We start from the raw sequence: 72,089 nt of genomic DNA on the forward strand, positions 1-72,089 counted from the left end.
TAAAGATAAAATTAATTTAAGCTACTCGGAAACTCGGTAATATTGAACGATTTTTCTAAAAACCCAAACCGATATTTTATGTTTGAAACCGTTGAGCAAAAGCGTTAACATTCTCACCGCCGAGAAACGCTGCCTTTTCTCATCTCACATTTCAGTTTTCCGTGACCACGAGCGCGAGACCGTCGTGCCGCGGCTGGTGAGAAAACCCAGCAGTGGAAAATCTTTCCCCAATTACCGAATCCGCTCCGCTTCACTGTGGTTCGCTGCTCTCGCTGCGGTCGGATCGGGTGGAAAATCGGTGTGCGTATCTGACGTAAATTGTGGCAGTGAAATTTGGGGACGATTCGAGCGGAAAAGTCAAGTGTTTCGTGCATTCCGCAGGTTCCGTTTCCAGGTTCGTTGACTAATTGGACCGATTCGCTCCCCCCGAAATGTGTGTGGTAACTTAGTCGAGCTGGCACTCGGCGGTGATTAGCAGTGGTGGAAAATAGCAGAGCAATAGCTGCAGTGTCCTTTCCCTGGTGACACACGCACAGGTCGTTTTTTTTTTCTTTTGGAGATAGTTTTTCTTCGCAATCGAAAAGTTTCGTAAGGAAGTTCTTCCTATTGTGCGATTCAGGAGAAAATGGTTCAGTGGAAAAACTATTTATCGCTTCCGGTGTAGAGGAAAAAGTTCCAACGAAAAACGGGTGCATCGCTTTTCTGGATAGTATCTGCGAAGCGAAAAAAAAGTTGTGACCCCTTTTTCCAGCAAACCGCGCAGTTACAGCAGCAGCATCAGTGGTATTAGTCAACGACTGAGTGTATGTGTGAAGGAAAACGCTAGTGGAGAAGAAAATCTCAACCCACCGCACTCAGCGAACGTGAGAAGTGAGAAGGAGTACATCTGTGTAGTGAGAAAGAGAGGTAAGAAGGAAAACGAATTTGCTCTCCCCCTAGAATGTCTGTGTTTGTTGAAAATTCATTAACAGAAACAAGATTAACTGTCACATGTTTTGCTTTTTACACTGTGTCTGCGTGTGTGTTTGTTCTCGAACAGGATTACTCTCTGTAAATACACATTACCAAGAAGAGTTGTCATTAGCGTGATGGTATGTGGATTGAATGGCGGAACATGGTGGAAATGTGGGGAGTGTTTACTCTCTGTGGAGCTGTAGAATCTTGTTTATCAATAAATGATATTTATGGGCGGAAGGAATTGGCCGCTTACATATGTGCGCTCTCCACAGGATAGTTCATTATAGTGTTTCCAGTGTACACTGCGAAAAATGGTACTCTTCCTCCACTTCACGATCGCATCTATGAGGTCAAGTTATTTAGAAATCAATACTAACCGTAATGATGTGTGTATAACGAACCAGTGGAATGTGACGGATTCAAATGCAGGAAAGACAGTTCAGTGCTAATCTCATTATGTTTATACTCATTAATTTGTTTCAATTATAACTGTAAACTGACTAGATTGGGTTATTCAACGAAATCTGTCATTGTTATTTGACCAACAGGGACTTATTTAAGACTTTTCACTGAATGTTTCGTATACTGATAAGAAACAGAACGAAACGAATACTTTGCATGAAATTAAAAATGTGCAGAGATCGGAACGAAAAACCATCCACGATTTTAAATATATGCTGAACTCTTACAAATGTATACAGTGGTGATGAAAATAATAAATACACATTGCTTTAGTTAACGACTTACTATCTTAACTTCTTAAGGGGGTATTCTAGTGTAGAGACACGAATTTCGGATGTTTTTTCGAGCTCCGTAAAAAAACGAAGAATATTTTCACCATCCATTATATTAGGCTGTCTAAAAAGGCCTGCGGTATTTCCGCGAGGTGTCGTTGTAAGCGCGCAGTTCTAGTTGTATTCATTGTATCGAGTCATACTATAGCTTGTTGGAAAGGTATTTTTGCGCGCTATAATATAGTCCTTGACAGTGTTTTGTTTGGTTAAGTCGTTCGTGAGTTATAGTGTCGCAAATATGGAGCAAAATAAAGAGAAAATCCGACATATTTTACAGTACTACTATGACAAAGGCAAAAATGCATCTCAAGCTGCCAATAAAATTTGTGCAGTTTATGGACCCGATACAGTTTCCATTTCCACCGCACAACGATGGTTTCAACGTTTTCGTTCTGGTGTAGAGGTCGTCGAAGATGCGCCACGCTCCGGAAGGCCTGTCGTCGAAAATTGCGACAAAATCGCTGAATTAGCCGAGAAAGACCGGCATAGTAGCAGCCGTAGCATCGGCCAAGAGCTGGGGATAAGTCATCAAACCGTTATTAACCATTTGAAGAAGCTTGGATTCACAAAGAAGCTCGATGTATGGGTGCCACACACGTTGACGCAAAAAAAAAACATCTTTGACCGTATCGACGCATGTGAATCGCTGCAGAATCGCAACAAAATCGACCCGTTTCTGAAGCGGATGGTGACTGGTGATGAAAAGTGGGTCACTTACGACAACGTGAAGCGCAAACGGTCGTGGTCGAAGCCCGCTGAAGCGGCTCAGACGGTGGCCAAGCCCTCATTAACGGCCAGGAAGGTTCTGCTGTGTGTTTGGTGGGATTGTCAAGGAACAATCTATTATGAGCTGCTTCCCTATAGCCAAACGCTCAATTCGGACCTGTACTGCCAACAACTGGACCACTTGAAGGTAGCACTCATGAAGAAGAGGCCATCTTTGATAAACAGAGGCCGCATTGTCTTCCATCAGGACAACGCCAGGCCACACACTTCTTTGGTGACGCGCCAGAAGCTCCGGGAGCTCGGATGGGAGGTTCTTTTGCATCCGCCGTATAGTCCGGACCTTGCACCAAGTGACTACCACCTGTTTTTGTCCATGGCGAACGAGCTAGGTAGTCAGAAGTTAGCCACAAAACAGGCCTGTGAAAATTGGCTATCCGAGTTTTTTGCCAATAAGAAAGCAAGCTTCTATAACAGGGGTATTATGAAGTTGGCATCTCGTTGGGAACAAGTCATCGAACAAAACGGCGCATATTTGACTTAAAACAGATGATTGTAACTAATTTTATGAACAAATGAAAATTCAAAAAAAAAATACTGCAGGACTTTTTTGACAGCCTAATATCATTATTTGTTCATCTATCTTTCAACAATAAAACAAAAATTGTACGGAGAAAAAATATTCGTAACTATTTAGAATAGATAAGAGCTGATGAAGTGAGAAGGTTAAAGAAAAGTTGTGACGTATACGATTCCAGCACTTCTGGTTATCTGAAGCAGAAAAATCGAACAGATTCTGAATCAGTAAAGATGCCGCTATCGCATGAACGTCAGACAAGTCGAAAATATCTTTTTTGACAAAATGGTGGCCGTTTGAAAAACTAAATGTGGCTCAAAACGTTTTTTTTACGTTTCCCGATTTTTTAAAAACAGTAAAATTTAAAAAATATGATTTTTCAGATAGAGAGATTCATGCAGATTGTATCCATATAAATTCGACATGAATCGGTTTAGTAGAACTTGGGATATCGTGTACGCCAGCTTGGAAAAAAATAGTTTCAAGAAAAACGCATTTGAAGTTCGTTGTTTTGGTCGTACCAGATTAGATACTGCATCGCTAAAATGGCTCCAACTCGGTAAATAATGGGATTTTCGATAAGTCCTTCCTAGGCTAGATGCTTTCTTTTTGTGATCATCGGACACGCTTTTAGAACGGGGGAATATACTGCCCAAATATTCATGGTTCACGTAACCATCAACAGGTGACGAAAAACGTTTGTTTTTCTTGTTTTCAGCTAAATAAGCATGAGTTTGAATAATTCACATGGAATAATCTATCTCTATTTACCAAAATATCAATTGTCAAAAGTTGTCCGGACGGTTTCAATGCGGCTTTTTTCCGGTTCCACTTCACGGTGAAAACGAAGGGCCTGATTCTCGAATACACTTCGAATACACTTCACGGTGGAAACGGAATGAAACGTATCCGCGATGACAAAGGTACGGTGTCGACATCTGAATACGAGATTAGTTCCCCACTAATCTTATCATTATAATATCAATATAATATCATAATATCAATATAAATACATAATATCAATTTACGAGTTAGTGAAGTGTCGAAGATAATAATGAGTTTTCAGGCAGAATGAGCACTTTTCAAATAAAAAATCATTAATGAAAATAAACTTCTTCGTATCAAACTGGTATTCAAAGTGAGTGGAAAACTTTGTTTTCTTCATGTGATATAATAATGCGCGCTATAATATAGTCCTTGACAGTGTTTTGTTTGGTTAAGTCGTTCGTGAGTTATAGTGTCGCAAATATGGAGCAAAATAAAGAGAAAATCCGACATATTTTACAGTACTACTATGACAAAGGCAAAAATGCATCTCAAGCTGCCAATAAAATTTGTGCAGTTTATGGACCCGATACAGTTTCCATTTCCACCGCACAACGATGGTTTCAACGTTTTCGTTCTGGTGTAGAGGTCGTCGAAGATGCGCCACGCTCCGGAAGGCCTGTCGTCGAAAATTGCGACAAAATCGCTGAATTAGCCGAGAAAGACCGGCATAGTAGCAGCCGTAGCATCGGCCAAGAGCTGGGGATAAGTCATCAAACCGTTATTAACCATTTGAAGAAGCTTGGATTCACAAAGAAGCTCGATGTATGGGTGCCACACACGTTGACGCAAAAAAAAAACATCTTTGACCGTATCGACGCATGTGAATCGCTGCAGAATCGCAACAAAATCGACCCGTTTCTGAAGCGGATGGTGACTGGTGATGAAAAGTGGGTCACTTACGACAACGTGAAGCGCAAACGGTCGTGGTCGAAGCCCGCTGAAGCGGCTCAGACGGTGGCCAAGCCCTCATTAACGGCCAGGAAGGTTCTGCTGTGTGTTTGGTGGGATTGTCAAGGAACAATCTATTATGAGCTGCTTCCCTATAGCCAAACGCTCAATTCGGACCTGTACTGCCAACAACTGGACCACTTGAAGGTAGCACTCATGAAGAAGAGGCCATCTTTGATAAACAGAGGCCGCATTGTCTTCCATCAGGACAACGCCAGGCCACACACTTCTTTGGTGACGCGCCAGAAGCTCCGGGAGCTCGGATGGGAGGTTCTTTTGCATCCGCCGTATAGTCCGGACCTTGCACCAAGTGACTACCACCTGTTTTTGTCCATGGCGAACGAGCTAGGTAGTCAGAAGTTAGCCACAAAACAGGCCTGTGAAAATTGGCTATCCGAGTTTTTTGCCAATAAGAAAGCAAGCTTCTATAACAGGGGTATTATGAAGTTGGCATCTCGTTGGGAACAAGTCATCGAACAAAACGGCGCATATTTGACTTAAAACAGATGATTGTAACTAATTTTATGAACAAATGAAAATTCAAAAAAAAAATACTGCAGGACTTTTTTGACAGCCTAATATCATTATTTGTTCATCTATCTTTCAACAATAAAACAAAAATTGTACGGAGAAAAAATATTCGTAACTATTTAGAATAGATAAGAGCTGATGAAGTGAGAAGGTTAAAGAAAAGTTGTGACGTATACGATTCCAGCACTTCTGGTTATCTGAAGCAGAAAAATCGAACAGATTCTGAATCAGTAAAGATGCCGCTATCGCATGAACGTCAGACAAGTCGAAAATATCTTTTTTGACAAAATGGTGGCCGTTTGAAAAACTAAATGTGGCTCAAAACGTTTTTTTTACGTTTCCCGATTTTTTAAAAACAGTAAAATTTAAAAAATATGATTTTTCAGATAGAGAGATTCATGCAGATTGTATCCATATAAATTCGACATGAATCGGTTTAGTAGAACTTGGGATATCGTGTACGCCAGCTTGGAAAAAAATAGTTTCAAGAAAAACGCATTTGAAGTTCGTTGTTTTGGTCGTACCAGATTAGATACTGCATCGCTAAAATGGCTCCAACTCGGTAAATAATGGGATTTTCGATAAGTCCTTCCTAGGCTAGATGCTTTCTTTTTGTGATCATCGGACACGCTTTTAGAACGGGGGAATATACTGCCCAAATATTCATGGTTCACGTAACCATCAACAGGTGACGAAAAACGTTTGTTTTTCTTGTTTTCAGCTAAATAAGCATGAGTTTGAATAATTCACATGGAATAATCTATCTCTATTTACCAAAATATCAATTGTCAAAAGTTGTCCGGACGGTTTCAATGCGGCTTTTTTCCGGTTCCACTTCACGGTGAAAACGAAGGGCCTGATTCTCGAATACACTTCGAATACACTTCACGGTGGAAACGGAATGAAACGTATCCGCGATGACAAAGGTACGGTGTCGACATCTGAATACGAGATTAGTTCCCCACTAATCTTATCATTATAATATCAATATAATATCATAATATCAATATAAATACATAATATCAATTTACGAGTTAGTGAAGTGTCGAAGATAATAATGAGTTTTCAGGCAGAATGAGCACTTTTCAAATAAAAAATCATTAATGAAAATAAACTTCTTCGTATCAAACTGGTATTCAAAGTGAGTGGAAAACTTTGTTTTCTTCATGTGATATAATAATCTCATACAAACATTTCATCTGAAGATAATTTGATATTATAATGATAAGTTTAGTGGGAAACTAATCTCGTGTCCAGATGTCGACACCGTACCGTTGTCATCGCGGATACGTTCATTCCGTTTCCACCGTGAAGTGGAAGTTCGAAGTGAATTCGAGAATCAGGCCCTTCGTGTGCACCGTGAAGTGGAAACGGGAATAAAGCCGATGATTTTTGTTATTTCAGTTCAATTTAAAAACACACTTGGCGCTGACGTCAACCATACACATTTGAGCAGTATAGACGATTTTTTTTCATGAGAATGAGTCATCTATATAACACATTATGGAATGGTGAAGAATAATGATTTGAGAAGAGAAAATCAATCATGTAATCAAATTAGCTTTATTTACTACAAATTACAAGGGCCAAGAAACTGTAAAGGAAATTTTATAGCAGCGTCCCTAGTTGTCACAACGAGAAACTATTAACAGCGTTTTGATCCGAATGGTTAGTTGAAGTAGTCAGTAATGAAAATTTCATCAAGATTGAAGGACACATTTAAAAGTTATCGACGATGGAACGCGAAAGGCGAGAAAAAGTTCTGCACACTCACGTTGAGAATCCGACTCGGTCAGGATGAATGATTGCATCCTTTTGTTTTTTTTTCCTGAATTATAGTGACTTTTATCCTTATGGCTAGTTCGTCACTCGGACCCCGGCTTTACTTTCATTCCGAAGGGAGAATGTCGGCAGTGAGAACTTTTAGCATGAGAGATACGGTTGTTAACTACTACGCCAGATCACGATCAGATCAGAATATGGGGGGTAAAATTAAAACCTAAACACAGAACATGCGGGAAAAAGATTCCGAATGCTTATAACTCGAACAATTCTTACTGGATCGAAAAGATAAGGAATATCTCTACGCATCTATCGCAATTAATAAAATGTTATTTTTTTATTAGATAAAAAATTGAATAACTGTAAAATGTTAAGCGTTATCTAAACGCCCTTACTGCCTCGTTTTGATTGGCCCGATTTACGGTTTCCCCAACACAGCCATCATAATCAAGCAGCCTTGGGGAAATCGGCATTGCAAATACATGGAGGTATGGCGATTTTTGTTATCACCGAAATGTGTTCCCTAACACAGGCTTAAAAACCAAGTAAAGGGTGTGTCACATCAAATTGCATCACGGAAAAAACGCTGTAAAATTTAATTTTTAGGAATTATATCTTCAGCTTTCGCTTATAATCAGATAAGAGTGTATAGATCACGTTGGCCATGCTTCACTGTCAATTTTTCGTAAATTTGGAAAAATGTCGAACGAAAAAGAGCGTCGTGAATTAATCCTGTGCACTCATTTCGAGAATCCGGAGTTGTCACATCGGGACATTGGTAAGATGCTGGGAATCGTCCAATCCACGGTCAGCAGAGTACTAAAACGATACTTCGAGAACCTAACCATCGACCGGAAGGTGAAGAACGGCAAAAATGGATGCTCCGTCAGTGAAAAAGATCACAAGCGCGTAGTTAAGCAGTTTAGACGTGATCCAAGAAGTTCGGTCCGGGATGTCGCCAATAAGCTGAATTTGTCAAGTTCATTCGTCCAGCGGTCCAAGCAGCGGGAGGGCCTGCGTACATGCAAGGTTCAGAAGGCTCCTAACCGCGACGAAAGGCAAAACATGGTGGGGAAGACGCGAGCCCGGAAGCTGTACACCGAAATGCTGACGAAGCCGCATTGCCTGGTAATGGACGACGAAACCTACGTCAAAGCGGACTTTCGTCAGCTGCCGGGCCTGTTGTTCTTCTCCGCAGAGGACAAATTCAGCGTTCCGGAGGAGATTCGCAAGCAGAAACTATCCAAGTTTGCCAAAAAGTACATGGTGTGGCAAGCGATCTGCTCTTGCGGAAAGCGGAGCGCCCCCTTCGTGATGACCGGCACGGTAAACGAGCAGGTTTACCTTAAGGAGTGCCTACAGAAGCGCTTACTACCACTATTGAAGCAGCACGAGGGCCCGACCATCTTCTGGCCGGATCTCGCTCCGTGCCACTATTCAAAGGACGTGTTGGAGTGGTACGAAGCCAACGGGGCCACCTTCGTGCCAAAGGAAATGAACCCGCCCAACGCGCCGGAGCTTCGCCCAATAGAGAAATATTGGGCGATTATGAAGCAGGCCCTCCGGAAGAACCCAAAAGTTGTCAAATCGGAGGCGGACTTCAAGAGAAAATGGATTTCTATTCAAAAAAAAAACTACAACCTGACGTTGTACAGAACCTTATGGACGGGGTAAAGAGGAAGGTGCGAGCATACGGGCTTGGGCTCGAAGTATGAATAAAAAGAAAATGCCAAAAGTTGTTTAATAGTTTTTATTTTACTGTCTAAAATTTTCAAAAGGATCGGTCTACTGGGCGAATTTCTACAGCGTTTTTTCCGTGATGCAATTTGATGTGACACACCCTTTAGTGTTGGAGAAATCGGCATTGCAAATACATAAAAGTCGGGGGTATTTTTGATCCGACTGGAATGAGTTTCCCTAACACAAACTTCAAATCCATGGAGCGTGGGGAAATTGGCATTGCAAATACATGCAAATCGGGGGCATTTTTGTTCCGACTGAAATGTGTTTCCCCAACACAGACTTCAATACCAAGGTGTCTGGGGAAATGGGTTTTGCAAATAAATGCAAACTGCGAGTACTTTTGTACTCGCTTGTTTTTGTGCAGACTAGAATATTGTTGATTCATGCAAGGCGGGGGTACTTCTGCACCCGTATGTTTTTTTGCACTCCGGAAACTGTTTTCCTAATACAGATTACAAAAGCGGGTACGAACACAACGCTTTGGCTCGGTTATTCAAGATTGAATTGAAGGATATGCCTTCATATCTTCTGCTCACTGAATTTCTACGCATACCATTTGATGATTAGGCAAAATGTTGATAACCATTTGCTGCGATAATGCCTATTGATTGAACAATATGCGTTCGACATACATGCCAAAATCGAAACTGAGTGCCCGAAGTTCATCAAATCAAGCAAATTCGCGATTCGAGAAGTACGTACACTTGAGAGATGCAAACTTCAGAGGGAAATGTAAAATAAAATAATCGTTCGATAATTCTTCTGTTCACATATTTTGTCCAAATATACACCAAACGTAAAAGGACTGTCATTGAATTTACTTGTAATGAAGAACATTATCTATCACAATACATGAAACATGGCATTTATTCAGTATCTTTATTCACAAAGCAAATATATTGAATTCAATTGAATTCGGAAATTGTTTCAATCAATCAACAATTTAATCAATACAAATAAATGATTGCTAAGCTAAGGTAGTCCCACGTAAACCTTGCGGTTATATCATAGATATATAACCCACTAATTTTTTTTTAGTAAAATTTTTTAACAGTGCATTTAAAATGTTATTTTTCCCAAATATTTCATTGATTTTCCAACAACTTTATCAAATATCATTTTTTTTAATCGGACATCTGAATTCTGAATTTTTTATGAAATAAAACAAATGAAGCGTAATTTACATTGGTCATATGATGATGCAAATTGTGATTTTGGGTAGTTTCCATCATATGTACCAAGTTTTAAAAAAAATCGGAGAAGATCGGGTAAGCGGCCATCTGATTTGGAGTGGAATTGCTATATTTTGAATTATTTTACACTTTTTGTACCTCCCCACAACATGAACGAATTATGGATACAACGAACCTGTAAATAGTATGTGTCGTGTTTTCAACCTGTGTAGTTCTGTTTTTGACTGTCATATTTCTCGTTCATCCCTCAAGAAATTGTACTGTATTACTCTCATTCATTAACTTTGTGCAAAAGTTAATAGACACTTCATTGTTAACATATAAGTATTTAGTTGGTAGTATTAGTATATAAGTAGTTTTATCTTGAAGTAATAGGGCATTCATGTTTAGCCTGTTAAATTTCTGAATAAGTATCTAAAATATCTAAAATCGGAACATACACACACAATGAAAAGATCGCATGATTGTAATTGTCATTTACAGCTATGGCTGAGATCATATATATTTTTTTTCATAATTTTATCAACTGTAAACATTATACTAATGTATACTGCCGTTCTACGCATAGTTGCCTTATGTTACTTTTTGACGATTTCCACTTTTTTTCATAAAACGTTATTTTTATGCATAATCTTACGTAAAAACACAAAAAAACATATACAGTGGAACCTCGATTATCCGCGAGCGGATGATTCGCAGTGCGGTTTATCCGCGAAAGCGAGTTCCATAGTAAGGGGCTGTCCACATACCACGTGGACAACTTTAGGGGGAGTAGGGGGTACGAAAATGTCCACGCTCGTCCATGGTGAGGGAGGAGGGGGTTTAGATAATGTCCACGTGGACATATAAAATGAATATTTCTGAAAATACAATATAATCAAAAATGAATGAAATCTGCTCTGCATTTTCATAGAATTTCAATCTTTATTTATTTATTTGTTTATTTGTGACACTTTACGACTAAAATGCGTGTCATTCGTGTCATTTTATGATTTACATTTTTCATTTTCTCGCTGCATTAATTATAACTAATTAGATCTCATTGAACAAATTGCTATCTCTTAAACAATTTAAAAGGGCTTTTTCTTTTTCAGTGTCATTAGCTAGTATTTCACTTAGGGATCCATTGATTCTGCATGCTTTTCTTATGGGTTCATATCCTCTGCAATCCATTATTATATGTTGCACAGTTGTTTGCACTCCACAGTATATGCAAACAGGTGGGTGGTTATGGTTCATTAGGTGTACATGGGTGAGCCGTGTATGCCCTATTCTTATTCGGGTTAGAACTCGTTGTTCGGACGCGCATTTGCGATCTTTGTATTTATTAGGTGTGTGCTTAGCTCGTCGCAACTTGGTTCCACTTTGATGCCATTCCGTTTCCCATACTGACCAGATTCTGTTTCTAATCGCACGTACAACATCCTGGGATGGTACCGGGATGTCAAGTTGTGGTTCATTTCGGCCTTGTTTGGCCAGTTCATCAGCTTTGTCATTGCCAAAAATGCCAGAATGGCCAGGTATCCAGCTGAAGGTAATATTCCGTTCCTCTATGTTCTTTTCAATGAACTGTATCCATGGGTGTTTTGATTGACCTCCACTTAACGCATCAAGACAGCTAGCGGAATCGGTAAAAATAATGACATTTTTATGTCCTCGTACATGTGATACGGCTGTTTTTAGAGCAAACGCTTCCGCTGAAAACACGCCACATATTTCAGGTAAACCGAAACTGTAACTATAGTTGCACATCACTACTCCAGCACCAGTTTGGTTATTCTCTTTGGAGCCATCGGTGTAGATTTGTTCATGGTCGGGATAAAAGCTAGAAACAAATTCCTTGAACTGAGGTAAAACAGTGATCCTGTTTGCGCCTGCTCTGATCTTTCTCCTAAGGTTGTTGTCAATTTTCGGGAGTGCTGCATACCATTTTCTATCTGAAACCCTTAAAGTCCTGCATACCTTCGGAAAACTCCATCCAGTTGCTTCTTGCAGAAGGTGATTTGCTCTTCTTGTTATTTGATAATCAGATGCTTCTTCGAATTTTTCCATTATACGAATAGTGAGTTGACACAGACGTTGGATAAGGGCCAAGCGAAATGGGAGGCAACCAGCTTCAGCCATTATGGAGATTATGGGGCTAGTTGGGAATGCACCAGACGCCTGCCGAACTACATCATTATACATGGGTCCTAAAATTCGCTCAATTGCTTCGATGTTGATGCTTGTGATTCCCAAACCGTAGAAAAGCTTCGAAGTGATTAAGGCTGATCCTACTCTAAAAAGTGATGAACGATTACTCCTTTTTAGACGGTGTCCGAGTATGCGAAGAATGTTGATTCTTTTGCAACAGCTTTTTTTGGTGTCGGTAAAATGTTTCAAAAAGTTGAGGTTTGAGTCAATTATTATCCCGAGAATTTTCATGCTTCTCACACGTGGTATTGGGGTCTTGTTGATTTTAATAGATCGACCTCGCATTCGGTGTCTAAGATGGCAGATGTGTAGCAGTTTAGATTTGTTTGGAGCAGTGGTGAAACCTACGCTAGATGTCCATTCAACTGCAGCTACAACAGCTTTTCTTAGTGTCCTGCGAACAGTTTGATGATCCGTTCCTTTTGCTGTAAGTATGACGTCGTCTGCGTACAGTAGGATTTCTACTTCATTTGGTATAGCGTTAAATATTGGTTGCATAGCCACAAGAAATAACGTTACGGACAGGATTGAGCCTTGTGGAACTCCATTATCTGCTTTCCTGAGGCTTGAGAGTGAACCATTGGCAGCCACTTGGAAGTATCTGTCTCGAAGGAAACTGTACAAAATATTCATCATGCGTCCAGAAATTCTCCAGCGAGCTAGCGTGTTAAGTATTTCAGGTCTGTATGTTGTGTCGTAAGCTTTTGAAATGTCGAGAGATATTATTTCGACGTGCTCATTCTGCTCGAGGGTAATAAGGGACTCTAGCTTAGCAAGATGGGAGTCGACTCCTTTGCCAGCGCGAAAGGCGTGTTGGCGTGGATCCGTTCCGTAATGTGTCGTCTATTTACCATTCTTTCAAACAATTTACCAAGACAGCTAAGTAGCGTTATCGGTCTGTAACCTTCAGGCTTACTGAAGTCTGCATCAGGTTTTGGGATCGGAATTATAATGCCTACTTTCCATTGCGCTGGAAAAACACCACTGTCCCACACATGGTTATATAACTCTAGCAGGGAGATTTTCGCAGAGAATGGTAGACGTTGCAACAGAGTGTAACTTATATTATCAGGACCTGTAGAGGAACCTCCATGTCGATTTAGTGCCCACATTAGTTCTTCAATGGTAAAATCCGCATTATAACATTTGTTCGTTGATTGTTGAAATTGCTATCTTTACCGGATTTATGTTTCTTGCGAAATTTTTCAGAGTAGTTTGCGTCAGATGACCTTATTTGGTATTCATCAGCTAGGGCATTTGTGACCATTTCTGCATTATTGGTGAGGCCCGTTTGAAGATTTAGAGATATGGTACTGCAGCGTCGCTTCCCTTGTAGTTTATTAATGTTATTCCATACTTGACTGGCGGGGGTATTGGGGTTAATATTTTCCACAAAAGTTTCCCAACTTGTTTGTTTGGCAATACGTATAGATTTTCGACACAAAGATCGAGCTTCTTGAAACATTTTCAAGGCAATACTTTTTTGTGGGTCGTCGTCCCTCAAGCGGCGGAGAGCTCTTAATCGTTTACGCCTGGCTTCAATTGCTGCTTCCACCTCTTGGTTCCACCAAACGACAGATTTTGGTCCTATTTTCCCTGTAGTCCTTGGAATGCTGGATTCTGCTGCTGCAATAATATTGTACGTGAAATCATCCACTGTTTGATTAGAACCAGGAAAAAGCGATCTCATAGTAAGCTGTTCATAGAGCTCCCAGTTAGCATTTTCAAAGATCCATTTCTCTCGGCGTTTCGGCTCATGAATTTCTGTAACAGTGTCTATTAAAATTGGTAGATGATCACTTCCTGAGAAATCTAATAGTATCTTCCAGTTGAATTTGCTTGCATGTGATGTTGAGCAGATGGAAACGTCAAGTGCCTGAGAAGCTCCCGTTATAGGATCAATGCGCGTGTGACAGCCATTTTTAAGGATAACCATATCGTTTTGAACTACTATATCTAAAATTTCTTCCCCACGTCTTCTTGTTTCATAAGGAGAGTTGTGCATTCTGCTGCCCCATGCAGTATGATGAGCGTTGAGATCAGCTAACAGAAGTAAAGGTTTTTGAATCTCCTTGATCAGGTCGTTTAACATTTTGGTGGCAGTTTTATCCCTTGGTGGAAGGTATACTGATGCAACCGTTATTGCCATTGGAGCATACAATTGTACTACAACAGCCTGGATGTTAGTTCGAATGGGAATTTGTTGGAATGGAGTTCCTTTTTTTATAGCCATACCAGCGCCTTGTCTGCCGTGAATGGAACACTGGCTCAATAGTAGGTCGTAATTGTTTCCCAGAAAGTTTGGTCTTATTCTGTAGTAATCTGCATTAGTTTCTTGCAAGCCTATGATGACAGGTTGATAGCATCTGGTCAACATTTGCAATTCCGGCTGGTGTGAACGTAGTCCGCATATGTTCCACTGAATAGCAAATGCTGGTGATTTTCTTTGATGTCTGATGGAATCGGATTCGGTGTCATTAGATGATTGGGATGTGGTGTCGTAACATGCTGCATCTATATGCCCTCGAACTTTCATCCACATATCCGGAGATGTGTTTGCAGATTCTACATTGACGGGAAAGATAGTGGTACTTAACTGGTCTGTAAACGAAATATTTGTTTCGATACTTGCCCGGTATTGCGAGCAGACCACGCCGACTGCCGCCAGGGGCTCATCGGATCGCTCCGGGACATCCCTGTTCGGGGTCGACGTGGGTGACGGTAAACCACAGTGCAGAGTGTTGATAATCGATGTTACGGATAGTTGCGGCTCGGTACTAGGCTGGTTGATATCCGGATGAGATGAAGTCTTGTTTTCAATTTGTTGGCACGGCCTGACAGATGTGATTCTGTTGGTGTTTCTTACAGTTACGATAGAGCTTTTTGGTGAGTTGGGGTGAAAAAAAGTGAGATTTGACTGTTTTGTGAATCTGGAAAGCGTTGAGATACTTGCCCGGGGTGGCAAGCAAACCACGCCGACTGCCGCCAGGGGCTCATCGGATCGCTCCGGGACATCCCTGTTCGGGGTCGGCGTGGGAGGCTTGATGCTTATCGTATCCGAATATTTGAAATTTATTTTGCTGCTTGACGGTTTGATTATGAGATTGTGGTTTCCATCGTATTCCTCGGCTGTTTGAGCAGGACGTTTTGCTAGGTTGGCGGTCGAGCTGAAGGCTTGGTGATCAACAGGTTGAAGAAAGGCGTCCCGGGTCTCCTCACCTAGCAGACTCGCTTCCTCTTCTGGAAGTGAAAGGAGTACTTCACATTCCTCACTTTCAAACCGCATGTTGATCTGCTTGGATGTGTCCAGCATAATTTTAAGTCGTTGTTGAGAGTTGTGATTATTTTTTTTTTATCCCATCCGTTTATTAGGCTCATTTAGCAATTCAACTGTCACAGAGCCGAATTTATTCGTATACATTTTTTTATGTTAAGATAAATATTTATGTATAACACAGTAGCTGTTTAGGCCTAAGAATATTCCAATTCTATCGATACACAACACATGCCGAGTATTCCATTTCTATCGATACACAACACATGCCGCCTTTTTTCGGCGTTAGAATATTCCTATTGTTCGAATGTTCACAGTTGGACTGTTCACAACGGGACTGCTGGTATGAGGCTTCCATTGCTGTGTTAGAATTAGCACCAATTACCGATGCAGCAGATCGTAATGTGAGCGATAAGGGACTGGGATTACCGACACATGATGATTGTTGCGTGGACGTAGTAGCTAGAATAACACACAAAGATGGTCAGTTGAGGGGCCCTGAGTTATTAGCTCATGATCGTTCGCTTAGTAGCGGACACGCAACCAATTAGGCTACGAAGACCCCCGAGTTGTGATTAGTTTGGAGCATGTTTTTGACTGAGTTCATACAAGGTGGTGATCGTTGTTCGTCCATATTCTTGTCCTTGTTCATAGCAGGGTCGATTTTATCGTTGGTAATGTGTATTTTTTATGCAATTCCTGGTCCATTATTCTTCTCGGTATCGGTATATGTGCTGCTTGTGTCATATTGGTTCGAGGAACTTTCAACCCGAGCTTCGGAAGGGGATATATCTATGTGTCGTTTACCACTTCTGCTGCGCACATTCATAGCATGTCCAGGTCTATTATTGTTATGCTTTTCAAGTTGATTGGTTGAAGGAGAGATAAAAAATTTGTCCTTTCTGGATTGCCTGTCCGTTGGTATTTTTGACAATTCAATCGTGGGAGCAGGTAATGAAGTTTTCAAGGATGGTTTCTGATGGTTTAGTGGTGTTTCTTCAGGGGATTATAATTGACTGTGAGGGGTTGGTCTCATTGTATTTTTCAAAGAAGCTAGTTCCTTTTCCAAAACAGCTACTTGATTTTGAAGGGCTAATATCGTTTGATCTTTGACGGTCAGTTCTTTTTTAATTTGCTCCTGAACAATAATGTTAAATGTTTCTTTTTTACGTCTATCAGTGCAAATTCGCCTTGCCTCAGAAAATGACAGACCCTGATCAATTTTCATGTGAACAATTTTTTCTTCCTCTTTGTATTTTGGACAATCGCGCGAGGTCATTCTATGTCCACCATTGCAGTGGAGGCAGTTCGGAGGGTTTTCACATTGCTCACCTTCAGGAATGTTATGTAGTTTTGAGCAGCACAGGCAGATTTTGGGTTTCTCACAGAACTTTTTCGAGTGACCGTAGAAGCCGCATTTGTAGCACATCATAGGCGAAGGATAATATACACGAACTTGGATTCGTAGTACACCAAAATATACGTAATCCGGAAGGGTAGTGCCACTGAATGACAGTACTAATAGAGGGGTATTTTTCAAGTTACCGTTAATGCGTTTCTTGATCCTTCGTACAGTGTGTATTCCTTGCGATGCTAAGTACTGTTTTATAGCCTCTTCATCTTGTTCAATGGAATCTGGGTCATATACTACACCTTGAACAGTGTTGAGAGTCGGATGTGGGAAAATCTCAATCGGGGTGTCGTCTTTCAATTGAGTCATTTCAACGAGTTTTTCAACGGTAGTTTTTGAGCAGCAGCGAAGTAGATATCGCGAACCACGACCTTCACGAGATGCATGTATTTTTCTTGCTTCTTTAACTCCAATTACAGATTCAATTGAAGATCCAACTGTAAAGGGGTCCGGTAGCGCAATATATTGATTCTGTTGGCTTGAATTTTTTTGTTTCTCTGCTTCACTTAGTTTTCGACGCAGCACTAACACAATTTCTTGATCCAAATCGTTTGGACCAAGCATATAATGCGGTTCCCTTATTGGCCATTGTAGTTCTGTTGTGCCCCAAGCGGGGCCAGAGAAGCTACCGGCCATAAGCCGGGAGCTGGTGTTATGTTTTTTGAACTCTTCTCTATTCCAAATCAGCTACAGGTATAGTATATAATATTTTTCAACACTACCGAATATTGTTGATCGAAACCACTTGAAACACACTCAAAAGAGAAATATTTTTTTTATATTTCTTCGAATTCTTCAAATATTAGACGAGGTGAAAAAAGATTTCAATCTTGCCGCTCCTTACGTGTACTCCGTATTTATCAATAAAAGACCATATTTTTTCATATCGTTGAACTGTTTCGCTGAAATGCGTATTCTAACGCACATGAACTGAGAGTGATGAACTTATTTACATTCCGCCAGGACGAAGACACCATCAAAGATACTCAGAATCTTGTAATTTGAAAGAATGCACGACATAGTTCTCTTAGGTACGGGTTTGTTGTCGTCTCTGTCTTTCGAGAACTCCAAAGGCGATGAACCAAAGGAAAATGAACAACGAATTACCTGGTGAAGCTTGGTTACGTAGAACGCTACTATATATCGATTCCATACTATTGAATCTTGTGTCTGGTAAGATTGGAAAGGAATTCTGATTTGTGTGCTTCTACAAAGATTCGATAAATTCTAACAAGTACTGCTTATAACTGAACGAAATTAAAGTCAGCGATCCAAAACAAACTAGCAGAATTAGCCAATATGATAGACGTCGTATTCCACCGGACAATGTTAAATTTCATTCTCTTTGAAAGTCCGGCCGCAAATGTTATGTTTCTCTAAGGTGTACTATTTCACCCGTCGCCCTCACCAGATATTGCTCCTTCCGGTTATTAATTGTTCGGTCCACTTTCCTTGAGCGCAATAATTTCGACTTATAGAATAGCTTGAAAAAGAACCTTACCCAGTTTTTTAAGAGAAACCAAACATGTTTTGGGAGGTTGGGCTTAGATGTTGCGGAAGGATCGATTCAACAATACCTCACACTGTGTAAACTAGGAATAAGAATTAGGCAATCAATAGTTTGAAAAAGAGGCCACGCAGAGAAACTCGATGTTTGGAAGCCGCGTGAATTATTCTAAAGGAAGTTGATTGACTAATTTTCATCAGCGAAGCACTACTAAATCAACCCATTTCTGGAGCAAATAATCACGGTTGATAGAAATGGGAAAAATACGATATCGTTCGCAAAAGATCATGGGATAAGCGAGACAAACCACTACAAATGTCATCAAAACCTTGACTCCAAAAAAGGGACGCTGTGTGTATGGTGGAACTGGAAGCGAATCTTCGTTCATGAGGAGTTACATAGCCAAAAGGTTAATTCAGTGTTGTGCGGTTCACAACTGGATAGTTTTCACGAGGCGATTATGGAAGAAACCACCAAAATCGATCAACAGAAAAGTGTCACATAAATCTCTGATGACGCGCTTAAAAATAGAGCGATTAGTTGGGAAGCTTTGATGGATCCACGGTATAGCCCAGACCCTGCAAACATCTTTGCGATCTATTAAGGAATGATCGAGTTATAAGCGCTCGAAATCATTGATTTTTTCCTACTTGTTCAGTGCCTAGATTTTCATTTTACCCCCTAATCTTTCGGTTAGACGTAGTCTTACTTCAAAAAAAATATTCAGAAAATAAACAGAAAAACGCGGATACTTTTTAAATGACCCAATATATTCGAATAATTGTGCATCTATAATTGTGATGCTTTGGATTTTTTCCCTGAACCCTTTTACGGGTAGTGGTAACTATATTGCCGGTTTTATTTTTTCTCTTTAACAATAAATTATTACTTATAGTCTAACTGTGGTAACTAGTTCTGATATCTAGCAAAGTGCATGATTTTTTTGGGCGCGAAAAAATTTAAAACTGTTCATTTTTTAGTTATTTTCGTGTTAACAACTCCCAATTTAGAGCAGCAAGAGCAAATTTCCCGAAAAGTCATTGAAAAACAGTCTATTTGTTGAAGTTTTCAATACATATGAACTGTTTAGGACCTACTGAGTCTGATCATGAATTTTATTAATTGTTTTTGTTGAAGCTAACATCGAAAATTCAAATATAAGAAAAACATTTTTACCATCAAGTGTTTACCGCTAGACGGGCAGGTGGCAACTATAATGCCACCGTTTTTTTCAATGTTTTTAATTGTTTTGTTTATTGAAAAAAATCTTTTGTGTATTTCAGCATGTAAACATGTTGCTGTATTGTAATTTGCGTTGATTAAATGCCTAGTTCTCACAGTCCGTTAGAGGGTTAAAGCCGGCACGAATTCGGGAACAACCTAAAATTTTCCAAGACTTACGAGGTTGAACAGAAAGATCATTGGTACATGAAGCCAGCGATCACGATGCAGGTTCATTGTTCATTTGAGCTGCCATTTGTGTGTTAAACATACCAACACTACATAATTTAACGCGACATTCTTATAACTTGAATAGCATGACCGATATCGATTTTTTCTTTATCACTGCTGCTTTGTTCCGTGATTCCAATAACCATTTTGTAATGAAGCCCTAGATTTCTTTGTCTGATTATTTTGAAAACATATACAGCTCAATCAACTTAGGGCGGGTATTAATGGAGTATTGAAATAAAGAATTCCCGAGAATAGATTCACAAGTAAATTTTTACGTGGATTTTAGCGGTGAAAACAATCTGACAACATAAGTGGAATTTGGAAGAAACTAAATAGCGATACAAATAACTTTCCGGGGAATGTTGGAAAACAAATAAATGAATTTAAAACAAACCGTTATTATTAATTAAGCTAACATTTTGATCCATAAAACTATAAAATAGAAAATAGAAGCAGTCCCAAAATGAAATTTACGCGAGGTTCAATTTTGTTTTGATCATTTTAGAAATAATTGGTGTAATGTCCACGTGGACAACAGGGGGAGGGGTATAGGAAAAGTCCACGTTTGTTCACGGTGGGGGAGGGGGGTGTTCAAAAACATGATTTTTCTGTCCACGTGGTATGTGGACAGCCCCTAATGCTATGGACTTTCCCGGAATTTATCAGTTAGTGGTAGGATTTTGCTTTTTTGTTTTGGTCATGGCTTTCACATTATTTGACTTCTGGTGTACACGAACTTATAGATGGATAGTTTAATGATTCCTGTATTGATGAACCATAGTTATCACGATGAAATATCTTTTTTTTTGTGTTTGCATCTCTTTTTTAGTCGTTTATTGCGTTATCCGCGATTTTCGTGATTCGCGGTGGCCTAGCTAGACTATTCCGCGGATAATCGAGGTTCTACTGTAGTTTGTTCTCAGCTTCTAGAAAAACAACATCAAGTTCAATTCTCCCATGTTGATATTCTAGGCATAACAGTTCCACCATGAATTTTTAAACCCGTAATCAAGCTTGATTGATTCAGTGAGGGGATTTCATCACATTTCATTAAACAATAGTATAGTGCTTCTAAAAAACCTGGTGTATTACTAAATTGAAATGCTTAAAACTTTTGGTAAACAAATATGCGAGAAAACTTTGATTGCGTTTTTCTCAGTTGCTAATTTTGGAACATGGGACAACTACGCATAGAACGGCAGTATATGTCAATGTCAATAATGTCAAATAAAATGAACAGAATACACATAATGTTAAATGTGTAAATTGGATATGATAAATGTAGATACATATGTGTTAAATTTCATATCCAGAAAAAAATTGCGGAATTGAAATTGAAAAAGGTGAGGTGATGCAACCTGAGTCGGCCGCCGACCCGGTGTCGTAAGCGGCGGCCTCTTGCAAGCAAACCTGTGTTCAACCGATTGCCAGGTTAGCTTGAAACATAGGAGACGATCCTTCAGTTTGATCTGAGTGATAGCGAGCGTCGGGCGGCATACGTTTTTCTGGTTCATTAAGTTTGTCCGGTTAATTTTTGCTTTGAAATTTGAGTGACGCTCCTGGGGCATTCATAGGTAAATACCGAAAATCCCAAATACGCATTTTCGTTGCACTAAAAAATAACAAAACAGTGCAAATAACAAGGCAACAACAGTACAAAAGATAACTGAGTGCTCGTGCGAAAAATAAAATTTCTATCTATTGAATTTCGGCTCCGGTGACGCTAATACGTAAGCACCTTAATATATTAACACGCAAAATATAAAGGTTTGTAAAATACGGCACAGTTGTTCGAGGATATCTGTTGAGTCTGTTGGTAAACAATTCATTCGCAATTATAGCCTTGTGAGGTGGTGCATATTCGTGATCAAAAACTCATGAGTTTCCCTCCACAAATCTAGCCTTTTTCGACGAAATCGATATACGAAACCCGATTTGCAAAACAAAATTCCAGTCATATTCGTTGTTAGATATTTTCCCCACTATAAGACCGCGAAACAAAGTAAATGACAGATCGCGCTCATATTTGTAATGCCTTCTGCTCGCGATTACTCAGGGTCGTTGCAAACTGCTGATTCAGACTCAAGAAGAACCACACAACCCACAATTTCCCAGGAGTTTACTCTTTCCCGTTTATCTACCATAAATAAAGCCACTCGCGTCACTCGTGGGGAGCCTCTCTTGCTACCGTTCCCAAGGCTCCTGTGGTGAAACCTTCTCTACAACCGACTACGGACGAGGGGTGACGGCTACCTTTATGAGCCCGGAATAACGGCAAAGAATGTATGTTCAGGGCTGTTTGTTAAAAGAGAATGACACTGAAGGTAATGGTAGTGATTTCTATATATTTCGGGGTGGTTTACAGCACACGGTACTTGCGGTCTGATGGTTTTCGGCGTGCGTGGGAGGAAAATTCCGTTCCCTAATCAGATGGCCTTCGGTTCTTAACTGGAACGGTACTGATAGTCCCTTCCGTGGCCTCTTCCTGTCGTGTCCTCTTCGATCTTCTGCGTCCTCGACTGTAGATAATAAAGAAAATGCCCACTGGTCGGACCTGACCAGCAGAAGTTAACCACCGTGGCGTCCCCATTTGAATCATTTTTCTCATTACCTTTTCTTTTTATACTTTTTAAATTCTAACGACGTCCACAATTATCAACGACGTGGACGTAATACGAAACCTAATAAACAAACAACACTTAACATTACTGAAAACTACACTTATTTACATATTTAAATTAAAACATTTACTTTACACGACGCGCACTTCTACTTCCGGAGACGGTCACGAACAGAAAGAAAGACCACATCAAACGGACAAAAGGGAACACTGCCGACAGGCCGAGCACAATTATGCCCTATCATTTTGAGCGACGGTAGTTGCCCCATTCATGGACGCGACCTCTCCTTTGCTCAAACCAGTCCATTGTTAAGGACGCGGGGTCCCCCAGATGAGCTGGCGCAGAGCTTACAATGACCCTGTCAATTGCCATTTGGCAGATTTTGTTGTCTGCGGCTCAGCTTTATTTTAGTGATGGCAGAGTCATCGCTTTAGGCCAATATGAACGGATGTTACATATTCCGCGTCAGTATAGAGACAGTTGTACCAACTTGACAACAAAAGAAATTCTAAATATCTTCCCAAATTACAATTTCTCGGTACTTTTTTGATCGAGTGTGTGTTGAAACTGGTTGATTCATGTTCATGGAATAAAAATATAAATAAATATAAATAATATAAATAAAACGAAAATAAATTTGTTTCCACGTCCTGTGGAGCTATATGGAATGGTTTGTTTTTAGAGTTTGAATTTGAAAATGGGAACTAAAAGGTTACGCATGGTAACGCTATTACGTAATCAAGGTTGGATTATATATTAGGTTGGGGAAAAAATAATCCATTATTTTTGGGTGAAGTTCAAAACTATTTTTCATATGCTTCGGATTGTCCGATTTGGGTCAAATATACACCGTTTTGTTGGAAAATCTGTTGCCATTCTAAAGGCAGCTTCAAAATGTCTCTATCATAAAGGTCTTGGTCCTTATTAGCGAAAAACCATAGCAATAGATTTTTACAATCTTCTGTTTATCCCAATTTCTTATCACTCTGGAAATTTTCCTATGCGAGAAAAAGGTGATAATCGTTTGTTGCCAGGTCCGAACTATATGGTTGATGCATTAAAACATCCCCATCAAGCTCTAGGAATTGTGTGGCCTTGCGTTGTCCTGATGCAACACAACACCTATTCTGTTGGCCAATTCTGAACTTTTTTGGTCAATCGCTAGCTTCAAACGGAACAATGGAACCGAATGGAACAAACAAAAAACAACAAAAGATTTTTTTTTAGTGTGAAATGCCACCTTTACAACGAGCCTAAACTTGAAATTGTATGATCGATACTACGCGAGTTATTGATCACTAAAGCCAGCAAACGAGAAAATAATGGATACCTTTTTCCACAACCTAATATAATGAAACGGTCCCTTTTCGTTTTGTTGGGTAAGCCTAATTGGCAATTACTTTGTGGAACATCATAACGTTTGTCTGTTAGATTCATACTGTTTGTTTTCCCAAATTGTCACAGGTCCAAAAAACGAGAATCTAAATTATTTCTATCGCTGCCGCTAAGGTAGCTGGTTTTGGAACCATCATGTGCTGCCCTGAGTTGAATTCCTGAACATCTGTTTGTTTCCGGTTAGGTGTTGCCAAATCACACTCACACACACACACACACACACGGGAGCGTAAGAAAATGCAGCTAGATTTGTTTTTCCATCCTTATTTTCATCACGTTCCATCCAAAACATTCACCTTTGCGTCACGAGTCCCGGATGTGAGGGGGCGTTGGTTGGCGGCGCTGGATGTGGGGCAGTTGCGATTTTCCCGTTCTAAAGTATTGCACCGAGCAACCGAACCGACGCTCGTTCCATTCGTTCTTGACGCTTCCGCCTGGTACGCAACAGACCGGCAGCAGCGTTCGCGCGCACTGGATAACGCACGTTGTTGGCTCGATTTTTAGAATCAACATCTGTCACATAATTGATAATCGATTGTCGTCACCGGCGGTCCAGGAGTGGTGCAGTGTGGTTTCGTCCTTCATTAGTGAAAGCACACATCCGGTCACGGTTGACCTTTAGGAATTGTTGAGGAAACCTGTATGGTGCACTGGTGTTCGCACACGGATATGCCATCCTTTACTAATATAGTATGTTTTTCAATTCGTTCCAGCGTTCGTCCAGACAGCCCAGGATGCAATCAGTCAGTATGATCGATGGCCACAGCCAGAGCGCTGATGGGGAACCAAAACTCATGAAAGTCACCGCAGCAGATTCAATTCCACCGGGGTCCTCCACGGAGACAGCAGGCAGCAAAAGCAGCTCAGAAAAGGTACGAACTGTTTCAAAACTAGTCCCCATGTGGGATTCCACATTAGTTATCAATAAATAATCCAGTTCAGAACCTTTTTACGATAGTAGCGTCAGAGTTTGACGTCATCGTATGACGTTGTTTGGGTGATCCTTCTAATTACCATTTCTGTCGTTCCAGCTCGTTGTTCACCTGATTGTGAGTTTTCGTGATATCTGTATATTTACGTTGCTTCTTCCACTGGGCACATTGTTTGTGTGTTTCGTCTCCGCTTACGTCTTCCAGCCAGAGGAAATCCACGAGACGCACTGTCGGGTATTTATGATGTTTTCAATTTTAGTACCAAAACAGCAGTTTACAACGATTTTCCTCTCTTCAGGTGTATAACATAATTCCCTCGATTAGTGCCATCACGGGTGTAAGTCCCCAGCGCTACCTGTGGCGAATCTCGATAGCGCTCCACATCGGACCAAGGTTTGTCATCGCTTTCGTGTACAAGAACTACTACCGTGGTCTTATCAACGAGCTCAACGATTCGCTGGTGAGTTTACCACGTGGAATTGGCCGCAGCTGAATTGTGTAATGTTGTTTGATACTACGAGTATTTGTGTTTTGCTCCCGCGTGACTGTAATCAATTATGTTATTGAATTACATGAGATTGGCAGTAACGAGATGAATGACATTCTTCGGGATCACTACATTAATTATGCAACAAATAGCCAAACGTACACCTGACAAATTACACTGCCAGTCTCGGTGAAGCCTTTCTCTGTTTTGTAACTAGAAGCCGTACAATTTGCTTGACATTGAAATGCCTCAGTAACAGGACGGTATAATGATGGCCCACGTGTTTTTAAGAACCTGTAAAGAGTAAAGAGTTAGGTTTGTTTTTATCATATCCCTCGATAACGTGTCGATGACTCATGTTCCTATTTGCGGTTTCTGCTAACAAATTCGTTCCCTACCTTTGATCACAATCTAGTCAACATCCGAGATTATATATTGGAGCCATGAACGAGGTGCTGTCTTTTTCTTGAAAATTTATGCTTTATTGAGGTGAAGGCCACGAATGGCTGCCACAATGGCGCTCATTTAATTCATCTCCCTCCCTCACCCCTCACCCGAAAATCAATAATTTTGCGAAACAGTGTGAAGAATATGATCGTTTTCGCACACTTCCCATCAAATAATATAAACCAAATTTTAATCGATTACCCACAAGATATTAAATTTTAATCTGCCGTCGCAATGTATGATGAAAAACGTCGGAAAACTCGAGCTAGTGTTCTGAAAGTTAAATTTTCATTTTGCAACTTCCCGCAATGGTTTTGTTTGTATTGGTGAAAGCATCGTTATTTTTTCGACACTGATGCCAGACAACATTATCGAAACAGCTATAAAAACCACTCAATAAAATGTTATTTCTGAGTCATGGCGTTTCATGTCATGAAAATTGTGTTGCGTTGATATCAATACAATTATTGTTTTTACGTTTAATGGGTCTATAATGTAAGTTTTAGCAACTTTTACATTGGTTAAGAAAATTGTAATCCAGAGCTCGGAATACTGCCACGGCTGCCTCTGCTGTCAAAAATGGTAAACGGAAAAGTATTACATTCAATCAAAATGCTTCGGCCAACGGAGAGAAGGGTTAAGGCTCTCCAACGTGAATATGTGAAAAAATACGATCATGGAAGGAAAATATTAAGGAATTATCAACATCGAGTACTGTGCGGAAGAACTTGTTGATAACAAAAGAGCCCCAATTCGCATGTATTTTAAATTTGCTAATGTTACGCTCGCGTATAATCAGAATGTTACTTCTTTGCAAATACATCTTCTATATACATTTATATTTGCAATTGTTCATCGGCATCCATCATTCATACATTTTACTTGAGTATTGAATTGTTATTGTTTTTCGAATGTATTCTAAGACTCGTGTCAGTGAGGCGCCACAGTCTGATAAGTGAATTGATCTATCTACGTACAAAAATCAAAACAAACGGTCTTCTATCACAAACACTATTACCTCATAAGAACACGTTGTTTCACTTATACTACTACAATGGCTTCGTTCCACCTTCGCCTTAGAAACTAGCAAATCCGTCGAACTTTTTTTTTTTTTTATCTGTATTATAGTGATTTTCAACTCATTTGGCTGGTTCGTCACTTTTACTTCCATTTTTGGAAGAATGTCGGGAGTGAGAATTGAACTCGTGACCTTCAGCGTGAGAGGCATGGATGTTACCACTACGCCAGATCGCCTCCACGATCCGTCGAACTGAAAGCCACTCAGAAATGTTTTTGGCTTGAATGATTTCGAATATTTACGTTCATCCAAATTTTTCATCGCACATTTGCGAATAATGAGGCGTTGTGCACAATTTTTTTTCATTAATTTACAATGATTCAACATCCCTTTCAGAGATTAGATCTGATCCACAACTTTTCGCCAATAAACACGATCCATGGCTGCAGTTCTGCAACTCCCGGCTGCACCGATTCTTGCCAGGTCCTGCTCCACCTGGTCCAACCACCTCACTCGCTGGGCTCCTCTCCGTCTTGTTCCTATCGGATTCGATGCGAACACCATCTTTGCATGTCTGTACACCACCGTATATTGTTCTGAACACTTGGCGTTCGAAAACAACAAGCGCTTGCGAGTCCTCTTCGAGCATCGTCCATGCTTCGTGCCCATAGAGAACCGGAACCGGTCGAATTAGGGATTTCTACATGGTACACTTCGTACGGGGTCGGAGTTTGTTGGACCTCAAGGATTTACGGAGCCCATAGTAGGCACGACTTCCATTGACAATGCGTCTTCGAATTTCACGGCTGTTGTTGTTGTCAGTTGTTATCAACGAGCCAAGGTTGACAAATTCCTCTACCACTTCGAGCTCGTCGCCGTCGATCACAACACTTTTACCAAGAAGAACTCTGGTGCGATCAGTCCCTCCTGCTAGCATGTGTTTAGTCTTAGACGCATTAATCCCAAGCCCAATCAACCCTGCTTAGTGTTTCAGTCGGGTATACAAGTCGGCTACCGTCGCATGTGTTCTTCCGATTATGTCCACGTCGTCGACGAAGCAGATAAACTGACTAGACTTGTTGAAAATCGTGCCCCGCATGTTGAAGCCCGCTCTCCGCATAACACCTTCCAGCGCAACCGTTGAAGAGCAGACAGAGGAGTCCATCGCCTTGTCGAAGTCCCCTCTGAGTCTCTAATGTTTCCGACAGCTCACCTGAGATTCGCACACTGCACCGCACACCGTCCATCGTCCTGAATCGTTCTTATCAGCTTTTGGGGAAAGCCGTGTTCGTCCATGATCCTCCATAGCTGTCGTAAGTCCATTGTATCATATGCGGCCTTGAAATCAACGAAGATGTGGTGCGTGGGGACTTAATACACAGAAAAGTGGTGAAAATATGCTATTTCCATTCTACCATTCGTGTTCATAACCCTTCCTTTAATTCCGGCTAATTTGACTGTAATTTTAATGTCATACGACATTCAAACTGCAGTGGCATGAATTCTTTTTCTCTCTTTTTCTGAATTCAAGCGTAGCTGCACACATACATCCACCCGTTCATTTTTTGTCGTTGATGTAGCAACACATGGAAAGACACCGTAGGATTTCCATAACTCGTGCAATGCACAATATCCTTGTTCTAAATTATCCCTGAAACCATTAAATGTTTTAAGATTTGTAAACTAATGATTCTGTAAGTTCAGCTAGTGTCTGTGAGCCTTCATGGAGTAAAGTACGTGCTGGTTTTTGGACTAAATGTTTACTCCACTATAATAGTTGTCAAAAATCTATTCTTCAATGAAATTTTGACGTAGGACTACCTCTTTGGGTTTCTTATTGGGGGTCACTTTTCGAAATTGAGAATTATGCTTGTAACGAAAGATTAAGGGAATGCAAATTAAAAACTTATGTAATTGTGGTCAAGGATCTTATTATATCCCTCACGTTATTTAGGCATGCAGAAAACTTCGAAAAGGAAGAACTAAGCTGGTTGTAAATTTCATGGTTCGATGGTACACTCATACATACCAGTTCCTAACTAGTAGCGATCTTAAGCTTATGTTTACGAGGAAGCGCTCAAGGCCATGGGATAACCAATATCATATAATTATTACGATCCACCACAAACAATGTCCCGGAAAATAGTGACATTTATTATCATTACGATTCACCATAAACAATGTAACCATTTTAAAGATCATATAACAAACCGCATTCAGAAAGCACTATTTGGATTATTAAAACGAAAATCTTTACGGATTTTTGAACAATTAAAGGGCTCTATTCAACAGCAATTGTATCCAACAGTCCTACGTCAAGCTTCCGTCCGTGCCCCTAAGCACAGACCTTTCTTCTTTCATTTCATCGTTTTCTTTCAAACATTCTGGCATTTGAAACGATGTTATTCGAAAAAGATGTCTTCATTCTCCACTGGTACTCGTGATCTGGTTCAAGGGAACCTCGATTAGCTATCGCTATAATGTAATATCCCGTTATACGCACCTTCGCGTAATCTTCTTGAGCATGATTTACTGTATGTCAGACGCCATATAATAACTTCGGGATACAACTAGGAGTTCAAACGCTCTAGCTTCGTTGTCGAGAACTTTAGAATATCGCAAAGACGAACCGTCGCAAAGCTTACTATCCGCTCGTGGACTGTTGAATTATCCCAAATCCACGATGTGTAATGACCTGGAAATAATTGGAGGCACGTTTGATAACCGACAGGAAACTCGGAGAAGTCGAGAGACTCCGCGAAAATAGTAAGGTTTTCGCAGGTATACGTCCCGAAGGCAAGAAGAGACCTTGTTTGAGAAGTTTTTGATGAAATTCGATAGTGTCGTTATGAATGTAAAATGTACTACAAGGACAAATTCCTGGACAAGAAGTCTAAACCCCGTTCAATTGGCAGAGTGCCCCAGAAGACTGATAAATAAAAACAGGAAGTAGGTTATATCCATGGTATAACCGTAAGGGTGACCTAGGACTATCGTAGATTTAGTGATCGTTTGTTTGAAGTTGAATCTGAATCTATTCTGAATGAATGAATAAAAGAATATTTGGGGGACTTCGAAAACGGGAGCGTTACGTTGAAGGCACAAGGTTTTATGCATTCAATACACCCATACTTCGCTTTACGGCCTAGATCCGTTCCACGAAACTTGGCCGCAAAGCGAAAAGCCTTATAAGGGATCAATTATTATAATACAAATTCATACAAATGCAATCGGATCGGTGCCATATTTATAAAATATGTAACATGGTTTATTATTCAAAATGCATTTTAACTTTTTTATTTCATTTAAAATCGAAATTACATACATAACAAGTACATACAGTTGTACATTATTTTATAATAGACTCCGAAAACAAACAATAATTCATAAACAAAAATAAAACAACTTCATGTTACATGAAATATGTGTACACTGCAATTCCATACCAAACCACCACTGTATCGATACTTCGATCATCTGAATTGGTTCAGTAATCCAAAAGATACGAATTTTTGAAAAAAGTCTTTTTTGGAAAAACGGGAAAAAGTTGATTTTTCGTAACACCTTAAAATGTAAATAAGCGCCTTTATGGAAAAATAAGAAATACGGGTCCACAATTGCTCGACGAGTAACAAAACTACCAGTTTTTACGAAACCCTGAGAACCACTATAGCGGTTTGATATGGAATGGCTGTATCGGCATCGAAAAACATTTTTTTTGCCGTTATAACGAATCATTTTAAGCCGTAAATCGAAAACGTGCCTTAATTGAATAGGGCCGTTATAGCGAAATGCCGTAAAAAGAGTGGCCGTATAGTAAGGTATGGGTGTATTGGATACGAAAATATTCTACTGATGGGGAAGAATAATCTTCAGAAGCTTTCCTGTCAATTGCACATGATTGAAAAATCACAAAACGAAATGCATTTGATCGAAGTACTATATGAATAGAAAACATTAAAATAAACTCTTTCGCTTGAATGTAATTTTCAATTCCAAGGGGAACTGGCAGATTATTTTTCAGCAAGGATCACTTCTTTCCGGATTATTCTTGGTAACTAGCAAACGAATCGAGTTGCGCGCGCGGATGTGTGTGTGTGGCGGGTGCTCCGATGCCTCAAGCGGAACCAATTTTCTATGCTGGTACTTTCTTGTTCGCCTTTTTAGTGGCATTACTCTCCTCCTGATGGATTCTCTTCTGGCCTAAGGTGCACAAACAGACTCTTGGTGACACCGTTCATCAATTCTTTCATGATGAACGAAGTTAGCTACACCACAACAGCGACAGCATGCTCCAATCGCTGTTCAATTATAACTGAGTGGATTTCCGAGCGGCGCTCGCTTATATACCGATTGGTGATTTTAATAGCCTGTTTTGAAAGCTATTTTAAGGCTATTGAAACAAGTTTTTGGATAAAAAAGTAACAAGTTTATAACGCGTAGACATTTTATCTTTCGAATGAAGTGTTTATCATACCATTTCGTTCAGTTCAGGAGCTATTGACGCTCAAAATCTCGGTCTCCAGCGTAACGCTTTTGTTTACGAAACTTTGATTTTACACCCCGGTATAGAAATGAAAGACGTAGTCCTACGTCAAAAAAGTTGTCAAAGTTCGAAAAATGTCCTTCGATTGACAAGCAAGTTGCAGTTGCGGACTGAGAAGTGTTTCTTTCTCAACGCTTGGAACATGTGAATTTACCAAAAGGAGTAACTTCAGAAGAGGTAGATGCCTTTTATGGAGCTTCTGGCTTATGGACTTCTACTTCTACCTCTACTGGTCCGACTGTGCTAGCTGTTACTATTTTAATTCAATCATACTGTGGTACAACAACGATGGCGTCACTGTAGTCCACAAGAACTGGAATCTAGCCAATACCCCAGAGCTGTGGATGATTCAGGAATACGGGTTGATTTAGAAGAGTAAACTGAATCGTGTGCCTTTTTGTAAGAGAGTAAATCGTTTTAGCAGATTTCTCATTCTCTCAGACTGAATATCAGCTTGGAATTGAACCCAAAAAAAGATCCAAACCATACTAAACTGGGATTGAATCCATGCAGTCTGGATTGTGGTGTTGTTCCTCATACCCACACTAACAACACTACCACTGACGCTATCACACTAATGCAGGAGAATATTACACCACATAATAACATGAAATTGGATCTTATAAGTATAAACGAAAATGTGCTTTTTTTGCTGAGAGCAAAACGGAGAACAGCGTTTCAAGATGAAATACAATTGTTTACTGTATTTTAACGTGGAACCTTTGATGTGTGCGTAATTGGTGAACTGTGTCTTATTTTTCAACGCTATGACATATGTATTATACACAAACTCGATTCTCGCTTGAGTAAAGCTTGTTCCAATGTGTGTACAGCGTGTACGGCTTTCCGGATAGCTCTTTCAATGATACTTTTAAGCTCTTTTAAAGTAATGTATGAGGATGTCAAAAAATGTGCTAAATACTCATTCTGGGTGTAGAAAAACACCGATTTTCGATACGGAAATTCATATAAACGCGGCGTTACTGTATGATGGCAATCGAATTAAATAGAATCGCAGAATATCAACTTTCAATGGCGTTTGCTTTCTAACGATTTCATGTGATTGACGCTGTTTGGCTTATGGGAAACAAATCCTAGTCACGGCATGAATGTTTCTTGCAAGAGTAATCTTTAACTCCAGTCTTAGTCATATGGTGTCTTTTGGTGCGTTTTCATCGTTAAGAAATTTAAGATCTTCGCCCAAGTAGAAATGAAGAAATATTCCACTTTCTTTTGTGGGAGAATCCATGTTTTTGTGACCCATTAACCAAAGTAGAATAGTATAACATGTTGGGATATTTCTGCGAAGTGAACTCTTTCTAATGAAAACGCACACTTGAACAATCGCAGTGCGGTTTGTTTTGGTCTACATGAGATTTAAATAAACGCAATGTTTTCAAGTGATCCTTGGACAATGTACAAGTCTTCTGCCAGCTCGCTAAATGTTGGTTTTCGGTATTAAATGAACGTTTTTTGGGGGTTTTAATTTTGATGAACTGTAATTGCGTTCGTGTCACCGATAAACGAATATTTTCATCACTGTGTTGCTGCCGAAACACTTCCGTGTATCTGAAGCCTCACTTAAATATTGAATGAATTTAATGGAAATTCAATTCTATTCATAAAACTGTATAATCGGAAAATCTAACTGATGCAAGACCTGAAGTTCTAATGCTGAAAATAGAACTCAAAATCAGTCAATGAATGCGCCAAGGCTTCCAACATACCGATAAATTAGTTACGTTAGCCAAACAAAAAATATTACCATTATCTACCTTTGACAAAGCACAACAATTCGAACGTGTGATTCAATCCTACACCAACACTCTCCACATGAAATTATGAGAACAAACGCAGTGCATATTTTTTATCGAGCTTGAGAACAAAATTTTTAAAAAACCATTAAAATTGCACTGCGGCGTAGCACCTTTCATTCAGTTGTGAACTATCGACCCTTCGAACCGATTTCGCTCTCTGAACTCTGCATGGAACAGAACCTCTGTGTGCAACTGTTGTCTGCTCGCTGGATGAGGCGAGAGTAAATGTTTTTCGCGAACGCAATTTATTCTATACTCGTGGAGCCTGGTTAATGTTTCTATTCTGTTTTGCTTGTGCTCGTCAGCTCTGCACTGCGCAATTTTACTTGTGCACATTCTGAAAATGTATTTCATCATTTTTTTTCCAATTGATTGATGCAAACATCTTTGCAATCTATCATCAAATGGTCGAGTCATGAACGTTCGAAATCTTTCATTATTTATTACAAGTTCAGTCTTGAGATTTTCATTCTACGAGACGAGAATTGCGTGAATGGCGCGTTAGACACCAGCAGTGTAAACATTGTTCGAAAAACATTTTACAATCATTGGAGGGTTGAAATTAGGACATTTGAAATTGGGAGCATTGATTATTTGTATGATAATTTTTCTTTGGTCACGATTTGAGATTATGTTGAACAGAATAGTTGCAATATGTTTGTTTTTATTTCAGAGTATAAAAAAGGCCACTCGTTTGCTCAAGATAGTCTATTGGCTGAACTTGGTGGAGATTAGCGCCCTCTGTGGAGTGACCTACATTTCGAACAAAGAAAATTATCGTAAGTATCATACACACATATTTTTGGGGGTGCTAGCATCATGTCAACTATCCGTATCCACCCACAGCCCTCCACGAGAAGGTCTTCATCCTGTTCATGACTTCGTCGCTGTCGTACATGCTGGCGATACTGAAGCTACTCAAAGAGCTGCAACCGAACGGGCCGCAGACGGCCCAGGAGGAGTCTTCATTGCGCTACAAGAAGGCCTTCTTCGCTCTCTCGATCGCGTCCACCGTTGGGTTGATACTGTTTTTCCTAAAGCATCGTTTCCTCTGCCATGATTTGGGTAACGGTTTCGACTGTTTGAAAATAGCCATGGGCAATCAATAATTGATAATGTTTTGTTTTTCTGCAGCATTTAGTTGGTTCGCACTGTGCGAGTACATTGTGGCCTCGGCCAACATGGGTTTCCACTGTACCACGATGCTGGACTTCCCCACGGAGGACTTCCTGATTGCCAAAAACGCGAACCGCTATCGAAAGCAGCAGGCTTCGATCAGTTGGAAGACGGATTGAGGTGGCTGACAGCAGCAGTCACGGCTAGGTGTCACTACTGGCTAGTGTCAACCTGTAGCAGCCGCTCGCTGTCTTGGGCGCCGTTTGTTGTCGTGAGAAAAAAAAGTATTTAAATGGTAGTAGCAGATTTTATTTACTTTCGATTGGCTAGGTTTACGAGGAACGAGGAGATATAACTACTAAACTTCGCATTTCGCGCTCAAACAGAGAATTCGGGGAATCCGTTCGGGGGTTTCGAAATACCAGTGACAAGTTCTTACCTAGTGCTGAATGGAAACAAAACACTTAATATTATTAAGAAGAGCTAAGGAGTATTTTTAAAAATTTAAGCATTACAGAAAAAACAGAAACTATTTACTTAAGTATGCAACGTAGTAAGATGGTGTGGAGAAATGCTAGTCATGAGAGTGTTCCCTCGGAGCGATTTGATGTGGGATGGAAGCTGAAGCTGTCGCAGATGTTGTGTTAGTGTTTTCTCTGCTAGACATTAAATTTTTTTTTCTCTGTTTTTATTTGAAGATTTATTACCCACGTTCTACCGATAAACAATTATTCGTTTCTGACATTTCCCATCCCTGAACCTTCAATTGGACAGACGCAAATCGCTCCCCAGTGAAGATATTTAGTCATACGAGCCGAAATGGAGCGATACGAACGATTACAAGCCACAAACCTTTCGCAATTCAATTCATCCCAGAGCGAATAAAAATATGTAGAACAGAGATGAACATACTAGTTTATTCCCCGATTTAAATATCTTCGAGTCAATGCTAGAGAGAGAAAAATGAAACAAAAAATAACGAAATTTTATGATATTGTTAGTCGACATCGGCTACAGATGTATAGTTGAATGACAAACCAAATATAGAGAAATTAAGACAAGCCAAGTTCTGAAGGAAACCAGAAACATTGTAAGTTAGAAAAATGAAAAAAAAGATCATACTTTTGTTAGGCGCGCATAGCTGGTTTTCTTTGGCGTCTTGATTCAGATGGAATGAAACCGTAGACTATTAGTTTGTAAGACTAGATCAATTCCAGTGTTTTCCGTTTGTCATACGAAATCAACAGCCACGTGTTTCCATTTTTATTTAACACCCTGTACCCTCACATTGATGCCTGAGCGTTTATCTGTCAGTTTAAGTGTGTAATATCATTTGTGCCATTACCTTGCCATTACTTTGCCAATTTTAACGTTAGCAAAAGTTTTCATTCTGGCATGGTGAAGTTAGGAAGGTCCCAGTTCCAGCTTTTGTTCGCATCTCCCGCACTCCCTCTCTCGCTTGTGTCGTCAATCGGACAAATTGGAAACTCAAACCAAAACGAAGAATCACAAACATAACTCCTGTAGTAACTACATATCATTAAACAAGCAAATGGTGATGATATCGCGTAACAATTGATTATCTTTGAAATATTTGGAGTGCCCTCTTTGAAGCGAATTGGAAAAAAACAAAATCTCAACGTTCTGGGAACAAAAAAATCTCAATCATGAAAAAAAAACGAAACAACTATATCTGTGATTAGTAAAAACCATTGGTCGAAATAATAGATTCCACACATATAATAATCTGCCCACCGTTCGTTAAGTTTGTGCTTCAATTAATCCAGCCACTTTGCGTTCATAAATTGGTTACTTATTTATTTCGTTATGGAGTGCCGAAGGATATACGCCGAGAGCCTAGAGGAGAAAGCGAGAGAAGTGGTAAAGAGATAAGATGAGGGAATTTCGCTTAACATACAACAAACAAAACAACCCACATACACATGCACGTGCAATCGAAGTTAAAAAGTTAAAAACAGAATGAAACAAAAAAAAGCGGTACAGATCCATTTAAAACCATGTCTTCTTCGAAACAAAAAAAAAACAAAACAAACACCATCACAGAAGTACACTGAGAAAAAAAAAACAGAATCTCACGATAAAGACAGCAGCAACAATGGTTAGCTCGGGCTATGGTTTTTTTTTTCTCTCACAGAGGCAAACCGTTGAAGGTGGCTTCTAGATTGAATAAACCAGTAATACTCTTGTCGACATTAGGGACGCATTTGGCAGAGAACACCAAGGTGTTCCACAGCAAAGGATGAGCATAATTATTAATATGGAAAACAAATATAAAACCATCGGGCGAAATGAAGGGTAGAATGGGATTTTTTCTGTGGAATTCTTCGAAAGTTCATAGTGTTTATTTTGTTTATTTATCGCACTGAGCAGATTCAGTTGGTCAGTTCGTTTTTCTATCTTTATAACAGAAGTTTCGTAAGAAGGAACATACTCACTTGCGGGACGCTATCATCAGTAACACCGACACAGCCTTTGCTATTGTCATGCCAAAACGCAATTCATGGTCATGATATTACGGCATATATTCGGGAATGGATTTTCAGGTGGAATAAACACGCTTTTGGAACAAAAATCATATCTTAACATCAACTCTAACGTATCTAGTATGTGTTCTATGTAAAAAAGTAACTCATTTGAGTTAACAGGTGGGGTAAACTATAGAACGAAAATTGTGTCCGATAATTTTATATCTATATAAATAAAAATGGATCGCCAAAAATGTTGCTTAGCGCAAATCTCAAGAACGGAACGTCCGATTTTATTTCGTCTTTATTTCGTTGTTTTTCTCACTGTCCACAGATCATTGCTGCGGCGAGAAAAATCGGAAAATGTTTGGAAAACGTTGAAGGAAAATTGAAAAATTTGGAAAATTGAATTCTCATATGTTCTGAAGTAACATCGTATTGCTAGTCCACTTAAAAATCGCGTTGATGGAATCGATCTTCGTACTGCTTTGGTGTGAAGCGTAAATGGTGATGGATCTTCAGGTAGAATAACGCACTATGGAAATAAAAATTATGAGTGAAAATTCCCATACCAAATATGTACTCCATGTAATGAAGAAATATGTGTTTCGCAAATGAATAAAAAATCTTAAACAAGAATTGTGTCTGATATCAATTTTATATTATTACTAGCTGACCCGGCAAACTTCGTCCCACCCAAAATTTGTTTTTTGTTATCAATACCTTCAAACATTCACATTTTCTTACTATGAGCAAGTTCATGGGTCCAATCGCAGAACTGTTCATTGATTGATCTTCTATTCGACCCCGTTGAATTTGCCTTTTACTATAAAATTCCTAGTATTTCTAACAAAACTCATCATTATAATCAGATTATTTTCAGACACAATTCTTGTTCAAGATTTATCAACCACTTGCAAATAACATGTTTCTCTGTTACAAGGAATAATTTTTTTATACAGAAAATATGATAGAATTACGACAGCCCTTAATCGGACAATTCCTTGCTCGAGTTCTGCTCTTATGAACACATTCGGCAATACTCTTTTATTGGTATAGATAAAAGAAGATATAGGAGTGCGTTTCATCACATTAATATCCATTTCCAGTTTCGAACAAAGATCAATTTGGCTAGCGCAAACATCAAGTGGACTAATAGCACATGTCACCATATAATTGTAGAACACATGGGAATTTAATTTTCCAAATTTTCTCTTTTTCCTTCAGAGTTTTCCGAAAATTTTCAATTGTCATGTTTGGTTGGAATATTTTAGGTTGAAATATGTGTAATATTTTTATGGGACCCTCTCTCCATTCCAGAGGAGGGAGACCGCGTATAATTTGTGATCTTTCCTAACTTGAACTTGCTCCTCTGCTACAAACTGTGGTACAAATGGTAATTTATTCCTTATGCGGCGGCCAAACATTAATTCAGAAGGTGATCTTCCGGTTACAGAATAATTAGTTGAATGATGTGCCAGCAAGAATTTTCTTAGCTCCATACGCCAGTCTTTGCCTAGTTACTGCGCTATCCGCAACCGTTTCAAAATGCTTCTATTTTGGCGTTCCACCTCGCCGTTTGCTTGAGGCCAGTAGGAGATCGTAATTACCAGCTCAATATTCAACTCTTGACAAAATTGCTTAAATTCAATACACTCACGGCTCAGCTGTGGTCCGTTATCTGCTCGCAATGTACATGGTATGCGAAACCTCCCAAACATAGTTGCCAGTTCCCTTATTGTGTCCTGTGCCGTGATGCTCTTCATTTCAACCACTTCTACGTATCGACTGAAGTAATCGACCACTACGAAAAGCCATTGTCCCTCTGGTAACGGACCTAGAAAATCTACCGCAATTTCCTGCCATGGTCCAGCTGGCATATGTTTTCTTCTAAGTGGCTCTGGAGCTTCTGGTGTAGACACCAGTATACAACCTCGACATTTCTTTACGAAATTTTCCACGTCTCTGTCCATCCTAGGCCACCAGACCGATGAACGCAACGATGATTTCATCATAGAGATTCCTAAATGTCCCTCGTGAGCAATCTGTAGAACTCTTGGCCTCAGTTTCTCCGGAACAACAATGCGATCACCACGTAACAGGATCTCTCCCACCTGACATAGTTCATTGGGAAACACACGGAATTCGATTGGTAAGTTTTGTCGCTGATCTTTGTTGAGAAGTTCTAGGATCAGTTGTATTTCTGAATCTGACTGACATGCTTCAAGTAGCTCTTCCCAAGGAACTGCCATTACATTCACCGCAAAATTTACAATATCCTTGATCGTGATTTCTTCGAACTGATCAAATGGGACTGGCCTCAACGTTGATAGCCTAGGCAGAACATCAGCTTGATTCTGATCACCAGGAATATAAGTAATCGAGTAATCAAATCCTTGAAGACGCAAAACCCACCTTTCAATCCGAGCGCATGGTCTCGACCGAGGTGTAAATAGATATATCAAAGCCTTGCAGTCCGTCAAAATCTCAAATTTTCTTCCATACAGATAGACGTAGAACTTCTCCACACTCCACACGAGCGAGAGCGCCTCCTTTTCTGTGTGGCAGTATCGTTTTTCGGTATCGGTGAGAGATTTCGACGCAAAGCTAACGACTCGGTGTTTTCCTTGACCGTCTACTTGTATTAACAAAGCTCCGAGGCCAATAGGACTGGCATCTGCCATTACTAAAGTTCTGTCGCCTTTATCAAAGAATCCCAGTGTTTTTGATCTTGTCAACGCTTCCAACGCTTGACAGAATGCGATTTCATGTTCATCTAACCAATTAAATGTAATTCCCTTTTTAGTAAGATCTCGCAGCGGAGCATCAACTGTTGCCAAGTTCGGTATAAAACGATTCAAATAGTTAGAAAGATCGATCAATGGCATCGGATGTCTTTCCCTCAGAACGGCCTCATTAACACGTCTCAAGTCAAGACAAATTCGAGGTTCACCATTCATCTTGCCAACCACAACTAAAGGTAACACCCAGCTTACTGGTCCCTTCTTCTCTTCAATGATATCTCGATCCATCAGCTCTCTCAACTTCCTTTTGTCCGCTTCCTCTAACGCCACCGGTACTCGTCTCATCGGTTGGAAAACCGGTTTAGCTTCCGGATCCAGGTGGATATGAACCGTAACATCTTTTATCTTTGAAAATGGCTCCATCTTACTACCCACGTGACTAATATTCAGCCCGACTTTCAAGAATAATTATATCCTTTGAACCATGGTTTGAGGGAAACTTTAGGAATGATAGAATACAGCCACCGACCTTTATCACTACCATTCCAACTTGTCTGCCAACATTGAAGTGCACGTTCACGAGGAAAATGGAGATATTCATCAAAAGTGATTGGCCTATGAAATAACAGTCCTTCCGTAGCGCCCTTCTTAGCAAGAAGATCAGCTTTTTCATTTCCCGGTATCGAACAATGAGAGGGAATCCATACAAAAGTGATATTAAATGATCTACTTATCAAAACACTTAAAAGATGTTGGATTCCAGACAAGAAATACGAAGAATATCTAGACCTTACCGAACGAAGTGCCTCTAAAGAGCTGAGACTATCAGAAAAAATGTAAAAATGTTCAGGGGACAAGTTTTGAATATGTTGTAATGCAGTGTATATTGCAGCCAATTCCGCAACAAACACCGAACAGGGTAAACTAAGCTTACGGAATATGGAGAAGTTAATATTAAATACCCCAAAACCTGTGGAACCATTAAGACTAGATCCATCAGTAAAAAAAATTTTGGTTGAGTCAATATGTTTATATCTTGACAAGAAAATTGCAGGCATGACTATTTGGCGGAGATCACTGGAAATACCACTCACATAAACTTTCATTGACAAGTCAAAATTAATAGAAGGATTGAACAAAATTGAAGGAATGGTCTGGAAACCAAGTAAAGCAGATGGGCTTTCCAGGGTCAGAAATTCAAGATATAGCGACATTCGCTTAGATTGAGTGCCTAAGGTTAGCATTTTTTCAAAGTTTGTTATCACTATCGGATTGAGTGTTTCACAACGTATCAAAAAACGAAATGATAACTCGAAAAAGCGCACAGAAAGAGGAAGGATACCAGCTAAAATTTCTAGGCTCATTGTATGTGTTGACTGCATACATCCTAGAGCAATACGCAAACAGCGATATTGGATCCTTTCCAGTTGCATAATATGAGTACGGGCAGCGGACCTGAAGCAAAAACTTCCATACTCCATAACAGATAGAACGGTTGTTTTATACAACCTAATCAAATCGACGGGATGCGCCCCCCACCAAGTCCCTGTTATGGATCGGAGAAAATTTATTCGTTTCTGACATTTTTGTTTCAAGTAACCTATGTGTTTACCCCATGTGCCTCTAGAATCAAACACAACTCCTAAATACTTGAATGACGGCGAGTGCCTAATTGTTCTATCCAAAAGTTTAAGTTGCAATTGTGCGGGACGGTGTTTTCTTGAAAACACAACCATTTCTGACTTTTCAGAAGAAAACTCAATACCCAATTTACAAGCCCACTCAACCAAATTATCAAGAGAAATCTGCAAGGGATTATACAGATGAATACTGTCTTTGCCTGTTACCGACACTACACAATCATCTGCATATTGTCTCAAAGTACAGTTTCCTGATAAACAAACATCGATGTCATTTACATAAAAGTTGTAAAGGATTGGACTAAGACATGAGCCTTGAGGAAGGCCCATGTAGCTAATCCGTAAAACTGACGAAGAACCATGGGAAAAACTCATATGTTTTTCACGCATTAGGTTAAACAAAAAACTATTTAATTTTGGAGAAAACCCATTTAGATGAAGTTTTTCAAAAAGAACCTCAATGGAAACTGAATCAAACGCACCCTTGATATCTAGGAACACTGATGCCATTTGTTGCTTACTACACAAGGCTATGTCAACCTCTGATGAAAGCAGAGCAAGACAATCATTAGTTCCTTTACCTCTACGAAACCCGAACTGCGAAGGTGAGAGGAGGTTGTTGGATTCTATCCAGCTGTCTAAGCGACATAGAATCATTTTCTCTAATAATTTTCGAATGCAAGAGAGCATTGCAATTGGTCTATAAGAATTATAATCAGACGCAGGTTTACCAGGTTTCAGAATAGCTATAACTTTAATCTGTCGCCACTCATGCGGAACAACGTTCTGCTCAAGAAAAACATTGAACAATTTTAACAAACGTTTCTTCGCATTATCAGGTAGATTTTTCAATAAGTTAAATTTGATCCTATCTGACCCCGGCGCCGAATTGTTACATGACAGAAGTGCAAACGAAAATTCAGCCATACTGAACGGAGGCGCAATATCATCAGATGTCTCCAAGAAGGGAGGTGGAGCAGGTGCTGAGTCTGGACATATCTTCTTGGCAAAGTCAAAGATCCACCTTTCAGAATATTCAACTTGTTCATTTGAATGAGTTGAATTTCTCATTTGTCTGGCAACTCTCCAAAGAGTGCTCAAGGAAGACTCTCGGGAAAGCCCATTCACAAAATTACGCCAATAGCCTCTTTTTTTGGCTTTTATGAAGCTTTTGAATTTACGCTCCAGATAAATGTAATTGTCGTAACGTTCGCCGGAGCCTGATTTACGCCAATTCTTGAAAGCATTCGATTTTTCTTTATAGAGATTTGTACAATCTTGATCCCACCACAGATTAGGAGAACGTCTGCGAAACGAATTCCCAGGAAAACGTTTCGTTTGGGCATCAATAGCACTGTCATGAATTAAACCAGCTAGAAAATTATATTCTTCTAACGGGGGTAACTCATTAACTAATGCCACTGATTCTGAAATAATTGAAGAATATCTCTTCCAATCAATGTTTCTAGATAAATCATGCTGAACATTTATAGTTTCAGACGATTTAGAATAATTTGAAATAGAAACGGTGATCGGCAAATGATCACTTCCATGTGGATCTTGGATAACCTTCCAATGACAATCTAATGATAAAGAGGAAGAACAAAGGGATAAATCTAAGCGACTTGCGCGGCCTGATGAAGGAGCAATTCTTGTTATATCACCTGTATTTAAAACTGTCATGTTGAATTCATCGCAAAGATCATAAATAGAATTAGCTCTTCGATCATCAAAAGATTCACCCCAGCGAATGCCATGTGAGTTGAAATCTCCCAAAATAAGATGAGGTTGTGGAAGAAGCTCAATGATATTCACAAGGTTTCGATAATTAAGCATTGTACTTGGTGGAATATAAATAGAAGCAATGCACAAATCTCTACCCTTGATGCGTGCCTGACACGCAAGAATTTCAATTCCTGTGACTAAAGGCAGGGGAATCCTGTAAAATGGATAACATTTTCTAATACCTATGAGAACTCCTCCATAGGAATCATCACGGTCTAAACGAATAATATTGAAATCATGGATGTTTAATATATTGTCCGAACGAAGCCATGTTTCAGATAGAGCAAACACATCGCAATTCAAAAAATGGAGCATTTGCTTGAAAGAGTCAAGTTTTGGAAGAAGACTTCTACAATTCCACTGTAGAATAGTAGAATTCTCTGACTCATCCAATAAATTAGGCATCGAAATTAATGAAGGAGAGGAGGGGCCACTTTGCAACCATTTGTTTAGCTAACTGACTGATAGTAGGAAGCCAAGCAGAAATGAGACATTTCAATGAATCTGAAATTCCGAAAATATCAAAGATCCATCTAACAATTGAAGAAAAGCAAATACCTCCTGAAAATGATTGGGGTTCAGGAACCGATCGAGAAGCAAATCTGGGATGACTTGACAATTCAGGGAAATGAACGTCATAGTTAGAGGATCCCCAACCAGGAGGGTTACTGTTGGAAGGAGCAGAAAAATGAGAAGAAGCTTCTGGTTGATTAGAGGATAATCCTCTTTTTTTAGCAGGCTTGGAGGAGGAAGTATTTTTTCTCTTCCTGGTTCTTCCCGCGATTATTGGATCGAAAGTAGTATCCGATTCATCATCCTCTGATAAAGCAGAGAAACGATTTTCTGAAATCTCGGATACCTGAGCTGCCTTGAGTATATCAGCAAAGGATCGCTTAGAACGATCTTTAAGTGACTGTTTAAGTTTAATTGAACGGGATTTGTATTTTGGACAGTCTTTAACTGTGTGAGGAACACCTCCACAAAGAATGCATTTATCAGCATCCTTGTTGCAAATACTTTCATCATGATCGACTCCACACTTAGAACATTTAATTTTATTGCAACAGAAGGTTTTAGTGTGACCTAACTGTTTGCAATTAGTGCATGACATTATTTTGGGAGTAAATAATCGAACTGGAAGACGAAGCTTATCAATGAGCACATAATTTGGAAGAGCTGTGCCCTCGAAGGTGATTCTAAAAGAACCAGATGGGAAATATTTCTTCTCGTTGCCATCAATTATAAATGAATTCAGCGATCGAACTTCTAAAATTTTCACATGAGGAAGTTTTACATCATGAAAAATACCCTCTGCTTTTTCGAAATCTGCTAGTTGGAGAGATTTTTCCGAAACCACACCATCGATTTCAACAATGTGTGCCGGAATATACACTCGATATTCAGCAGTGAACAAAGAATTATTTACAACTGCGTTAGCGTCCTTACAATCCGAGAGCACAACACGAAGTTTGTCTTTATTAACTTTTGTAATCTCCAAGACACTTGAGTAATTAGATTTCAAGTCTTTACAAATTTGGGTCACTCTTAACGGTTTCCCTTTGGGACGGAAGAATACCACCCAACGATTTTTCGATGAACCCGAAACGTTCTGGTATTGTCGTATTCGAGAAAGATTCTTGGGAGGAATATTCTCAATGATTGGAAGTTGAGGAGAATTAATTAGATTTTGAACCGAACTGAGTGAAACAGAATCAATTGTTGGCTGTGTCGAATTTAACTGTGATTGTTTTTTATTTTTCTTCGAAGGACGAACTTCAGAAAAACAATTACTAGAAGAAGCTACGATGCTCATATCAACATCGGAGGGTTCGTTCCCCTCCATTTAGATAGAATTGTGTAATAAAAATGAGAGCAGAGAGAGCATAAAATGCCTAACACTCACAGAAAATAAAACTATTATTTTTGTATATATAAAAAAAAATAAAATAAAATAAATTAATTCATTAAGTAACACAAAACAAAAACTTAGCTGTTTTATATTTTCCAGAGGCAGGGAATCTTCAGAAATCCTGCACCAAGGTTCAATACAGCGGGAAGCTTCACACACACCGAAAAACACTTGAAAATTCAAAATTCGTATATCTTCTTCGGGGAATTCCACTCGCTAAACAAATGGCTCCAATAACTTCACAACTTCTTCGAGAAATAGTCTTCAAAACACTGAAATGACCTACAAGAAAAAAAAAATCACGAAGAAAATCTGCAATATTCGTTTTGATGAAAATTATACGTCACCTTTATTCCACGGCTTGCTGATGTATGACCTTAGGTACTTGTCAGATGGTAATTGTGTATAGCTTGGATCTTCTTAACAATAACTACAATCAACAACTGAAACCGCAACACTGACAGGTATATATATATATATATATATATATATATATATATATATATATATATATATATATATATATATATATATAGAAACATAAAAAAATGATCATCCATCAATTCATTAAACACATAAAGCTGTAGTAGTATATATATTTTTTCAGATTTATTCTTTATTACACGGAAAAATTCAGTCGACCTGTGTATACTTCCAATACGTAGCGATTTAGATTCCTCCATTATCATCATTTGAAACTCCGTGCATTTTCAATCAATCACCTTTTAGTCATACATGCGCAACCACTTATCCGATTCCCAAATCGGTTCACAATACAGATTCACTCGTTTGAACAAATTCTCAAAAATTATCGTTTTCCCAAAACCATTCAATCTAACATCAACTTGACTCGATCCCTAAATCATTCATTTTATTATTCACATCTTCCCGATTCCCAAAACATACAGTTCCCAAGCTGTGCTTATATTGGAACGAGTTTTCAATCGGCATTCATCATACATTGCGGTTTTCCAAAACCTTTCGAGCCAAACATTTATTCATCGATTGCGCAATCGTTCTACCATCGTCCCATTCAATAAACTTGCCGATTTCCAAATCGGTTCACCGGTTAATTCGGAAGCTTTTGCTAGAGATACCAGGACTCCGTGGACACTTGAAGGCCGCTGAAATTAATTCTACTGATGTCATTAATGAGATTGCATTGGATGTGTTACAATACATCATGTAGTGGGACTTCCAGGAATCGGTTCCAAATCTAACAGTGAAGACTTTGTGATTTTTTGTTCGTCCTATCGAGTATTATAATTAATACATTTCTTGTTCAGATAAGTTTGATATTTCATTCGAAAACGTAAACCAAGTATTGTGGAGAGGTGACACCCTAGTAATCCACCCCGGTCATGCTACGCCACTGTGTTCATGTGTGGTTCATGTGCGTAATGGAAGAAGAAATGCAGATGCCAAATCCGAAGTTCCTTTTTTCGAAACGTTCCAAAAAGATGGGTTCTGAAGCTACAATCCATGGAGGTTTCACGTACCAAATATTTTGTCAAAGAAAAGGTTTCACAACAATCACAATTTTGTTGAAGGGTGTAATCGTTCCTGCCCTCCGCATCTTAGAGATTTGCACCATCTTCTGCATCTTGTGTTTTCTATGATGATATTTGACCAATCATCGGCAGGAATTATTTCAATCTGCTTTACATTACTTTGGCCTCTTGAAAATAACAAAAATCTTTCGGTGTCGGACCACCTTGCCTTTTTCAAAAAATTAACCCTCGTGTACTGAAGAGGAAAAGTCGATTTAATTTGAATAGCGCACCTGATTGCTTCAGGAACACCATTTTTTAACACGTCGAAAAAAGTGGGTCTGTACTAGGATTGGGCGATCTTTAGAAAAAGATCGATCTTGATGGATCGATTTTCTAAACGGCGCAGGGATCGATTCACTGATTAAATCGGTACCAAAGAATCGATGTTTGCTGAATCGATTTTTTTAAAATCGAATACATTTTTTCCAATTTTTTTACTTGTTTTATATAAGTATTATATTTTCTTTAAACGTGAAATGAACATTTCGCATTTCTATTCAAACATCAAAGGCTTTTCAATTTGATTCTCAGAATGAAGGTCACAAAAAAACTTGAAAGCCCAGAAAAAATGTATTTTCCATGCATTCATACTGAACCGTCATGGAATTTTTTTATATATATTATTTAATTAAATAAATCAATTGAAAATTATTATTAGAAATTCAACAACTGATATTCATCTCCGATGACAATAATCCATTTAGCATTTAATCGAAAGTAGTCTCAGTTCTAGAAAAGAACGCTTCAGCTGGACCTGATGTCAACCATTCTATCTCGTCACAATTTTCACTGTCAGCACACCATTAAGGTGTAAATATAACTTGTGAACACTTGTATTCTAATGACCAAACATTCAAAACTGCTTCTCCTAAATTTACGACCAGTGATTTGACAACCTTGAAAGATGTTTGTGAAATTGTGGTTTTTGGTGAGAATCAAAAACCGAAAAACAAATTTACAATTTTTTTTCCTACGATCAAAAAGATAGGAAAGATGGCATAGAAAAGATCGATTTTCGCGATTTTTTTCGATCCGAAAAATTGGAAATCGTGGAGGAAAAGATCGATCGTCAAAATATCTATATATTCACTATCACTAATTTAACATACTCAAAAGCTTAAATGTTAAAATCATGTTTTTAAAATTTGTCAGGTGGTGAGATTAAAATCGATGAACATTAAACAAAAAAACTCTAAGATCGAAAAAATCGAAGGAAAAAGATCGATCTTTACGATTTTTTAGGGTACAATGAATCGATCCAAAAAATCGGAAATCTAAATGGAAAAGATCGACCTTCTGAAGATCGATCCAAGATCGCCCAATCCTAGCCTGTACAAGATATGACGACTGTCAAACATTCACCTCACCTGCGACACTTCAAAATTCAAAGTCATTGACGAATAAATAATTCGGAATAGATTTCAATATTCTCTGACCGCTGAAATGAAAGGAAATCTACGTAAACTCTGGAAAATGACACTTTTTAGGCGATTCAATTCCCTCCCACTTGCATGCAAGACCTTGTGTGTGAAGACAAATGGTGTGCAATCTTGCGAACAGTGAAGTCAGCGCATATCACAGCGAAGCATTTATGCGGCTTGTTACATCATGGGAGCATTAGAAACTCGTTCGAATTTCAGTGAGTGTGAGTTCCGAGAGGGAGGGAGTGAGAACCTGCATTGTGAAAAGCGCGCCAACTGTGAACAGGAACGCGTCCACGTGGGTAAGGATAACCAACGTCGAAACAATCTGTCGCTCGTTGGGAAATGAGAGCCATGGCTGTGTGTTCTTTATGATGGAGGAAGATAGAGATTCTGACAAATGCTGCTGAGTGAATCGGTGAATGCTAAACAAAGAAGTGAGAGAACTATAGATGAATGAGAATGAGCGCAGCTGCACAGACTTGTGCAATTTTGTGATAATGATTCAGTGGGATAATTTAAGGCAGTCAACGAAGTCTTTGGCCAAAAGATATCGATGTTCTACTTCCACTGTGACTAGAACTCTTCATTCTCTTGGTTACGCATCTCGTAGAATGAACTATTATTTGTTTAACCCTTTGCGGTCATTCTCAGCTATCACACCAAGGAATCATACTAAATACATTATTCAACGATTTCTAAACGAATTTTAATGTCTAGTGAACTTTTTCACGAATGTATGCGGAGTATCTATGAACAATAGGTAACGGTACTAGGTATAAACAAAATATTATTTGCGTGTAAAGATAAGAGGATCTCTTTCAAGGGAAATTATTTTCGACCGCAATGGGTTGATGCAGACGTGAGTATATTACAAATACGTTTTGAACTGTGGATGATGGGGAGAAACAAGTATGGAAACTTGTTTTCCAATCTGGTAACAAGTGATGACTCGAAAATTTCGATAGGCATATTTCGGAATCGTCATGGGTATTCTAGAATACAGGCGAGACAGCTTGTTAGATTAATTCTTTGGTAGAGGTAAAGACCAACGTGTTGCCATTTGTGTTTGTGTTGCTAGTTCAAAACATTATTATTGTTTCGGTGATGTTGCTGGATGATGGTTTGCAGCGCAAGATTGTTTCACTTATCATCAGACTTCCACTGTACCATCGTTGTATGTGATGTCAGCACATCATTTGTATTGATGTACTAGCTGACCCGACAAACTTCGTCCCGCCCAAAATATTATTTGTTTTGATATGAATTCTTTAGAACACATTTCGAAACTTTCTCTATGGGCAGAATACAAGAAATAGAACAAAATGAAGACGGCTCTAAAGGGACCTTTCCTTCTTCGAATTTTGCGATTGGCAACACATTTGGCCTTCCTTTTTTTTATATATAGATAGGAATGCGTTATTTCGCCCGGAAAATCCATTTCCACTTTCAAACAAAGATCAATTTCAATAGCGTAAACATCGAATGGACCGACAACGTTTGCCATGATGTAATTTTAAAACATATGGGAAATCAATTCTTCGAATTTTCCGACCTTCCTTCAGAGTTTTCGGAAACTTTTCCGATTTTTCTCTCCATTACATTGAGATACGGGCAGAAACGAATACATTAAAATAAAGATGGCTTAAATCGGGCGAATCCTTCCTCGGGTTTCACGCTTAGCAACACATTTGGCCTTACTTTTTTATTTACATAGATTTAAATTGTATTCCGCTGTTACTCTAGTTGCCTGTTTTGGTCGGTACCATTTGAGGAGCACAAATTGGACCAATTAAAACTTGGGACTTTGCGCTTTGGATAATGCTTGACTTTTTACAATTATTCAATTGTTTATCTAAAAAATATATAGAATTTTATATATTTAGCGTAGAAATATTTCTAATCAATTGATGCAAACATCTTTGCAATATTTTGAGAAATGGTCGAGTTATAAGCGTTCGAAATCTCTCATTATTTCCTATATGTTAATGATAATAGTTCACGATTCACGTATGGTTATTCTAGAGAAATCAGCGATCTACGTGAATCATTCACTCTACTGTCTGTCAACACTATAAGCAATAATGAAACGTGCCAAAAATTTTCAACAATTTATTCACTTTTGACTTAGGACTACGTCTTTTATTAAGGGTGCCAAATCAGAAAACAGGTCACGTTTTTATGAAATAAAGTTAACGTTAATAACTATTTTTGCTGCGAACGGATTTTAACGATTTGCATACCAATCGAATCGGAAATTCTAAGATTTGTTTGATATGCTATACATTACAATCCCATAGTCTGTATATGGTTTAAAAGGATGAAAATTGCGAATGTTTGCAGATTGCCTCATACATTTGTTCTGTCCACCTGTGTGCTTTCCCGAACAGAGCTGGCAATAACGGGCAACTTATGCAGCCGCTAGAATAGAAGCAACGAATGGGTATAGCGAAAAGAACATATATGCGAGGTATACTCCACCCTTGCATAGTAAGTAAGTTGTCACTAGCGTTCAAGTATTGCTTCTCCTCTGACTAAAATTCTCAGACTCTTTTATGTTTCCCCTCGAGCTGTAAACGCTAGCGTATATTTCACTTGAAGTGCCTCTGGTATTGCAATTAACACAACCATCCTTGCTTGCCATGGCTTTGTGTGTGTGTTGCTTGTTTTTCTTAGAACTTGTTCATTTCCTTCACATGTGGATAGCACATCTTCGATACTTTTAGTTGCCATTCGTATTTGCTCTCGTGCGCATCGGCTCTGTCCTGATGCAGCAAGCTCCTAGCTTTGTTGACGGTTTTGAGCGTGAATCGAGAAACGAGTTTTCATAAACGGTCATTCTCGCAATGCACGGAAGATGCCTCTCGTTATATACTCAGTGCAATGCGTGCATTGATATAAAGAAACAAGTTGCGACATTTGACTAATAAGTGTATTGTTCTCGCAAACGCAAGAAAGAATCGTTGCTTCTCGAAATTCTTCTACAAAATCACGCAAGCCATTGAACCTTTTCAGGGTCCCCGGAACTTTTCACTAAAGAGTTATTTATGAAAATTCGACGTATTCGTATTCGCAAATAATATCCGAAATGATGAACCAACAAATCAAAAAAAAAAAGATTGCATAGTTTATGTCCTAAGCGGTCGTGTCTCGGATACAACCCCTCGAATTTTTGTTTGTTTGAATACATGTGCTGTAATGTCATGACAATGTATTGCGTTTTGACCTGACAATAGGCTGTGTCAGCGTTGCTCATTATAGCATCTCGCATGGTGAATGTATACTACCGCATGCCACTTCTGTTGATTGTGTCATAGGAATCGCAGTCGTTCGCCTCTACCTTCGCGTACATGCCGACCATGAATTGTTGGCAAAGCTCACGACATCGTTGACGTCGCTCTAGCTGCGTTGAATCATCGTTCAGTAATAAAAATCCATCGACCTCTCATGTTTGTTTCGTCTCTTGTAACTACATATTCATGAATAATAATTCAAATCATTGAATCAATTCACGTGTCCTCCAGCTGACAATTTATCTGAATTGATGAAAATAGCGAGTTTTCTGCGTCAAATGCCTTAAGTGTCCGAAATACGATTCAGAACGGTACTTATTTGAGTACACTGGAGTCTTATTTTACGCATTTTTTTTTCTGTAATTTGCTTGAATTTTATGATTTTCTCGAAATTACACGATTTTTTTGAAATTACGCGATCAGCCCATCATCACCTCGCGTTAGGAAGAGAAATTCTGCGAGCGTGCTTGTGACGAGCGCGCACCGATGAAGGGGGCAATATTTTTTACGCGATTCTTTCGAAATAACGCGATTTGCTCGAAATTGCGCGATTTTTACACAATTTTTTGCGCGCGCATCAATCGCGTGAAAATAGAATTCAGTGTACACATACCGGACATTGGATCCCTGAATTCCTGAATTCCTGAATTTGAATGCCTCCAAATATTTATAATATTTGGTTAGGAAAAAGTAATCCATTATTTTCTCGGTAGCTAGCTTCAGTGATCAATATCTCGCATAGTATCGATCCTACAATTCCAAGTTCAGGCTCGTTGTAAAAGTGATATTTCACAATTAAAATAAATATTTTGGTTTCTTTGTTCCATTCAGTTGTGAGTTAAAGAGTGTTAACAATGGCAGTCAACAAAGAGAAAATTCGGTTCATATTACACTTTTTCTTTTATGAAGGTGGAAATGCAAGCCAGGCTGCTGATACAACACAACTCCGGGAGCTTGGTTGCGATGTTTCAATGCATCCACCATATAGTTCGGTCCTGGCACCAAGCGATTATCACAATTTTCTCGCATTGTACAACTTCTTGAGTGATAAGAAATTGGGATCAAGAGAAGATTGTAAAAATCTATTTTTAGGGTTTTTCTTCAATAATGACTAAGGCTTCTGTTCCGTCTCAGCACTCTGCTGACAATCGCACACTCAGATCGTAGCTTGCTCTCACTTTGTCGAAGGACCTCGGCGCACATTCGCCGTAAAAGTCGGAACAATGTCAAATTTCACCGCCAGCGGCACACAGCAGCACCAGCAGAGAATTTCCAGCGACTAAACACACAATTCGCCGCTGTTTTAAATTTCGCTGTACTTAGGCGGCTCGCACACCGCAGCAATAAGCAACTGCAATACGCAATATACAACAGGCAACATATTTTGTTGTTCTTCGCATACCAGAGCAATAAAAACCCCTGATATTATGCAAACAATCGGCTTAATGTACGAAACTTGTCAAAATATGGGCGATAAGTTGCTTTTCAACCGACAAGCCGTGTTGCTAGCGACATGTGTTGCTCTGTAAAGGCGACAGCGATATCGTATTGCGTCGGTGTGCGAGATGAACAAAAATTAAATGGAAAAATCCATTGGCGATAATATTGCTTATTGCATGTTAACATTTGCTAGTTGCTTATTGCTCCGGTGTGCGAGCCGCCTTACTTATTCAATGTTGCTCTTCCAAAAGCCACAAATGAAGAAAAGCTTAAAAACTACACTTTCTTCTCGCTATGTTTGTATGCAATTGCATCGCCGAGTGCAACCCGATTGCATCATCGTTTCTTTTACTCGAAGATCCCCCTGTTCTTCGCTCAGTGGTCCTTAAAATATTGAAGAACCATTACCATACATGTCAAAACAAATATTCTTCTGTGATGAAGCATTGAAAATACACAAGATAGAGATAACAATTCTAGAATGAAAGAAGCAGGAAAAATGTTAAAAACAATAATTGTCAGTTTTGTGACATTTTTTCATTGACACTACTGAAAATTCGGTAGACATTCTTTAAACCCATGGGTGTTTAAAAACACCGATCGGCCACTCTTCGAAAGTTAGTCTTGAATGGTCAATTGATGTGTGGAAAACACATTTTTTTTTTACTGAAGAAGTGTTCCTTATCTAGGTAGTGCGGACTGAATCAAAACGGCTGTCAAAAAATATCCAATTGAAATGTCTAAAAAGATCCAATGATCAGGAGTATTATTTTTCTTGTGATAATCAATACTATGAAAAAGGTATTGTTATCAAAGGTAAAAATAATTAAACTTATAAAATGAACGAAACACATTTTTCCGTCAATTTCTTAATTGACCTTTGCATCCCTGAAAGAGTATCTTATCTTGCAAGGTATAAGAACCTGACAGAATATAAACAACCTGCGAATAACGCTTAGTTCACTCCAAGACTTTTATCTGAGAGCTAAAATTCAACACTAACGTTTTTTCTAACGTCGGTGAAAACAGCTTTGCTAGTGAAGCTGACCGAATGAAATCCGCTTAATTATGATCCGCTAGTCCTGGTGATGAATATTACGGTAAAGCAATCTGCGCATCGTAGTGATGATGGCGTAATTTTCTGAGTCAACTACCGGCTTTATTGTGAAGAAGGCATTACGGTTTCTCACGAGGTTTCTTTTCCGATTGAAATATAACGATGTATTTCTATCAAAATAAACCTGAAAATGTGTATGAAAGGTTTGCTACACTTTTGGTTTTCAGTAATTGAAACATCGTACTTACTCCACATATACGGGAACCCTTATTCGGAACTAGTTTGTCGTCTCCGCACAAATCGACCCAGCGCGTCTGTAAATATGTTGCCGAGGGTATACGATAAAAGCTAACGCGAACATTTTCACTCGTATTCGGGCAGCCTTTCACTGAGTAACGCATTTTAAACCCTTTCGTTACGAGCGTCGTCTATAAACGACATCCGCGCGACGAGCTGTGTGTACGAGCGTCGTCTTTAGACGACATGAAATTCATACTGCTCTTCGATCACACCAGCGCGATGTGCATACTTTTCGGCGCAGTGCTCCGTACAGGAAGCACACTGCCGTAATGAAAGGGTTAATGTCCACTTTCCCTGATATAATATTTCTCCTAACGAAATAAAAACAAACAAGTCACAGGCACGTAAATGTTTACTTCTGCGATTTGAAAATATTCAATAAAAAGTGGAACGAAGAGTTGCCAGATGATTTTAAAAAAAGTGTGTAAAAATATGGTAAAGTCTGTTAAAAAGGTGGAAATGTCTGTAAAAGTGTGCGGATCTGTAGAAATGTCTTTTAACGTTAATTTTCATAGATTCATTAATATTTTGTACATCGCGATGCACGTAAGATTGTCTTTTGTATATTATTGTATATTTTGTATATATACAGCCATTCCATGCCAAACCGATATAGTGGTTCTCAGATTTCGATGAAAAGTGGTAGTTTTGTTCTTTATCGCAAAACATTAGACCCGCATTATTTATGTTTCCGTTAGGGTGACCATTTCCATTTTAGGGTGGTCCGAAAAATAATTTTTTCCCAAAACTGACTTTTTTTTTTAATTTATAACTTTAGAACCACTGAACCGGTTCAGATTATCGACATATCTAAATGAAGTCAATGAGCAAGCTTTTTATTTAAAAATATTGAACTTGAAAAAAAATGATTTTATGTTCGTAATTATCGATTGTATTTGTTTTTTATTGTATTCATGGCTTTGAACTAGAGGGCGCTATATTTTGTATATTTTTCTTGAAAGATGAGGATGTTTTGTATAACATATCTCGATTTGAGAGATGCTATTTGTTTTCGTTTTTGAGAAATGATTTTTCAAAGTTAAGCGGTGGTCCGAAAAATCATTTTTCCCTTTGAGAACGCATGGAATGACTGTATACTAGCTGACCCGGCGAACATCGTCCCGCCCAAAATTATTGTTTTGATATGAATTCTTTAGAACGAATTTCTAAACTTTTTCTCATCATAACATTGTTCTATGGGCAGAATACAACAAATACATCAAAATGAAGATGCTCAAAAGGGAACATTCCATCATTGGATTTTGCGATTAGATAGATATAGATATAGAAATGCGTTGTTTTGCCAGAGAATCCATTTCCACTTTCGAACAAAAATCAACTTCGCTAGCGCAAATATCGAATGGCTTAACAACACTTATCATGGTGTAATTTTCGGGCATATGGGAATTCAATTTTCCAAATTTTCCGACATTCCTTCAAAAATTTCCGAAAATTTTCCGATTTTGCTCTCCAATATATTGATCTACGGGAAGAGACGAATACAACAAAATAAAGAAGCTAAAATTGGGCCATCCCTTCTTCGGGTTTTCCGCTTACGAACAGATTTGGCTTTCCATTTTGATTTATATAGATAGATATAGGCTAACAGTGCGAGGTTTAAGGGATGCTCATGAACTGGGATGAAATGATCTCCGTTATCGCTTGGATGTAGTCAATCTTAATATTACTCACAGATGTTCAGTCAGTGCTTTGAGAATCAGCTCATTGTCGTTTACTCAAAAGAGACGCCTCTAATAGAGTTATTTTAAGGAAATTAGCGACGCACATGTTGCCGTTCACACGTTTGCTAAAAAATGATTCGCTTGGCACCGGCAGCGCTAATTCGGTTTACTTGGTTTGTTGCCGGCCGTTTATGACATTATCGGGAAATTAAAATCTATTAAGTTTTATCAATCTCATCGATAGTTCTCATAGGTTCTCGACTCTGTTCCCTCACTGTCACGAAATTACGAAGTGTAGTATAGTATGTATAGTAAATGAATGCAATTTTTCATTCATCGTGATGAATCGTATCGTCTATTTCGTCTGCAGTAATGTCAGGGCAAAAGTACTTATGAAATCATAAAAAACGTTGAAGTGTACAAGTTACTGTTACCAAGCAAAACACCAACAGAATGCAAAAGATACTAAAATACTGTCGTCGGCCATTGAGCGATACTATGCCATACAAATTGAGCACAAATTTCTACATTACTCGAGAATTAATCAAGCAAATAAAATCAAATTTTTCAGGTGAAGGTTTTAGGGTACAATAAATGTTTCTATGATAGTAAGACTCTCCACCACCTCTCTAGGGGGGGGGGGGGCAGCCATACATATAAAACACAAAATTCTGCATTAGTCGAGAAACCATCAAGCAATTGAAACCAAATTTTGCATGAGAAGGTTTTAGGGTGCAATAAATGTTTCTATGATAGTAAGACTCTCCACCCCCCTCTCTAAGGGAGGGCTGCCATACAAATCAAACACAAATTTCTGCATTACTCGAGAACTAATCAAGTAAATGAAACCAAATTGGGCATATTGAGGTTTTAGGGTGCAATAAATGTTTCTATGATGGCTGGACTTTCCACCCCCCTCTCAAAGGGGAGACTGCCATACAAATGAAACACAAATTTCTGCATAACTCTAAAACTAATCAAGCAAATGGAGCCACATTTTTTTATCCCATTCATTTATTTATCAGGCTCATTAGCATTTTATCTGTAACAGAGCCGGGTTTTTATCGTGTACATGTACATATGTTTCTATAAATTGTAAATTACACAGTAGTAGTAGTAGCCATTTAGGCGATAGGTTTTCTGTTCCATTACATTATGGTAAATTACACTGTAGTAGCCATTTAGGCGTGAGGGTATTCTATCTGTTCTTCCATTGTTCAGCAGACCGGACAGCGGAGACAGTTGATATTGATTATTGTTGGGTTATTTATAGAATAGCAGCCCGATGTGTCTTGCAGAGCAGAGCAGAGCAGTTGTATGGATGAATCGATCTTATTTCGACCGTGGATCGATTTCCATCGCTGACGATGGTTGCGTGGACGTAGTTATTCTATAACAACACAAAGATGGTCAATTGAGGACCCTGAGTTTGAACTCACGATCGATCGCTTAGTAAGCGAACGCGTAACCAAGTGGCTACGAAGACCCCCTTGGAGCCACATTTGGCATGCGAAGGTTTTACGGGGCACGAAACGTTTCTATGGTGAATACACTCCTCCCCCCTCTCTAAGGGGGGCTGCCATACTAACGAATCACAAACTTCTGCATAACTCGAGAACTAATCAAGCACAATTTGGGATGTGAGGGTTTTTGGGTATGAGAAATGTTTCTATAATGGTATGACACCCCTCCCTCCTCTGGAATGGAGAGGGGGTCCCATGGGAATATTACACATATTTCAACCAAAAATACTCCAACAAAACATGACAATTTAAAATTTTCGGAAAACTCTGAAGGAAAAAGGAAAAATTCGGAAAATTAAATTCCCATATGTTCTATAATTACATAGTGACAAGTGCTGTTAGTACATTTGATGTTTGTGCTAGCGAAATTGATCTTTGCTCGAAACTGAAAATGGATTTTAATGTGATGAAACGCACTCCTAAATCTTCTTTTATTTATACCAAAAAAAGGATCACCGGATGTGTTGATAAGAGCAGAACTCGAGGAAGGAATTGTCCGATTTAGGGCTATCTTTATTCTATCATATTTTCTGTATAAAACATTTATTCCATGTAACGAAGAAACATGTTATTTGCAAGTGGTTGAAAAATATTGAACGAGAATTGTGTCTGAAAATAATCTGATATTATAATGATGAGTTTTGTTAGTAATATTAAGAATATCAAAGTAAAAGGTAAATTCAACGGGGTCGAATTGAAGATCAATCAATGAACAGTTCTGCGATTGGACCCATGAACTTACTCATAGTAAGAAAACGTGAATGTTTAAAGGTATTGATAACAAAAAACAAATTTTGGGCGGGACGAAGTTTGCCGGGTCAGCTAGTATACTATAAAAATACTGCAAAACCGATAAACACATGTGTGGAGAGGTTATATTGAAGCAGTGTCGTTCCTGTTCCCGATCCAAAGAGCGAATGCATGGGATAGCTGAAAACATCTCCGATTAGTTTATCGCATTCGAAATTTTTCTGTTCCGGCATCGCGGGACGTGGTACTTCAACGTTTTGCTGAAATAAATAAGTATGAAATCGATAAAAAATCACATACAATCTTACTTGCGCTGAAAATGCGGTCGAACCAACGGTAAACATGATATTACCGTTGGCTCGACTTGCGATTTTGACACTTTTTAAGATTTTTAGAACTTTTAAAATCGAGAAATATTGAACAAACTTCAGAACTTCGAACTAATTGAGGATTTTTTATTAGTAACTTCATTGTGTGTGTAACACATGCACTCTCCGTGTGTATACACAGGAAATATCCCTTACTTTCTCTTCTGTGTACTTTGCTGGTGGTCTGAGAATTTATTGCAAGAAATCGCCTGGAAAAATGTATGAATTTGCTTGAAAATGAAGGGAATTGAGTCCGCACCACTTAGTTCATTACCATCAACTTTCATTCCTGGCAACGTTCGTCATGAGTGCACCGTTTTTCTTGAACGTGACACTCACTGCAGACGTCACCCACCATCCGTGGGTCGCGAGCAGTGGGTGGCTCTTGTTCACTCATCTGCAGAGTGCCCGTCACATTACCGCCAGTGCACATCTCGTGAACATTCAACCACACACACCCACACACATATACACGTGCGCGCCGCACACACGATCGAGAGTGAGAGTCCTAGAGGGAAAAAAATAATAACAAATCCTCGGCCCCAAAGCCGGAGCCGAACCGAAGATAGGAACACGATCGTATCGCCACCGCAGAGGCTGAGAGCGCGAGTGAGACAGCGCGCGCGGGCGAGCGAACGTTTTGTATACATACGGCGGCCAGAGTGCCACGTGAGAGCGAGCGCAAGCGAGACGGAAGAGTTATTACCATCGGGGCTCTTTGGCAGCGTGTGTTTTGTAATAATTTAAATTTTGCCATTCTAGATCAAATTGTCGGTAACGGTACGCGCGCGGTGTCCCTTCTAGAGTAGACAGACACGGATTAATAGCTCAAACATAGCCGTCTCAGCCGGTTTCGTTGGTTCTTTTCCGAGAGATTACCGCTTTGTGTTACGGAGTGTAATTGACTAAGCCTAGTGGCTAAAATCTCCCCTCCCCGACGGACACGGTTTAAACTTGAAACATTTAAAATACTACAAAGAAAACGTGGTTTCTGGTTCCCGCTCTCATGCGGAAGTATTTTTTTTTTGTTGCGATTTGTGTTGAGACGACGGCATTCGGGAATTGCATACTTTCACCGCTTTGACAGCTACGGCGGCTGATTATGTCACACTGACGATCAGATGGCCGGCAGAACCTAATGCAACAAGCGCGACAAATCGTGTGGCGTACGCGTGTGATATTCTTGGATGGTTTGGAAACATCGTCCGTCCGTCCGTCCGTCTGTACGACCGAACCACAACGACCATAAGGACGTTTAGGAATCCGTAGAAGATTTTCCCACGCGAGACAAAGAACGAAGTGTTAAATGGGTGGTTTTCGCGTCGAGGCGGTGTGACATCGTGAAATAAATAAAAGAAAAGCTCTCCCGACCCCGGCGTAAGAAAAGAAAGAAGCAGGAAGTGAAAATAGATTTCCCCATGTGTGTGGTGGATATACGGTTTTTCGCCTAGTTCGGAGGTCGGTTTGTGATGAATAGTTTGTTTTCGTATCTCGCTACGGTTCATGTCCGGTTTCGGTTGGGTTTTGTTTGCGTAATTTTCGATCCTTCCACTGGTTCGCGACTATTAGCTGAGCTCCAAATTCTGCCAATTTGTTTATCTCTTTGATCGGCAGGAATAATTATCAGAGTGAAATTGTGTGAGATGCGATTTACCGTTTATTGTTTACGCAAAGGAAAAGGAATTGCCAAAGTGCAAAGTGTGATATCGTAACATTTTTTGGGAGAAGTGAATAGTTCGATGTGATATACATGTTGAAGTGATTTGGTGATCACTTTTCAGCTCGGCTTCCGTTATCATTTACAACCCTCGAGCGACTGAAAAGCCGTCAAAATTGAAAAAGGAAATTATCCTTTTTTGAGCCCCCTCGCTTATCCTACGGGCACTAGCGGTGGCGCTCAAAGTGGTTCTAGTGGTAGCAACGTAAGTAGCGTCGGCGTCGGTGGTACTTCGGTGTCGGCAGTGGCCGCGGCAGTAGCGGCGGCGGCTGCATCTTCCAGCACCGCTACCGGCAGTGGCAGTGGTACCCTAAATCCGGTGGCCGCCCATCATTCGCTCCATCATCATCATCATCATCATCCGCATCACCCCCATCACCACCACCCGCACCATCCGCACTCGACGGCCGCAGCAGCAGCAGTAGCGGCGGCGGCAGCGGCAGCGCACCATCCGCACTTCCCATCGCTGGCAGCAGCGGCCGCGGCCAGCACCGTCGGGAGTGATCATCACCACGCCACCGGCATACCAATCAGGATGGACTGCGACTATTCGAAGCTGTTCTACGCGAAACGTAAGTCCGCCACCTGCTTGGGTTTAATTTTGTCTGCATTCGGTTGATTGGTATGGGAACTTATTTTATTGACTGCTACCAAGTGATCGCCGATCGAGATTTGGTTTGCCAATGAACTTTCAGCATCGATAGCGCCATACAAAATAATAGCAATTGCTGAGGGGAATCTTAACTACGGACTGAGTGAATCTGATGCGCTATTTGCTCGAGTTTTGTTGTTTTTTCTAGGTATTTTGCGAGACACGATGGATGTTCGTTTGAATGTTTATTTCAACTTTTTTGAGGTAATGTTTGTGGATCAGCTCTAGGGCATAGTACGATGTAATCTTCAACACATTCAACATGGTTCAGAATATTCGAATGTCGTTCACTTCATTCAATCTATACAGTGACTCAAATCCGTAATCGTACTCCACCATGCAGATCTCTTTTTCCTTCTTTTGAAAGTCGAAAACAAGCTTTCGGAACATTCTATTTCGATAAAGTTATAGCGTCATATGAGAGTTAAAAGGTTTGCTATCCGTTTTCAGGATAATGGTTCTTATATCTCTAAAAATGGCGAATGTATGTGCTATTGTATGAAAATTGACTCAAACTCATAATCGTATGTTGGTTTAATCTCTACTCGATTTCGAAGGTGTTGGCTAATTTACGAATTCCATCATTAGTATGGTATCCCTTGTTCATTGCAACAATCTTTAGTGGGTCTCTGGCCTTATCTACGAGTTTTATTTATGTATTCGAAAGGAATATTTATCAGTTTTTTCATTGAGTGTTTTTAAAATCGTTATTTAAAAAAAAAGTCACAGGAGGGTTATGTCCGAGACACGACCGCATAGTTGACGTAGGATTCCGTTAGGTTATCTGTTGATTTTGGATAATAACATCGTTAAACTCATTGATAATGATTAGGTGGACCTGAAAAGGGCCGTTTTGTTTGGTTGTTGGGTATTTGTTCATTCCACCAGTGTTTAACGGGTGATGATGACAGAAAGATGATAAACAGTCGATGGATGGTGCGTATCAGATAAAGGATACCGAAGTGGAACGAGATATGATGAGAACCGCCCTCTATAATCCTATACGAGATGCCTCTTTTGATATGTATTGATGAAATAAAAAATAAAAAATTCACCAATGTAATATAAGATAATTATTAATACCGAACACAATTATCAATATTTCTTATCAGTAAAAACATGTTACTTTAATATAGCGAAAATATATTTGAAATGGGAAAGGTAATTTTCTTTTTTAATTTTTACTTTCTGATTGTTTATTCAACCCAATGCGAATTTTAATTGGACTAACAATACCTAATACTATATGTACACCTAATACTATATGTACTATATGTAGTGAGACTCTATGTTGTACGAGAAAGGGTTAACACAACGGCTATCGTATACAATTTTACACCTACCCTTGTGCTAAATTTTTCACAATACTCGATTGGACATTGATATGGAGTTTCACGAAGCAACCAACATTAAAGTTCCAAATTTAAATTTTATTTGCTAGAATTATTCGTATCACTCTTCTTACTTGCAATATAAAAATGCTCCCGACTTTCATGTATTTGCAATGCCGATTTCCATCAGGCAGCTTGGTTTGGATGTCTCAAGTTCAAGTAAACATTCTGATCCATTACACCATCGATAAAAACCAAATTGAGCAAACAAAAATTTTGCAATGTGCCTAGGAAGGACAACTTGAATGCCCGAACACAGAGGGACAAACAGTATCTCAGCAAAAAAATAAAATGGGTGGGTTATATCTATGATATAACCGCAAGATTGACGTGGTACTATCTTAGCATAGCAATCATTTGTTTGTATTGATAAAATTTTTGATTGAATGAAACAATTCCCGAATTCAATTGAATTCAATATATTTGCTTTGTGAGTAAAAATATTGTACAATTCCATATAAGGCCAATTCATGCATTGTGATAGATTATGTTCTTCGTTACAAGTAAATTTAATGACAGTCCTTTTACGTTTGGTATGATGCTTAGGACAAAACATGTGAACGGAAGAATTATCAAACGATTATTTTATCTAACGTTTCCTTCTGAAGTTTGCATCTCTCAAGTGTACTCAGTTTCGATTTTGACATGTACGTCGAACGCATATTGTTTAATCAATAGGTGTGTGTCATCACAGCAATTGGTTATCAACATCTTGCCTAATCATCAAATGCTATTCGTAGGAATTCAGTGAGCAGAAGATATGAAGGCATATCCTTCAATACAATCTTGAAAAACCGAGCCAAACCAACAAACCAACCGAGTGTTCGTACCCGCTTTTGTAATCCGTGTTAGGAAAACAATTTTCGGAGTGCAAAAAAAAATGCGAGTGTAGAGGTACCCCCGGAAGACTGTTTTAAGAAAACATATTCTAGTTTGCACAAAGGCAAGCGAGTACAAAAGTACTCGCAGTTTGCATTTATTTGCTGAGCCGATTTCCCCAGGCATCTTGGTTTTGAAGTCTGTGTTAGGCAAAAACATTTCAGTCGGAACAAAAATGCCCCCGACTTGCATAAATTTGCAATGCAAATTTCCTCAGAAACCTTGGTTCTAAAGTCTGTGTTGGGGAAACACATTTCAGTCGGAACAAAAATATCCCCGACTTTCATGTATTTGCAATGTCGATCTCTCCAACGCTGCTTGGTTTTGAAGCCTGTGTTAGGGAACACATTTCGGTGAGAACAAAAGTCCCCATACTTTCATGTATTTGCAATGCCGATTTCCCCAAGGCTGCTTGGTTTTGATGGCTGTGTTAAGGAAACCGTAGATCGGGCCAATCAAAATGAGGCAGTTAGGGCGTTTAGATAACGCGTAACATTTTACAGTTATTCAATTGTTTATCTAATGAAAAATAAAATTTTATTAATTGCGATAGAAGCGTAGAAATATTCCCTATCAATTGATGTAAACATCTTTCCGATCCAGTAAGAAATGTTCGAGTTATAAGCATTCGGATTTTTTCATTTTTTCCTGCATGTTCTGTGTTTAGGTTTTCATTTTCCCCCCATATTCTCCGGTTAGACGTAGTCCCACGTCAAAAAAAAAATCAGTAATTCCAATTTGAATATTCCAAACAGCATGAAACACATCAAATTTCAAAAACCAATCATGTACATTTTGTTTATTGGTCCAAAAAAATTATCTGTACAAAGTTTCAGCTCGATAGGACATGATTTAGGGGTGCCTCAAAGCGCTCAAAGTTTAGATTTTTTGATCCTCGAAAATCTTCCAAGGGAGTTTGGAAAATCGATTTTTTTTTCGATGCCAAATGACTTAAAAATGCATGAAACGAGATCTGGTGTCAACTCGAAAAAAAAATATTGGCTGAAAATCGACCTTCTGGGACCTTCTGGCCTGAGAGGCAATGAAGGTATGGGAAAAAAATTATCGAATTTAATGGACCGATCATGTACATTTTGTTTATTGGTCCAAAAAAATTACCTGTGCAAAATTTCAGCTCAATCGGACATGATTTAGGGATGCCTCAAAGCACTCAAAGTTTAGATTTTTTTGACCACTCAGTCCCAAAAAGTCGATTTTCGGCCAAAAATGTATTTTATGTATTTTTAAGTAATTTGGCATCGAAAAAAAATTTCGATTTTCTAAATTTCCTTTACTCCCCCCTTGGAAGATTTTCGAGGATGAAAAAATCAAAACTTTGAGTGCTTTGAGGCACCCCTAAATCATGTGCGATTGAGCTGAAACTTTGCACGGATTATTTTTTTGGACCAATAAACAAAATGTGCAAATGTGCGGTTTTTGAAATTTGACATGACCATTTTCGCTGCCACTCTAATAGTGGTATGAGCAATTTGTTTTTTATCGATGGTGTAATGGATCAGAATGTTTACCTGAACATCCTGAGGGTGAATATGAAGCAAAGTGTCAACAAAATGTGATGGAATCGAGGATTCAAGTTTTGCCAAGACAATAACTCAGAGCTAAAGACATATAAAGGTCACACATGGTTACATTACAATTACTCAAAAGTTATTGATATTCCTTCACAATCTTCTAACATCAATCCCAGTAAAAAAACTGAGAAAGTTATCTGTGTAGGAAATTTAGAAACCATGATTTTTTTTTTTAAATAACGATTTTAACCCATTAACGACCAAGCTGTAGAAATAATTTTTTTACGAAAGCCATTGGTGTAATTTCGATTATTGATGCTAAAGAAACCCCAATGTTCAAGAATTATGTTTTTCCTATCTTCCATTTTCCGGGAAATGACTGTTCAAAAAATCGAACATTGGCCGAAACCCGTACTTTTTTTTTGCAAGCACAAATATACTGCGAACTGAAAATCAGTTGAATTAGCAAATATACGGTATTCATAAATGCATCAATTTTATATTCCCGGACGAACAAGCACAGGAGGATAGAGGTCTCTAATTATAAACCTAATTCAATCCACCTAAGGTGAGATGTGACATTTCTTATTTCATGTAATTTCAACTTATTACTTTCATTGTTGGAGAAATGGTGGAGAAATGTCTATGCTTAAGAAATATTTCTTTCCAATTATCCATTTTCCAAAACCTGCAAAATACCAAAATGATGCGAAAAAACAATGTAATCGAAGGTTGGGTGGTTATTATTCGGTCCGGCGGAAGAATATTTATACCAGCAATCTCATTAAAATCTTTGTTACTTGTACTGAACATTTCCTCCAGGCCCTCCACACACGAAACTCTACGGGCCGCCATTACCTAAGGTTAAGGATTTTCAATAATATTTACCGAATTAATTGATATTTGCAAACATTCACAAATGAAAATGCAAAAAACAAATGAAAAACCTTCCGTCTTCGAAAGTAAATGAATCAAAATGCGCTGCGGAGGTTAGATGTGTTGGTATTGATTCAGCAGAGAAAAATGTTGGTTATGGCCAACGTTCGATTTTTCGAACACTCAATTTTCCCGGCTGTTATTTTCCTGTACGAGGCTCAATCGAACGATTTTTTGCCCCATATCGCAATGTATGTTCTTTTATCAAAGTAATACAGTAGAAAAGTTCACATAATTTTGTATTTTATTGGATTTTTTAATTGGAAGTAAGAACACCTTCCAAACATGCTTGCTTTATATCGAATTTATTGCCCAATAAAGATATACAAAACTGAATGAACTTGATAGTAAATGGTAGCTAATAAATTAAGCTATCTTTTTGTGCAAAAACATTACCATATGTTAGCTTTCCAAAGACATGAAAAATTATCAAAGTTGCTGTTCGATTTTTCGAACGCTTGGCCAAAAATGGGTTAAAAATCACTTGATGAAAAAAAAAACTGTTAAATATTCCTTTCGAATACACCAAAAAACTCGTAAATAAGGCCAAAGACAGCTAAAGATAGTTGCAATTCCATACTAATGATGGAATTCGGAAATTGGCCAACACCTTCGAAATCGAGTAGAGATTTCAACCAGCGTACGATTATGAGTTTGAGTCAATTTTCATACATTAGCACATACATTCGCCATTTTCAGTGATATAAAAGCCATTATTCTTTTAACTCTCATATCTATACATACAAAAATCCCGTGTCACGGCGTTTGTTACCGAACTCCTCCGAAACGGCTCGACCGATTGTGATGAAATTATACTCAAAATACTTGGTAGGTATGAGAATAGGTTGTAAACTATATATAATACCGGTAGGATACCGATAATGTGCACCCGTGGCCGAGTGGTTAGCGTCTCACATTATCATGCCGGGTGTTTGGGTTCGATTCCCGTTCTGGCCGGAGGATTTTTCGTCAAAGAAATTTCCTCCGACTTGCACTGTGTCACGCGTATTCTAGAGCTTGCCCCTCGGAATACATTCAAGGCGTGTTATTTGGCTTAAGAAATCTCAACTAAGTATTAATGAATGACGCTAGTTAATGCATATGTTGAGACGGCAAAAGTTCCACAGGGAACGTTAACGCCATTCAAGAAGAAGAAGGATACCGATAACCATACATTTAATACCGAATAGGGTGGCTCTATGCAGAAAAAAAGATCTGGATATTTTTTTTCAAAAATTTGACTTCATACCATACATATAACCTTAAATTTTGACCCCAATTCCTTATTTTTAATTGCGATTTTATTATTTTTGTGTCAACAATATTCTAATAATTTAACCGTTGTTTGTTTTTTCAACAGAACGAATTCATTTAAGTTGTTCAATGACTGATGGCGTAACGCCCGCTTCATTGAACATCCACAAATACACAAGTAACATCAATTCATCTAAAGCAGGGAGCATCTCCGACGAGCTGGAAGCCTTTTTGAATGAGCACAATGAGTTATTGAAATTCTTCAAATCACATTTGCTCGGATTACAAAATGACAATCACGCTATTGCCATCAACCCTGATAAAACATCAGCTGGAGAGCACGTGTGTAGATCCAAAGCACAAGCGCTGCTGGAATCATGATAGCACGGTGACACGAGAAATTTAATGCGAAGAAAAAACAATAATCTGGAATTCATCGTTGACACACACCGTTCATACGACCCTCGCTATGTTCTTCTTCAATGGCACTAACGTTCCCAAGGTTTGCCTTCTCAACGTAGTACTACTTGCGTCATTTTTATTAGTAAATAGTTGATATTTCGATGACGAACAATACGCCTTGAATGTATTCTGGAGTGGCAAGCTCAAGAATACGCGTGACTACAGTGCAAGTCAGAAGGGTTTCTTTAACGAAAAATCTCTTGCATAAATATTAGACCAACGAGACCCCGTCACAGATACCTAATTCATTATGAACATCATTTCTCATTTTGATCTAATATTTATGAACATGCGACGAAACAAACAGAGGGCGCGCTCGATAGATTTTTATGTTTATCATATGGTGAATTGACATGGTCAAGAAACGCCAATTCAAGATATCGTAAGCTGTGCCAACAATTTATGGTCGACACATACGCGAAGGTAGAGATTGAACGACTGCAATTCTTACTACACAATCAACAAAAGCGGTGCGAGGAATAATGCATTCACTTGCGAGACACTATCATGAGCAACGCCGACACAGCTTTAGTTATAGCCAGGCCAAAGCGCAATGCATTGTCATGACATTGCGCGTGTGTTCAAACACAAAATGAAGTTCGATCGTATTCGTCCCCACATATTGTTGGTTGTATTCTGTTGAATGGAAAAAGCGCAATTTTGCATTCTGTTCAAGCTCAAGTCCAATCGAGTTGAGCAAATGTGACAACCTAAACAAACATTGGTCTCCATGTTCCATTTCTATGAAGCAAGAATAGTAATGGTTTTTCGGGTGGAATAAACACGCAAAATTCAGCATTCAAACACATTCAAAACTAATTTAGCATCCAAACGAAATCGAATAATAATTTTCATTCAAATTTCAACAATTTAGAATTATTTCCGGAATTATGCCGATCAGATAGAGAGTAAATTGAACCACAAATACGGATGACTTATTTTGATCATTGTTTCGCGACAAGGCGAACGAATTTAAGAGTGTAAAAGTCGATTTCGATTGAATTGTAAAATCCGATCACTGCATATATGAATATTGAGTTCTACAAATCGGTGAAAGCTAGAGAAGTAATAAAAACATCCATGAATAAGTAATATGGCTGTGTTTCAAACTTAGATTACCGATGTGAATACTCCTCGATTGAATGACAACGATAAAATAACGCGATTCCAAACAGGCCGATTAATCAGCTCCATTGAAGTTAGCTGGCGTATCGCTGTTTTCCAATTTATGAACGAGACCAAGCTGTTATAAACTAAGCCATGTTGAAAATCACATGCACGTATTTTCTAACAAGGAGACAGCAATAAATATTGATTTTCTATATTTCATTTTTTCTACTTTACAACAAACTTATATTACTTTTTTCAGTTGACGTTTAACTTTTAAGAGATCAAACATGTCAGTTACGTTAATGAAATACACCAAGAAACATCATATAACCTTTCGTTCAAATCATTTAATTCGTTTTTTTATCGTTCACATTCGATTTATTTTAAAGATCGTTAAAATATTCAAACACACTTACAATACATTAGTGTGTTTTATTCAACACCCAAAATATTCACAAGAAATAATTTATTTGGCAGAACAACGTTTGCCTGGTCAGCTAGTGATACTATCACTTTATCTAAATAGAATGTTCCGAAAGCTTGTTTTCGATTTTCAAAAGAAAGGAAAAGAGATCTGCATGGTGGAGTACGATTACGGATTTGAGTCTCTGTAGATATACCGGAATGTAAATAAAAAGAAATGTTTATATTTTATTTAAAAAAAATCAACTTTGTTTTCTTCTGAGCCAGAAGACTTGTTTGTAAAAGACGTGACGAAATTGAACGGCCTAGTTGCTCGGAAATTTAAACGAGCAAACAGTTTAGTAAAAATCGTGGATTTTTTAAGATTCTTATCGAATTCTTATTAACATTTTATACGATTTCAGATACACATAAGGCATGTTTGATTGATATTCTATACGATTGTGATTTGATACGACTTTATATGCGAAATAGCATGTGAAAAAGAAATACGATTTAGTGTTTCCTCGGTATCTTACCCTTTTAATCGTCAATGACCCATTCCATGAGGTTATGCACCAGAGAACCAAATTTCAAATCTAGTTTTAGGAGAAAATTGAGAACGTTATTTGAATAAGCTCTAGATATATCTTAAAATTTTGGTAACAAATTTAATTTTTATGCACCAACCTTTGAGAGAGGCGAGTTTAAAAAACTACATAATTATATTCAAAATATTCTAGGTTTTCACTATTTTTAGATATCTCTGCACATGATTAACCAAACTTCAATGTCTATATACCATTGAATGGGTGATTAAATGCTTGTTTGAAGATCCGTGGGTAGACCTATGTTTCATTTTGTAATTTATGAGAAACAAGCATTTGAAAAACAGGTATTTTGAAGCGTTGTCACGTCACATAAATAGAGCATTTTTTAGCTTATCAAACGAACATAGGTTCAAACATTTTTATACTCAGGTTTCTCTGAGCAAACAATGAAGGTCAACAGCCCACCAAATTTGGTTGAGATCGGTCCACAAATAGAGGCGTATCAACTGTCTACAGAAGTTGTTGTCACGTCACGAAAAGTATACGATCCATTCCAGTGTGACGTAACAACATTTTGACTCACTACAAACACTTTTTTTTACGTTTTCATGAATAAAGCACACAAAATTAAACGGTGTTATAGTAAAATTAGGAAAATTTCCAACAAGAATCATCAGTTGGAGAATATTTTATAGTTAGATAGGTTTGCTATCAGTCAAATACTTTTGTGACATGGCAACACCTGACTTTATGCTGTTTCGGACTGTTGAACATTAATGATTAATTTAACTAATTACTGTTCCGTTTCAAAACATACAAATGATCTTTCTCCTTTGTTTTATCAACAATATATGAACGTAGATTCCATAACATAAGATATAATCTTATTTCAACTCCCGGTTTGCTGATGGTATTATTGAATGCTACAAAAATATGGAAACCCCATGCGATAGGGGTGTATCAGCGGAAGTCGAATATCGTATTCCGATGCCATTTTGGAATCGAGGATTGTGACTTCCGGTTCGTTAAAAACGGATATAAAAGACCGGGAATGGCATGAAATCCCACAATACGATCGTGAACGGTAATGTTGGCATATATCCATGGGTGCGCGAAGAAGTATAAAAAAAGAATAATGTTTGATAGTGAGAGATAGGATTTAAGTGAGAGGAAGATAATCCCCCTTATCCCACGCGGCGAGTGACGTGAGATAGCAAAGTTTCTCGTTCCATTGTGGAAGCTACCTTACTTTTCAACATCTTTTTGATACCCGAGTCGATAACATATGAGGACACGACTTCAAATCTCACCTAGTGATAAACTATAGTCACGCCATTCGCCTACGGGAATGCAGTGACTTGAGCCGCGCGGAATAAAGCGGAATGTTTGAGTGGAAAGAAAGTGCACACACAAATGCTTTCTTAAACATCAACGATAAACGATCAAAGTCAACGTCAAAGTCAAAGTCATCTTCAACACGCAAACATAAACGCCCTTGCACAGGTATGTGCGCGGATGTATACAAATGATTAATCAAAAGTTTCTGATAGCAAAATCAAGTGCGTTCCTCCTGCAGTGAGCGCCACTCGATGAATCAGGATTGTGCTAGTCATTGATGGCAAGCGCAAGAGGGAACGTGTTAAACAATCACGATATGAAAACTGGAGGTCGGTTTGAGACCACCACGATCTTTCCCAAATAAAAACTTACCGTGTATACAGGTAGACTCAATTTATATAGCTTATTTAGATGAACATACCATAAACAATTAAAATTGCCTTGTTTCGCAATTTTTCACAATCTAAAATAACATAAAACTCATTTTGCACACAGGTCGAACGTATTTCTTCTCTGTTTTTGAAGGAATGAAAACGTGAAATGGCGCTAAAACGCTAGAATGAAGAGAGCCAGAAAAAAGTCACCATATTATCAAATTGTTAGCGTTATGACTCCTTTCATTTGACACTATTGAAAATTCAGTAGGAAGCACCGTTCATGGGATACAAAGGATGGTAGGTTCAGGACCACCGGTTGCGTTAGGACCACCTTTCCCTATAGGATGGACTTTTGGAAGGGGAAGGGGAGATCTCAGAGGAAAGTAAGAAGTATTCAGAGTAATGAAAAACATAAAAAATAGTATATAGCTTGCTACAATACGATGAAATTCTTATTTAATACAACTTGATCTAGTATATTGATTGTGTGGCGTGACAACGCTTCGTGGAGACTGTTTATTCGAACAGAGCGCGTTGTCACGTCACAAAATGCCTGCCGTCAAAATGCAGGTTCTTGCGAGTTTTTTTGAAAAACTGAGTATACAGGAATCTACGTTCATCTTTCATTAACAAATCATAGAACAAAGTTTATTTGTATGTTTTTAAACGGAACTGAAAATACAACATTAATGTTCAAAAGTCGGAACCCGCAAAAAGACAGGTGTTGTCACGTCACAAAAGTATTGGGCTGGCAACAAGCGAATTCAACTGCAGAATATTCTCCAGCTGAAGATTCTTGTAGGAAATTTTCTCAATTTCACTTCAAAATAGTTTACTATTTGGAAATCGTGTGATTTATACATGAAAACGAGAAAAAAAACCTGTTTTTAGTGAGTCAAACAGTTGTCACGTCACGCTGGAATGTGTCCATTATGATGGCCTATTATATTCTGCCCGAAACCCGCTTCTAGTCATTACCCTAGGCTGGCAATGGACTAGGGTAAGTAATTTACTAAATAATAGATCGCGTTAAAACTTCGCTTCAGTATGAAGGACTGTTGTGCCAAACTAGTGACAGGAGAAATTTGACAATTTCTAAATGCGGTTTTTTGAATGATAAATTTCTGTTACTTTCATTTGGAAAAATGTAGTACTGTTTTTACCTATATTCCGAACAGACTCAAATTCCAAACATTTCATTTTAAAAACTAAATTTACTGAACGTCAATGTAATAAATAATT

The 72,089-nt window shown here is 38.8% G+C and overlaps 2 protein-coding genes across 5 annotated transcripts in view; both read left to right on the forward strand.

The window, feature by feature from the left end:
• Positions 1-215: 215 nt before the first annotated feature.
• Positions 216-36,386, forward strand: LOC129768476 (post-GPI attachment to proteins factor 2-like). Of its 3 annotated transcripts, none has more exons than XM_055770171.1 (7): positions 216-906; positions 24,646-24,804; positions 24,964-25,098; positions 25,163-25,324; positions 33,853-33,958; positions 34,026-34,244; positions 34,314-36,386. In XM_055770171.1, exons 2-7 carry the CDS (start codon positions 24,667-24,669, stop codon positions 34,472-34,474), a joined length of 921 nt encoding a protein of 306 aa, XP_055626146.1. In that variant the 5' UTR covers positions 216-906; positions 24,646-24,666; the 3' UTR covers positions 34,475-36,386. The 3 variants fall into 3 exon arrangements, with proteins under 3 accessions (XP_055626146.1, XP_055626138.1, XP_055626154.1); XM_055770163.1 differs by lacking the exon at positions 216-906 and adding an exon at positions 1,254-1,394; XM_055770179.1 differs by lacking the exon at positions 216-906 and adding an exon at positions 24,294-24,572.
• A 22,628-nt stretch (positions 36,387-59,014) lies between these two features.
• The window catches only part of LOC129763161 (protein scalloped), a 441,519-nt gene continuing 428,444 nt past the window's right edge, over positions 59,015-72,089 (forward strand). Inside the window, exon 1 of one of the 2 annotated variants that reach the window (XM_055761969.1) lies at positions 59,015-60,535. In XM_055761969.1, the coding sequence (XP_055617944.1) occupies positions 60,499-60,535 (37 nt within the window). In that variant the 5' untranslated portion in view covers positions 59,015-60,498. The remainder of the gene's footprint in view (positions 60,536-72,089) is intronic. The other variant, XM_055761971.1, reaches the window with a different exon arrangement.

Source organism: Toxorhynchites rutilus, chromosome 1 (assembly GCF_029784135.1).
Source record: "Toxorhynchites rutilus septentrionalis strain SRP chromosome 1, ASM2978413v1, whole genome shotgun sequence".
In the NCBI taxonomy this organism is placed as follows: Eukaryota; Metazoa; Arthropoda; class Insecta; order Diptera; family Culicidae; genus Toxorhynchites; species Toxorhynchites rutilus.

Coding starts and splice junctions, on each gene's coding strand:
- LOC129768476 (XM_055770163.1), top strand. CDS start 1,269: ATGGTACTCTTCCTCCACTTCACGATCGCATCTATGAGGTCAAGTTAT. Junction 24,805..24,963: donor GCAAAAGCAGCTCAGAAAAG/GTACGAACTGTT, acceptor CTGTCGTTCCAG/CTCGTTGTTCACCTGATTGT. Junction 33,959..34,025: donor TTCGAACAAAGAAAATTATC/GTAAGTATCATA, acceptor ATCCACCCACAG/CCCTCCACGAGAAGGTCTTC.